The sequence below is a fragment of the Chiloscyllium plagiosum genome, chromosome 19 (genome assembly GCF_004010195.1).
Source record: "Chiloscyllium plagiosum isolate BGI_BamShark_2017 chromosome 19, ASM401019v2, whole genome shotgun sequence".
In the NCBI taxonomy this organism is placed as follows: domain Eukaryota; kingdom Metazoa; phylum Chordata; class Chondrichthyes; order Orectolobiformes; family Hemiscylliidae; genus Chiloscyllium; species Chiloscyllium plagiosum.
In genome coordinates, this window is record NC_057728.1 from 54,792,490 (window position 1) to 54,864,578 (window position 72,089).

The 72,089-nt window shown below is 41.5% G+C and overlaps 2 protein-coding genes across 2 annotated transcripts in view; one reads left to right on the forward strand and one right to left on the reverse strand.

The window, feature by feature from the left end:
• Positions 1–16,497, forward strand: part of stab2 (stabilin 2) — a 181,790-nt gene extending 165,293 nt beyond the window's left edge. Inside the window, exons 61-68 of the mRNA XM_043709921.1 lie at positions 1–30; positions 2,356–2,521; positions 2,598–2,704; positions 3,863–3,982; positions 8,310–8,576; positions 12,063–12,200; positions 13,994–14,107; positions 16,046–16,497. The exon at positions 1–30 is cut by the window's left edge and continues 104 nt beyond it. Of these exons, the coding sequence (XP_043565856.1) occupies positions 1–30; positions 2,356–2,521; positions 2,598–2,704; positions 3,863–3,982; positions 8,310–8,576; positions 12,063–12,200; positions 13,994–14,107; positions 16,046–16,087 (984 nt within the window). The 3' untranslated portion in view covers positions 16,088–16,497. The remainder of the gene's footprint in view (positions 31–2,355; positions 2,522–2,597; positions 2,705–3,862; positions 3,983–8,309; positions 8,577–12,062; positions 12,201–13,993; positions 14,108–16,045) is intronic.
• Positions 16,498–20,641: 4,144 nt separating this feature from the next.
• On the reverse strand, positions 20,642–55,311 carry nt5dc3 (5'-nucleotidase domain containing 3). The gene is made up of 14 exons (XM_043709930.1): positions 54,940–55,311; positions 52,401–52,585; positions 47,261–47,335; positions 43,519–43,574; positions 40,559–40,649; positions 38,503–38,640; positions 38,100–38,160; positions 34,287–34,389; positions 33,894–33,995; positions 33,694–33,775; positions 30,878–30,964; positions 29,359–29,499; positions 23,703–23,767; positions 20,642–22,222 (listed from the first exon to the last, which is right to left on the reverse strand). The coding sequence occupies exons 1-14, from the start codon at positions 55,232–55,234 to the stop codon at positions 21,961–21,963; spliced, it is 1,743 nt and encodes a 580-aa protein (XP_043565865.1). The 5' UTR covers positions 55,235–55,311; the 3' UTR covers positions 20,642–21,960.
• Between the last annotated feature and the right edge of the window lie 16,778 nt (positions 55,312–72,089).

A 72,089-nucleotide genomic window follows, 5' to 3' on the forward strand; every position in this document is an offset into this window, starting at 1 on the left:
ACCTATAATCAGCTTGCCTACGCTCAGCAGGTCTGTGTTTTTTAAAAATACTTTAATGAAAAAGTTTTCTTCACAAAATTAGAAAGTTACAAAAATATGAAAACATAGCATCATAACAACAATAAACATTAAGCCAACTACTATACCACTCTACAAAAGAAATCAAAACTACATTTATTACAAATCAGTAAATAAACAAGTAGCACCGCTCAGCGCAACAAGGCCATAGCTCTCAGCCTTCGAGAGCATCAATTATTGTCCGAAATTCTTCCTCTCATGGCATTAGGTTTATCAGACCAAACCATCATGGCTAGACAAAAGCCCGATTCAAAATGGCGAATGAATCTGCTTCCAAATAATTCAAAAAGGGTTGCCACGTCTTGTAAAGGCTCTCCTTTCTCTGGTGCACCATATTTGTAAGAAAGTCGAAAGAAATGTGTTCCATAATGAACTTAGGCCACCCCGACAAACCTGGGACACCCAGCACATCAGAATGTTCTACCCCGCACAAAAAGTGAGAATGTTAAAAACCTTTTTCCCCTGTACATCTAAGGGAGGTAAATCCAGGAGCAAAGAGACTGGGACCACTTTGACTCCAGTACCTGAGGCTCTCTCTATTACTCCTGCCACAGCACTCCAATACGCATGGAGCCTGTGGCAGAACCACAGAAAATGAGTGAGGGTACCGGTATCTATTTTACATTTGGGGCACATTGAAGATGCACCCTGCTTAAATTTTGCAAAATGATCTGGGGCCAGATGAGCCCTATGAAGAATCTTTAACTGTATAGCATGGGTCCTATTGTTGGTGTGTATTTTGTTCCACAAATCCAGACGACACGTTTCTGTACAATAGTAGATGCTTTATTATTAGACAGCCGGCAAGAGATTCAAAATGTCCCCAAAGTAGCCGTGTGTCTACTTGTGGTGACACTTCACTACGAATCTCTGCCCTACACACACAGACAGTATATTTTATAGGAATTAAATTATCGTCGTCACTTGGTTTAAAGTAGGTAATTATGAATTTACAAAGCCCGATGAATGTCGATGTCCTGTGATCACGTGTAAATGGATTACAAAAACTGATTATTGTATTCTTCATGATTATGTGGTGATGGGAAAAGATTAAGGCAGAAGGGTTTGCTTGCTGTAAATGGGGGATTCACATACCCATGCTAATATGGAGGGGAAGTAAGACAATGGGAGCAGGAGGCAGTTTAACAGGGTTGTGGCCAAGGCTATCAGTCTTGCCTGGAAAGGGCAAATACCTCTGTCTGGGGCTATTGGGGAATCAACATGTATGGCTCCACTCGACTCCTCTTCTGGGATACAGTTAGCCTCCCCCCTACTGAGATGTTCTGTCTGTATTGTAAGAGTACAGACTCTCTGTTGATATTGCGATAAGTCCTTTGGTAGTGAAATGTTTAACCCTTGAGTCCCCAATGTGTCCAGAAAACAGAAGCAAAGCATGGAACTGACCCCTCTGTGGCATTTTAAAAACCTCACTATTACATATTGAAATTCTTCTCACATTCTCACAAATGTCTTCCCATGTTTCTGAAGTGACCTCAACTCCTAACTCTCTCTCCCAGACCTCACATGGACACTCAATGTCACCCGAGGGATCACCTCGCGCCCTCCCCCGCGCCCTCCCCCCTCACCACCACCCACCACCACCAAGTGATACTCACTGAAAGAGTGCTTTTAGCCTGAAGCACCCTCTTTTCCATATCAGATCTTTAACACTCAGTCAAGAGCATGCTCTCTTTTCGGATAAAATCTTGAATCTGAAAGAAATGAAAGAGGCCCCCTACTCGACAACCCGTATTTCCAAGTTAAGCAGGACTGTTTAATCTTGGCACATGTTGTCAGATAGGTCATTCACCATTGCTCACAAAGAGCAGGGACAATTGGTTATGTGGTTTGAGGAACATCACTCTGCAGGGGACAGGGCTATCGTGAGCTACCACAGTGAGTACACAGATTGACCCCACAATGTTGGTGTGTCCCCACTAGAATAGCATCATTACATTGAATAGCTTATATTTACATAGATTACGTTCGATTTTTTGAACACAAACAGGCCATTTGGATAAGTTGTCTGTGCTTCACACAAGCCAATATCCACCCCTCTTTATCTAACGCTTATATATCCTTCTATTCCTTTCACATGTACTTATCTAGCATCTCCAGAAATTTATCAATGCTGTTTCTCTCATTCACTACTTCTGCTATTACTCATTACATATGTTTATTACAACAGTGATATTAATATAAAGTAACTTACCATTAAGAACACTTTGCATAAAACTGGACCTTTTGAGAAATTGTACCATTGATTTCTGGTTTTAGGCGGGTTACCATTTGTGTTCGGCTGGTTGGCTGGATGGCCAGAGAGTGTCCTATCCAACCAGTTTCTCCAATTCAAACTGTGGCTCTGGGCACGTGGGAATAGTGGACTATGGCCCCCGAGTCAATATTAGTGAAACATGGGATGCTTTCTGCTACCGAATGAAAGGTAACAAACACACTTGTTTTGCCACCATTGAAGTCTTTTGTTTCAATGATTAAAACTCCAATGTTTTTGCACACAGATGTACAGTGCACATGTAAGAAAGGTTATGTGGGCAATGGCTATTCATGCAATGGGAACCTGCTGCAAGTTCTGACCAGCATTGACAAGTTTTCTACTTTCCTTACAGTGAGTAGCTATGTTTTACCCTTTGAGGAGAATATACAGGTGTACAGCATAGAAACAAGTTAATTGGTCTAACTGGAACCATAGGCAGAATCCTCATACACTGTTTGTCAAAAGTCTTATAAAAAAAACACAGCTTATCTTTTTATACAAGTTTTCTCTGTGAAACACAGTGAAGCTCTCCCTGTCTATCATGTTCTCCCATCATTGCTTCACGTGAGCATCTTAATTCATTTAGCTCGATTAGTATATTCTCCTGTCAATTTTCCTGATGTACTTGTCTAGCGTCCCAACCCTGTTCAATCGAGCAGAACTCGAATATTACTGAAAATTCACAATTTGTTGAAACCTTTTCATCTTGTGATCATCAGAACAATTCACACGAACACCAATATTTTTATTGAAGGAGCTGTCCCACTTTAAATTGGTATTCTTGCAAATTGGCCTAATGTTTTTAATGTTTCTATCAAATTGTCCTGATGAGCCAATGATTGATATCTCCGTAGGTCATAACCTGAACAAACTTTTCCAAAACACTTCATTCAATCACTTTGGGATGACCTGCGGTTGTGAAAGACACCATGTAATTGGAAGCTCGTTCTTTCTTTTATTTGAAGCAAAGCACTATTGTTACATTGTCAATGGCTAACACAATAATCCTTCAAAAGGGAATCAGATATGTACTCTCAAAGAAAACATCCTGACTATGGGACAAGAGCAGGGAAGTAGGAATAATTGGATAACTCTTTAAAAGGGCCAGCACAGATGAGATGGAGTGATTAACCTCATTCTATTATTCTTGATGCTATGATGTAAGAGATCTAACCAGAATAGGATGAAAATGTATCAGTATTAAATATACAAATGTAGAATCCCTTCCTTTAATTAATGTGCTTTAAATTTCTGTTCCTTCATTAAAGAGCAAATTATATACCAGCAATGCAGCGTATCCAAGCTTATAATTAATGTTATATACTTTTCACTTTCTTGACAAATATAGTTGAAGGATTTGAGGCAATTGCACTGTTAGATAATCATCAGTAACCAATTAAAGGTAATTATCGGACACAAGCTTTAGTTGTACTTTAGATTTGAAATGGTCTAAAGCTGACAAGGTGAAGACTGGAGATTGAGGCTTAAGTGTCATTTTTCTATTTCCAGAAACTTCTCAATTATTCAAACACCACAGAGAATGGCAGAAGGTTTGTGGAAGTCCTCACAGATCTGTCAGTCAAAGGCACGCTATTCGTCCCGGTGAACTCTGGATTCCATGAAAATGTGGTAAATGTCAGACATGTTTTCATATCCAGCCACAATGAATTGATTTCTCTTGAGAATCGAGCAGAATCTACACTCTTTTAACCATTCAAGTTTTGATTTGATTCGGATTGCAACAGACTTGATTTGAAAACTAAGGTTACAGTCCCAACCAATTAAAACATCCACACTTAACACTGCTGGCCTTATACACTGACCAAGAACAAAATCAATAATCCACATAATCAATAATCAGCGTTGATGCTGATTTTTTGAATGCTGCCAGTAATGACATTCCAGAAGTGCTACATTTAGTTTGGGCTGAAGAAGGTTGTCATATTCCCTTGTTGGTTAAGGCATCCTAGGTAAAAACAATGACTGCAGATGCTGGTTAAGGCATCCTGTATACTCAACGAATGAGAATGTTCAATATGCCTTGAGACACTTGGGAATTGCAAATGGGATAGAATTCCCTCAGGAACTACATGCAAACAGCCATTTACATGACTTTTCTAAGTATTCCAGCAGATGCTGGAGATTAGAGTCCAGAGTGTGATGCTGGAAAAGCGCAGCAGGTCAGGCAGCATCAGAGGAGCAGGAGAATCGGCGTTTCGGACAAAAGCCCTTCATCAAGTCTGACCTACTGTTCTTTTCCAGCACCACACTCTGAACTCTCCACTATCTCCCAAGGAAGAAAGAAAAAGCATCAAAAATTCCAGTTGACTATATATATGTCACACTCCACCTGTTGTATAAGGTAATGGACATTAAAGAGTCCATCTGAAACATTGCCCATTCTGAGAGATTACACAGCTACTGCATGGAGTATTGTAGAGTTAGAGACCGTTCAGGCAGTTATCAGACTGACTAGGTCTATATGTTCTACCTATCATTTGTTCGTGATAGTCAATATGCTTAAGAGTTCATGTAACCCATGTACACAGTTGCTCAGATGTAATAAACAATATTCTATTATCAAAAATAAGAGCATCATCTGCTAACTCTGATTCATGGTCTGTCACCCAACACCGAATACATTATCTTTGGGCTGGGGACTGGGGGAGTTGATAGCGAATCTATCCAGGCTTCACTTCGTATTACATCACGACAGGCTTTCACATTACTGTAATAAAACCAACCTGAGGTCAAATCCAGATAGGATCAAAGATACGCTTCCACTGACTGAAAAGTAGATTTTTTTTTCCCTAGTGAATCACAGCAGATGGATGACTGCAACTCCAAACTGGCTAATACATGGCAGTAATTGCTCAAAGAATGGTTTGTTTCCACAGTACCTCAATGCCATCAGTGTCTGTTCAGGAACTCATTTACCAGTAATTATCAGGTCTTTGGATTTTCACATGGAACATGTATGTTGCTGCCTAAACCAGCATAGGTCAGCCCATCTGCTGTTACCCAGACACAGTTACAAGTCAGCCACATTGCAGGTAGGTCTGGAGTGTCAAGTAGGCCAGATCAGGCAAGATTTCCTTCCCGAAAGAGCAGTGGTGAACCCAGATGGGCTTTTTAACCAACAGTGGGAACATGGTCATCATTGGAGGGACTGAGAGATTGTCTATATGATATCCCCAGAAAACGAGAGATTTATGATAGCTGATTAAGCTTTACTAGCCAATTGCAGAAGTAGCCTATATAATAATAATTTTATTCTGTCTCACTTGCACTCTATTATGGCTTTTACAGTGTTCAATGGGAGTGTTGTCTAGTTAGTGAAAAGAGAATTTTAATCCAAGCTATTAACATTGTGACTCAAATGAACAAATCAGTATGTCAGGAGAAGGAATTCTTTGTTCAGCCATTGATCTTGCCTGACAATTGGATCAATCTTAGTTTGAATTTAAAAATGGAAAATCTCAATTCTCTTTTCAAGAACATTTTTTCAAGATGTTTTAGAGTCCATCCTGTCACTTTCCAAATAATCTCCTTCCTCTTCCTGACTTCTTCCTGGGGAGAATATAAATGAAGTTCTCATGGTACCAATGTCTGCCTTGGCTTTTCGGGTCACTCCCTGGTACAACAGCCAATCCAGTCACATTAGCAACATGTCCCCTGTGGCGACTGGTCCTGACCTTGCCCTGCAGGGGGCAGTGTGTAGGGGCAGTGCACCTCTGTAGCTGCCCCTCTATTTTCACTTGCCTCTTCATTGGGATTTACCCTGATTAGTTCCATCTTTCCAGCCTTCCTGGACTTGGCTGTTTCTGAGTACTGGTCATCCTTTTCCTACGCATGGGCTTTTCTCTGGAGTACCCATGATTCCATGTGTGTATCGTTGGCGAGGTCAAAATTATCACAATACTTACCATTCTGGTCATGTGTAAACCTATGGTCCTAGTGCAATTGGCCTTATTCTGTACCGTAAGCTGGTATCTATCCAGCTGCCTGAACACAGCAGTGAAGAGCTTCTAGATATAAGTGCCTGGTAAATGTGGTTAAGTATTCCATTTTCTTTTGTCAGCAGTTAATTAGCCCGTCCATAGGGTCCTCTCTCGTGTAACCAACCACAGTTTTCATGTCCTCGGGTTCCCCTCTGCCCACATTTTATTGATGGGGCAAAGCGATGAAGACTGCGTGAAGCACATTAATATCAGCTTGATTTTCTTGGGGTTGCTCAATGCGTGCAAAGTTCTGTGTTGGTGGGAGTTGTGGTAGAATTCACAGGGGTCAGTGGTGGGTTGGCAGACAAGGAATTTTTTGGCTATCTCTGCTAGTGAATGGGATGGCATGGATGACATTGGCAGCCCCTTGCCTATCTTGGTGACTGGTGGGTTCATCAGCACCAGAAGGTGAAGTGGGGCTGGGGGAGCTGATGGTGTGGGGGTGAGGGAGCGTGCTACCAGGGATAGAGGCTCCTCCAGGAAGGGAGGTGGGCTCCGGATCCCTCATGGTTCACAGCATACCACTGTGTTTCCTCCTCTATGCTCCCCCCACCACCATGGCTCTTCTCATCTTGTGCCCCTCAGCCCTAAAGCTGCATTTTATCCCTTTCTGGACCACAAGGTGGCACTTTGATCTAGCAATCTTGTGCTGGCCCTTTGATCTGTAGCGCTGGCCTGCGCTCTCTGTTTAACTTCATAGAGAGCCATGACCACTGTCTGCAATTGTCCCCATTTCTCAGCTAGCTTGGTCACAGCTTTCCCAGCCAAGACATGATCCAGGATCACACGTTGTTCCCCTTCATGGGCTTCTCTCTCTGAAACTGCCCCTTGTGCAGTAAATTCTCCTGCTTCCTCTGTTAGTCTTCTTGAATTTTGACCTGGATTCACTTGATTCTGTCCTTTTTATTAACTTTTCTTTGCATTTAAGCTTTTTCAACTTCTCTCCTTTTTGGCTTGTGCCATGTATTACTGTACCCTTACTTTATTTTGGGGCTTACCTATCTCTTTATGGCCCCCTCCCAACTATTTTGCCCTTCAGATCCCAGACCTGAAACTAATGTAGTGCAGTATTTAGGCCACTTCTTATTCAGGTATTTCCTCAGAGCTTACACTCACTCTGAGCAGTCTCCCATTGCTTTCATCTCTCGTTCCTCTCAAGTTTGTCCGAGCAGCTGAGAAGTGACGGGGTATAACGCTAAATTCCCTGTGAGTGCCACTTACAAGAGGCGAGACATACCATATCCCCGCAGCAGCAACCTCCCCCCACTCAAAGCTGACATGCAGACTGTACCATTCCTCCTTGACTAACCTAGCTTTGAAACCATGCTGTCATCTCACTGCACAGACCCTGTGCTGTCAAGTGGGGCAGCTGCCTCTTAAATCAGGCTCAGGCTGGATGTTCAGATTTTCCATTCATTGTCTGTGACACCAGCTGTTCAGCTCTCCAGGCAACTGAATTAGAATTCCTCACAAATAGTTCGCTGCGTATGTACTGCTCACCGGAAACCTCCACCGTTCAAATCTTCAGTACAAGTTGCTATGTTTCCACTATTTAGTTTTTTGGACATGGGCATTGCTGGCAAGACCTGCATTTATTACCCGTTCCAGTGTATCCAGTGTGCGTTTTGATCCAACCGGTTGGCTTGCTAACATCGGTCAGCCATGTTAGTTTGGGGGACTGGAGTCACATAAGCGAGACCATGAAGGGTTTCCCTTCCTCAAGGGTCATGTGAAGTAGTGGCATTTTTTTTTAGAAGTTTGCCGTCACTTTTTACTGAGAACAGTGTTTCATAAATAGAATTTATTCCAAACCGATTGTAAATTCTCAAACTGCTGTTGGTTGGAATTTTAACTCTCCAATAATTAATTCAGATTATCAGCAACAAAGCACTTACTAAACTCTCCGATGTAATATAAAAAAGTTGATTAAACACTAGTATTGTTTTTATTCGCAGACGCTATCTGGACGGGACATTGAATACCACTTTTCTAATCTCAGTACCTACATCTACCACAAAATGGAGAATGGAACCCTCATCCGGAGTACAATTGGTCACACACTGCTCATCACGATGGCGAAAAATACCCACCCTCCAAGCCCTGAGTTCAATCAGCAGGTTGGAAAGTTGGTGAATGACCGGCCAATTGTGGCGTGGGACATTGTTGCATCAAACGGGATAATTCATGCCATTGATAAGCCTTTACAGGCACCCCTTGAACCAGTAAGTGAATGCACAATGTAGTAATATTACAATGAAGGATCTCATTTACAATTAGAATGCGGTTTTTTTTTTATTCATTCATGTGTTGCAGGCAAGGCTGGTGTTTTATTGCCTATCCCATTTTCCTTGAGAAAACAGCAGTAAGGTCCTTCCTTGAATGACTGCTGTCTGTGTGGTGTTGGTGCACCCCAGGTGATGTTTGATTTGGAGTTCTAGGGGATTGGCCCAGCTACTGGAAAGAAACAGCAACACAGATCCACGCCACTCAGAGGGGTGCCTGGAGTTGGTGGTCTTCCCTTGTCCTTCCAGGAAGTGCTGATTGCTGGTTTGGAAAGGGATACCAAAGATGCACCAGCAACTCACTGTATTTATACACACACCATGCTAAAATTGCGCTATTTATCACTCAAGGCTGTCAAAACCGCAGCTAGCAGTCACTTATGCACAGTGAGCCCCAACAATCCAGCTCACGAACCTCAGACCCAGCTGCAGGAATATTTTTTATGCGTTATCTAATAACACCGCAGGTCCCAGCCAAAACCGATGGTTATCCCTGTCTGGGATCAGCAGAAAGGATTCATTGGGGTGGGGGGGGGGGGGGGTCCCATTAGGTTATCTTGCTCAGGCCTTAGTTTGGACATGGGCATTACTGACAAGGCCTGTATTTGTTACCCATCCCAGTGTATCCAGTGCGCATTTTGATCCAACTGGGTGGCTTGCTTTACTACTTGAGTGCAGCTTAGGGAAGGGTGGGTGATCTGGAGCTTCTCTATTACTTGGCTTTTTTTCCAAATTATCCCATCCTATAGTTTGCACCTGCAAGTCCTCCGCTCCCCATCTGCCCCTCAAATCACAATGCAAACTACCCTCAGCCACACTTCCCCGGGATTTCCCTCCCCTTCAGGACATCAGACACTAGATTGCCAGTCTCCAGGGCCTCCAGCACTTTCACTCTGGGAACTGCTTGCAGTCCCAGCAGTCACCACCACTCCCACTGGCGCTAGCTTCCTAAGGCAGAACTTCTGACTAATTGATGCCTATGGGGGTATTACTGACCAGCAGGAGGTGCAGTCCCCATCTATTTCACTGACAGAGGAGTGGAGAAGTAACTGGCACAGAAGGAGACCATTCAGCCTATCTAGTCCATGTTGGTAATCTGTAGAGCAATCCAGCATGTCCTATTCTCCTGGCACCCTGCAAGATCATCTCCATTTCCCCCACTGTACTACACAACAAAGTTTGAGGTCATTATCATTCATTGCAAGAACAGGCTGTCTTCTCAATCCCCCAATGCATCTCTTGCCCAGAACTTCAATTCTGTTTTCTTTGTGGTTTGTACCATCAATTTATAGAAACAGATTTGTTTCGCTACTTGGCATCATCTTGTACCCCATCATCAAATCTCTGTTTAACCTCTTCTGCTCCAAAGACAGCTTTTTCAGCCTAACCACATATCTATAATCCCTCATACTTGGAACTATTCTGCTGCGTCTCCTCTGCACCTTCTTGAGAACCCTTACATCCTTCCTAATATGTGGTGACCAGAATGGTCACTAAGACACAATGCCCTAGTTGTGGTCTAACCAGAACTTTCAGTATACATCCCCCTTCCTTTTATACTCAGGACCTCTCTTTACAAAGGAGAAAGTGAGGACTGCAGATGTTGGAGACCAGAGGCGAGAGTGTGGTGCTGGAAAAGCAAAACAGGCTAGGTAGCATCTGAGGAGCAGGAGAATCGATGTTTCTTGTAGCAATGATAACCTCTGGTGAGCTTTCATATCATTAGCTGATCAGCTTTGATGAGAAACATGTAAAAATACATCTTTACAAGAACCTGTTTGAACAACCTGGGTTTGATGATAAGGGCAGTTCTGGTCTCTGGTTGCTAAGTTCTGAATTGGAGTGCCATGGTAATAGCTGCACATAAACACGAAGATGGGTTTAAACTTTACATCTGCAGTCCCATGATTCAAACCTGGCAGGCCAATGAAGGCAAGAACTTCAAAACTGAGTTATGTTTGAGTATACGGAGGAAAAGTCAAATTTTGTCAAAAACTTTTCATCTTGCTCTCATCAGGACATTTTGAAAGGATACAAACTTGTGGGGAAAGCCAACATTTAAACAGCATGGGTTCCAACCAATCAGCACTCTCATCTCACGTCGTATATATGTTAGGTTTCTCCTTGAATTTGCACTCTTGTGAAATATCCTGATGAGTGGGAGACAAAAAGCTTCAATCATGTGTCCTTTTTCAGCAATGAACTCAATTTATTACTAGATCGATCGATTGATTTGATTTGATCATTGTTACATTCTGCTCCTTCCTTATTAACTTATGAACATGTAAACTGGGGGACCTTGTGGTGGCTCAGGGGTTAGCACTGCTGCCTCACAGCACCAGGGACCCAGGCTCAATTCCACCCTCGGGTGACTGTCTGTGTGAAGTTTGCGTATTGTCCCCATGTCTACATGGGTTTCCTCAGAGTGCTCTGACTTCCTCCCACAATCCAAAGACGTGCAGATTAGGTGGATTGCCTGTGCTAAATTGCCCATTGTGTTCAGGGATGTGTGGGCTAGGTGGATTAGCCATGGGAAAAACAGGGATGGGATGGGGGGGTTAGGTCTGGATGGGATGATCTTCAGAGGGTCAGTGTGGAATTGATGGGCCAAATAGCCCTGTTTCCTCACTATAGGGATTCTATTACTGAGATAGAGTGAAAAATGTTGTTTTGTGTGCTATACCGGAAGATTGTACCATACAAAGTGCATTAGGGCAGCAGAACAGAGTGTAGAATACAGTGTTACAGCTGCAGAGAAGGTGCAGAGAGAGAGATAGAGAGAGAGAGATCAGGTTAACACTTGAGAGATCCATTCAAAAGTCTGATAACAGCAGGGAAGATGCAGTTCTTGAATCTATTTATGTAACTGAATTATATCATTGAATGCTCATTTCTTTTATGCTGCAGTTGGACAGGCAGTTATAGTCTTCTCATCTCTCTCTCAAGATCATGACTGATCTCTGGTTCAGGAAAGAAAATGATAAGAGAACCACAAAAAGTCTATATTTTTCTCATCTGCAGCCACACTCTAGCTGTCACTGCTCTCTCCTTTAAAAGTCTCCATAGTCGGTCAGTACTGGGACTCACACTAGGTTGAGCCTTAGAGTCGCACACAGAATGCACACCAACTTTCATTGTGCCACTAATGGGATAACCTATTATCATGCTCAACTTCCTTCAGTCTAGAGTGTGAAATTCCATCTCTCAACTTCTCTTACCTCCTGTGAGTGACTCCTCCTTACAAACCCACCTTCCTGATCAATGTTTGGGTGATCCAATCAAATATTTCCTTTCGTGGCTAACCTAATCTGATGACACATCCGAGGACATAGTTTTATTATGATTAAGACTACGGTATAAATCCAAGTTGATGTCACTGTTCACTCGATGTGGAAATCTAACTTTTTCTTGTCCATTATCTATTAGGTTAAACCACATGCTGTTCACACAGGAGCAGGAGTGGGAATTTTCTTTGCCTGCGCCCTGGTAATAGCTGCTTTGGCCGTGGCTATGTATTTTTACCACAAGCATCGAAGGGGACCCTTCAGCTTCCAGTATTTCAAGGTAACAATCTACTGTCTGAAGACATTTGAAAATGATGCTTTTCTCATCTTGTTTTTATAGTCTGCATCTATCATATTATCAACTGCTACAGTCTAATTTTTAAAACTCTTTATCAACTGTGACTCGTTTTCACTGGGTGAGTTGCACCCTCACTCCTGAACGTTAACTGATATGAAAGCAAGGGGCATGAACAAGCCATTCAGTCTTTCAAGCCTGCTGGGCCATTGAATGAAATTGTGACTGATCTGATTGTAACCACAAATGCACATTCCTGCCCACCCCTGCTATCTACCTACTCACCTCTGCCTTAAAAATATTCAGAGACTCTATTTCCACCACCTTTTTAGGAAGAGAGTTCCAAGGGCACTCAACACTTTGAGAGGGAAGAAATGCCTAATTTTGTTAAAAATGATGATTCCTTATTAGATTAGATTACCTACAGTGTGGAAACAGACCCTTCGGCCCAACAAGTCCACACTGACACTCCGAAGAGTAACGTACCCAGACCCATTCCCCTACCCTATATTTACTCGACTAATGTACCTAATACTATGGGCAATTTAGCATGGCCAATTCACCTGGCCAGCGCATCTGGAAGCCAGAGCACCTAGAGGAAACCCATGCAGACACTGGGAGAACAAGCAAACTCCACACAGACAGTCGCCCAAGGCTGGAATCAAACTCTAGTCCCTGGCACTGTGAGGCAGCAGTGCTAACCACTGAGCCACAGTGTCACCCCTAGATCACATTTTGCAATCAAGTGACCACTTACTCTTCTGAACTCCAGTGGATACAGACATTGCCTCTCCAACTCTTCCTCATTAGACAACCCTGTCATTCTGGTGAACATCTGAATATGTCCGAAGCATCCCTGTCCTTCCATAAATAAAGTCACCAATACTTTACACAGTACTCCAGATTTGGCTTCACAAATTCCCTGTATTAGAAGCATAAGCTCACTACATGTGTATTCAATTCCCTTCAATAAATTATAACATTCCATTAGCTTTCCTAATTACTTGTTATAGCTGTTGAGTAGTATTTTGCAATTCATGCATTAGGATCCCAGTCCCCTATGCATCTCATTGCTGTGTAATATCGCACCTTTTAGAAAATATGCTTTTTTAAAATTCTTCCTGCCAAAATGAGGCAGGAAGACACCTTTGTGATGACACCCATTTGAGCAAAGTACAATCTGATCTCTCAGCTGGAAATTTTCACCAGAGAGCAAACAAGGCTTGGAGAATTGCAACTATAATGTTCTTGCTATTTTATTCGACCTGTTCAGGAGACCCTCTGGGGCAAGTGGAATCTGAACCTGGACTTTCTGGCTCAGCGATAGGGATACCACCACTACACCACAGACCCTGACTACATTTTTATATCACCATCTTCATCCATGGTTGCAGCAAGTGGCAGAACAACCCCTTTCGATGAAAAAATAAAAATGGTAACGCACCAAACTCAAATATCATTCTGCTGGGAGTTACTGGACAGCAATACTGTGATCCATCTTGTTCATCCTCTGCCAGCCTGGACACTATAATGAAGGGGTTACTGACTGTTCACAGCAATTAATCCTCATCAATTAGCCGACAGGGAAATGATACAATACTCCCATCCTTCTAAACAGCAAAGTTTTTGAAAATACTTTCTCGTTGGATTTGCAAGTTGTGGTTGGGCCCTGCATTGCTTGTCTATTCTTAATAATCCTTAGGTACTGCAGAGTCAAAGGTAACTCCTGACAACTTTGAATCAGGATATTTGACATGTTTTCCTGTTTATATTTACAGTCTGAAGAAGGAGAAGGTGTGTCCTCATTTGACGACTCCATACCCAACAGGTTCAGTAACCCCATGTACAACAAGTTCACAAATTCCACAGACAGTGACAAAGATCCTTTCTGTGTAAGTTTTCTTCTCACTAACTGTGTGTGTGTGTGTGTGTGGGGTATACCCCATTATCTTTAGTTACCATCTAAATGAAGTTAAAGAAAGCATAAACATTTCCAAAAAAGAAAGCAATTGCATTTTACCACTGGGGAAGTGATGGCCTAGTGGTATTATTGCTGAACTGTTAATCCAGAGACCCAGATAATGTTCCGGGGACCTGGGTTCAAATCCTGCCTCAGTAGGTGGTGAAATTCAAATTCAATAAAAGGAAAAAATCTGGAATTAAGAGTCTAACAATGACCAGGAATCTATTGTTGATGGTCAGAATAATCCATCTGGTTCAATAAAGTCCTTTAGGGAAGGATACTGCCATCCTTACCTGGTCTGAGACCAAACATCTGCAGATGCTGAAATTGAAAGTAGACAGGCAGGAAGTGGTGAAGTCGGCGTTTCAGGTGTAACCCTTCTTCCTGGTTTGGCCTGCATGTGACTCAAGACCCACAGCAATGTTGCTGATGCTTAACTGCCCTTTGGGCAATTAGGGATGGGCAATAAATGCTGCCTAGCCAACGACACCTTCATCCCGTAAATGAAGAAAGAAAAAATCTCGAGCACTTCACAACCAGTGAGTTACTTTCAAAATGCAGTCGCTGCTGGAATGCAGAAAATGTGGCTGTCACTTTATACACTGCGTTACTGTATTTTAGCTTTGTTTGTTGAGAGGCAAATATTTGCCAGGGCGAGGAATAACCTGGCATTCAATGTAGTAATGCCCTGAGGGGGCAAGTGGAGCCCTGAGAACAAAAAGAAAGGAGCACCCTGATGAAATTTGCCTCCCACTGGCACATTGCTTCTATCCTTGATTTTGAGTCAGTGCATTTTAGTGAATAGATTGTTTGAGACTTCGTCAATGTTGTATGTGTCATACACTGCCTGTCCCTAGGGATCTCAAAGTCCTTGGGTCTTTCCAACCTATCCCAACTCTTCCAGCCTCTGGTAAGTGAGGTCTGTCCAAATGTCTATCCCACCGCCCTGTGGCCAAACACTTCTACTCACCCTCCCAATCTGCCGTGGACATGCAAGTTCTGGGCCTCCTCCACTGCCAAATTCTAGCCACCCATCACCTGCAGGAAGAACACCTCATCTTCCACCTTGGGACCCTCCAACCACATGGGATCAATGTCGACTTCACCAGTTTCCTGATCTCCCCTCCTCCCACCTTATTCCAGATCCAACCCTCCAACTCAGCACTGCTCTCTTGAACTGTCCTACCTGTCCATCTTCCGTCCCACCTATCTGCTCCTCCCTCCACTCTGGCCTATCACCTTCAACCCCACTTTCATCTACATATTGCATTCCCAGCTATTTTCCCTTCAGCACACACATCCCCCTCAGCCTACAAGCCTCATTCCTGATGAGGGGCTTATGCTCGATACATCAACTCTCCAGCTCCTCGGATGCTGCCTGACTGGCTGTTCTTTTCCAGTGCCACACTTTTTGACCATGGTGATTTAATCTTATGTTATTGGAGCCAAGAGAAGCGTTGTTGCATCTGGTAAAGCAGCCTCTTGGATGCAAAAATCAATCTCCTCCTCAGTGAATATGATTGAGAATTTTGCAGCTTGTGTAGATTGGACAATTACTTTGGCCTTTTTAACGGGAACTTTCCAACCAATCCGATGGGGTCATTAAACTCTGCCTTTCAGACAGAGACCAATGTCTTATCTGAGGGAGATTACATTACTGCTGCCTAGACTATAAGCTCCAGTCTCTAGAGTCAAAAATCAAACCTAAATTGTCTGTCTAACTCAAAATGTGAGAGTGCTTTACCCACTGTGCCATTCCTGACACCTATTACAGCACAGGTATGATCAAAAACTAAAGACCATAAGTGGAACTAGAACTCTAAGTTGATAAGGCACTTCCAGTAATTACCTGTTTAATTTTCCACAGGATGAATATCACCTAGGAACAAATAATGGTGACCAACAATAGCACGACTGTCAACATTCTGTGTGTACACCATTACCAAAGAAATGTTAAACATTAAACATTTGGTGGTCACTGCAAGTTCTCTTAACTGCAGCATTCCAATCTCTTAACCACAAACGGTGAAACCCACAGAGTCAGGTGGCATCTTTGATTGACCATGAGGAAGGACGAATGAAAATTAAAACCATATTGTATATGCATTATAGCCTTCTTTGGAAAAAAAATTAACTGGAATAGAGACTTTAAGACTGTAATATTTAGCTATTTTAACCTAATGAAGTTGAGACGTCCAAACAAGTGTCTTAAAAAACTGATGCGGGTAAAGAAACCTTTGGGAAATATTGTCTAAAAATAGACTTGGCCAATTATTTTGATCTTGAATTAAAAGTCTAAGATGCACCTTTAAATACAAACATATATTTTTCCTCTGTTTAGAAAATGTAAGATTTTGGAGAGTTATGAAAGACATCAAGTGTTCCCAGCCCTCCAGAAATTCTAAATTGTTCTCCCAACACTGACATTGAGCAACACTTCAGAAAAATCACAGGAGTAGTAAAAAACAATGTTTTGCTCTTCATTTTCTTGGAGGCTTGTTTATTGAAGTGATTAAACAATTACAGGCAGCACATGAACAGCCAAATCAAGAACAGGGCAATTTGATGACAAAGAATCTGCTCATTCTCCAATTGGTGCTGGGGAGGGATGCATTGTGGGATTGACATATCAGGTGACCAGTAGGAGCCAGAGTGAAGTCACGACGACAAAACCTCCAGGAATGCATCCAAGCAGAGTTGGTAACAGGCCTCTGCCTTCAACGCCCACAAACCAGGAGCAGATGGAACAATTCTGAGCGTGCTCTCATGAGTGACTCCCTCAGGCAGCCATGTCATAATCAGCTTTCATTTGTTCAGGATAGATTATTGAAAAAAAAGCATGTCCTTTCAAAAGATTTTCAATTTGTTCCGGAGTGTGCAGGAGGCGCCACAGTAGTAAGAGACTGGTGATAGAAAAAGTAGTTGCAATTCTCTGTTCTAAAGCAGATGGCGGTAGTGAGAAGAACATAGGAATTAGGAGCAGGAGCAGGTAATTCAGCCCTTTGAGCCCACTCTGACATGTCACATAATCATGGCTGATCTTATCCTGGTCTCAACTCCACTTTCCTGCCTGCTCCTCATAGGCTTTTAATGAAAAGCAGAATAAAGGGCTATCTATTTCTTTCTTGAGTCAGTTGATTGATTCTGCCTCTACTGCACTCTGAGGCAGTGACTTCCACAGATTCACAACCCTCTGGGAGAAATAGTTTCTCCTCATCTCAGTTTTGATCCTACTTCCTCTCTCTCTATATCAATGCTCTCTTGTTTGAGACTGTCCTACAGGGGGAAAACATGTGTTGAACGTCTACCTCATTGATCCCTCTTAGCATTTTATATACCTCAATCAGATCCCTGTCCTCTTCGTTCTTCTGAACTCCAGCAAGTACAAAGGCCAAGCTATTCAACTGCTCCTTGTATGACGGGCTTTTCATGCCTGGAGCTAACCTGGTGAACCTTCTCTGAACTGCCTCCAGTGCCACCACAGCCATCCTCAAGTACAGAGGCCAAAACTGGACACAATACTCCAGGTCATCTCACCATTGCCTTACACAATTGTAGCATCACTTCCTTACTTTTATAATCCAGGCCTTTTGGAATGTATGCCAGGATTCCATTGGCTTCCTTATTATACACTGCATCTGCACACCCACTTTGTGTGATTCATGCACAAAGATACCCAGATCCCTCTGCACTGAATCAGTTTGAATCTTCTTCCCATTTAAATAATAATTTCCCCTTTTATTTTTCCGGTCAAAACGGACGACCTCATATATATCCCCATTAAACTCCGTCTGCCAGGTTCTGACCCATTCTCCTAGCCTATCAATATCCATCTGTAAACTCTATCTCGTCATCACTGCCTGCTTTCCCACCTATTTTAGCATCATCTGTGAACTTTGTTATGTTACACTCTGTCTCTGCGTGCAGATAATTTATATAGATTGTTGAGGTCCGAGAGCTGAACCCTGTGGCACTCCTCCAGGTACAGTTCACCATCCAGAGAAGGACCCATTTATCCTGACCCTCTGCTGTCAGTTGGCTAATCCCCTATCTAAGCCAATACTCTACCCTTATGCCTTGGGATCCAACCTTCTGGATCAGTCTTTTATCTGGCACTTTGTCAACTGCCTTCTGAAAGTCTAGTTGTACCAAACCCTTAAAGAACACCAGCAAGTTTGTCAAGCACAACTTGCCCTTCATGAAACCAAGCTGAGACTGGTGAATTGAGCTTTGTTTTTCTAAGTGTCAGGTACCTTCACCTTTACGATTGACTCCAGCAACATCCCCACTACAGAGGTCAAACTAACTGGTCTGTAGCTTCCCACATTTTTGCCCATCTCTTTTTTTGGAGAAGGGTGTCACATGGAGAATTTTGAAGTTACAAATCTGTTAGTTTATAAGAAGGCAATGTAAGCCTAGTCTTAATTAAGCATATTTTTTCAAAGTTTTATTTCCAACTGGATCTTCAAACCTGAAGGATGCTGCAATCAGTATTTTACCGACTGCTAATGAATGGTTAAAATCGATTTGCAAAGGAACTGGAGTCCGCTCCATTGTTCTGGTCCTCCTACAGTTGCTTTATTATTGGCACTGCATACATGAAAGAAACCCCACTACAGATTTATTGTAAAATCGTACATTACATGGACATTCTAAACTTCTCAGTTTACAGAACTCCTTTCTACAGCAAACCTCGGAGTACACTGAAACTACACTAGCCACATGTATTTGAAACAGAGCAACCTTTTGCTGCAATGAAACATTTTGGGGGAAAAAGCAGTTTTAAAATTATCTGCATTTATCTCTTATTGTTAGAGAGGAACCCAACTTACTTGCATGACATTTAAACTAAAACATTTAACACAAAGTGTAGATTCTTAAGATTTCACTGCACAACCACTGCTTAAACGCTTTGAGACTAGCGAGTACTACATAACATGGATTACAATGCAATGGCATGCTGTAATCACCTTAGATTGTACCACTTTTCCCATAAAACACACTTACACCATTAGAAAAATAGAGAACCATAATTACAATTGTCAAAGGATTTTAGTGTTGAATAGTCTGATTTTTGTCTTGCATTTAGAAAACAACTCAGAATTCCTTGAAACAATCATTAATTAAGATCATTTTAATCTCTTCAGATGCATTCTGTTAATGTCAAACACATTCAACTATTCAATTCAGTAGATTATTGAACAATCATTCAAGACCACTTACTCACAAATGGCATTTCAATTCAGTTGGGAAGTAAGTTCGAGTTTTGGGGCAAGATTTTAAATCTGTGGATCTTTAAATTTCCCTGAATTTTTACAAACTGCAATAGTGAGACCAGTTAGAAATCACAAGCAAAATTTTCCCAAGTATGGACATTACAAGTCATCATAAAATAGAAGCTCATTGTTTGCAGTTCTCTGTTCAGGGGTATGAATGAGCAAAAGACTACCGACTGTAGAGAAGGTCTCATTGTTGGAACAGGACACTCAGAAACCAATCAAACACAACCCCACCCAGTACAGCCCAATATAAAGACACACTCATATTTTTAGCAGGCAGGACCAAGCCAGTAATAAACAAAGAAAATTATCAAAAAGCTTTAAAAGGGTAACAAACCACAAACACTCAAATCACAAGCAGCATAAAGTTAACTTAAGAAATTAAATACAGTTGTTTCTCCTACAAACTACCTGCAGTGCTCACAGGGAACAGAAGGCAATAACATTCTTCAAACAGTTACTGCAGTGCCAAGAGTTGTGGATAGATCTAGTTAAAACCGTTTATGTGTTTTGTTCAGATCCAGCCTGAACAATTAGAATGAAGGTCTGTTGCTTCTATGGGATGGAACTGCTCTTTCAACAGCCCAGTCCCTGGAGACTGAGACCAGAAGACAAATTTATGAACTAATTCAACACATAAGACAATGCAAATTCTGGCTGAAGAAGGAACCATGATAAGAAGTGAATATGTGTGAACATCCTTTGATATGGATGGAGTCTTCAGTTAAGTAGCAAGACTAGAGATGTTGAAAACATTCTCCTTACTTAAGAGGAGGCTAGCAAGAGATTTAACAGAGGTGTTCAAAATGAATTTGGGTTTTAACAGAGTAAATAGGGAACGTTTCTAGCAGAAGGGCATTGATTAAGGAACAAGAGGAAATGAGGATTTTTAAAAACATATGTCACAAATTATGATGATGTGGATTACAGTTCACATCAGAATGGTCAATTCAAGAAGATTCAAGAGTAACTTCCAAGAAGGAATTGGAATTAAAGGCCAAATTCAGTTAATGTACAGTATAAGAAAGACTTGAAAGTGCAAAGTTTCCCATGGAGTGAGAGACTGGGATTGGACCTAATTCTTTCAAAGAGTTGCACAGATGGAATGCACCCAAATGGTCTCCCCCTGTATTCAATAATTCTATACAACTATAATCAGCCAGAATTTAGTTCTTGAAGTTTAAATTTGCAAAACATTTCTGTAGATGGTAATGATGCAATTATATTTTAATACTCACTCCAGATCAGTAACAGTGTAAATAAAACATTATGTTCAAGTGTATTTCTGAAGGAATACTATGCACAGCATAAAGCTTGATACTAAAGGGATAACACGAGGAGCCACATTCGAAAATCAGTGGCAAATGTTTCAGCAATCGGGCCACAGAATGACCAAATGCAAGGTCTTACACGGCTAATGTCAAGATGTTAATGATTTTCAAGCCAGCACTTCACATCAGCTTGCTCTCTGACTCTAACTCTGTGCGTATCCCATCAACTTCCCAGCAAGCTCTACTCAGCAACACAGTTTCCAGTGTCGGGACCTTCCCTTCCCTAATCTCCTTCACCTATCACTGCCCTCCTCACTTTTAAATGCCACCTATTTGACCATTTCTCTCAGCGGTGGGCAATCCGTTCTCTTAGATGCTAATTATCATTTTATGCATTTGCTTCAGAAACCTATTGAACAACATTTATCACATATAAATACAGCTTGTGACTTACAGAACAGATCAAGCCAATAATATACAAAACACACAGATGTAAGACAGGAATGATTCTATCAATACTGACTAACTCGGAGTTGGCAAAGATGTCCTTATAAGGGATTTGCCAATACTGCACTTGCTAATCTACGACTAGCACGCTTTAGAGAGACAGCAGAGTTAATATTGCAAGTACATTTTGCGCATGTTCTAACCTTAAGTCAGTCTCTATGTATTTACTTTACGTTTACAGAAACATTTCATAATAAAGCACACTTCCTGGCTGTAAATATTAAGTAACCTCAATTCTCCCACAGTACTAACACTTAGCAATCTGCTTTACAAGCACATCTAGTGAACTCAGAGAGGAGTTCTGGGCCAAGTGAATCCAGGGAATCTTCACTTCCAAACCCCAATCTTTCTACTCCTCTCTCTCGTCTGTATCAGCTAGACTTTGCCTGTATCTCAACAAATATTGAGGCTGTGAGCACTTTCACTCCCATCATCACGTCACACAAATGCGTGCCATGGTGTTACCCAGGCAACCAAAAACCACAGACAGTATGTTATCGCTCTGTGGGAAGAGACATTTTGGCGACGATTTGCCCTCTCGTTGTGGAAAACAACACGAAAGCCTAGTTGACCACACTCTAGCGATGTTTAGCCAGTAGCTTAGCGCTACAGCCACTGAAAGCCCAGATACAATGAGAGACTCACAAAAATAACTAAAGCAAAGTTCTGAACTGTTTTGTGTTGGGCTGAAGTTTATGACTCAGTTAGAAGGGTCCATGCGGCCATCACTTAATCTGAGCCAACCCCTCGATATAGGGGGACTTGGATGGGCTGGCACCAATCTGGTCTGACCAGAGTGAGGCTTCATGCTGCAGTGGCGTTCTCCGAGGGTAGAATGTGTTGTGCAGGTTGTAGCTCAAGATGCAGCTCAGGGATGCCATGTATATATCAGCGAAACGAGAGAGCCGTCGGGAGAAATAGGTGGGATTATGGTGGGTTCTAAAAATGCTCCCAAACTGGGGGTTAAAGATGGTCTTGGTCATTTCCCTGAAACATCAAAAAATAAATGAGTGACCAGTGTTAGCAACACAAAGGAACAGACTTCTTAATACAACTAGTGGGGAGATGGTGGTGTAGCGAAAATGTTTCCGGGTTCGTAACCCAGAAGAGCGCAGCAGGTCAGGCAGCATCCAAGGAACAGGAGAATCGACGTTTCGGGCATAAGCCCTTATGCCTGAAACGTCGATTCTCCTGCTCCTTGGATGCTGCCTGACCTCCTGCGCTTTTCCAGCAACACATTTTCAGCTCTGATCTCCAGCATCTGCAGTCCTCACTTTCTCCTCGTAACCCAGAAGCCCAGGTTAATGTAATCGGGAAATAGGTTCAAAGCCCATCATGGATTTTAAATACAATTAACAAAACCTGGAATTGAAAACTAGTCTCAGTGTGACCTCCAAATCAGGACTTGCTCCTAAGAGGAGGAGTGGCATTCTTACCTTAAACACTTAACTCTGCTCCAGGCACTAAATCGTGGCAGGGATCTGGTGGATTTATAGCACCCCGCACAAAACCAAGCCCCTCATCCCAGTTCCCAACAATATCCTGAAGTGGTATTGACAATTAACAAGTAATTCAGAGACAGAGGCTAATGCTGTGGAGACATGGGTTCAACAAACCAACTGGGGCAACTGGAGGAATTGAAAATCAATCAATAAATTTGTCACAGAATGCTGGCCTCAGTGATGGTGACCACGAAACTGCTATCCACAGATTAACCACACAGATGCATCCATATGGTTCAATATCATTCATCAGGGAAAGAAATTTGTCATCTTTACATGGTCTGCCCTACATGTAACTGCAGACCCACAACAATGTGGCTGACTCTAACTGCCCCCACGAATGGCCAGGGTAACTATACAGCTCAAAGACAATTTGGAATGGATAACAAATGGGTAACGTTCCAGAGAAGGATAAAAAGGAACAGGGATCATAGTAGAATACAAAATGCCTTCGAGCTGACAACATTTAGTGTAAAGGGAACATATCCCAACATGGTCCAACCTTCCTCTTTCTTCTTACTACTACCTCACCCATGTTCAAGTTCCATTCCAGAGAGCCGAGTGCAGAATCGAGGCAGACACTTGTGCTGGGAGTGTCGGTATTGAGGGACCGCTGCACTATTGGAAGTGCCACCTTTGGAACCAGCTGTTAAACTGAAGCTGTGCCTGCCCTCTCAGGTGGATGGAGAAGATCATGTGGCACCATTTCAAAGAGGTGCAGAGAATATAGCCTCAGAGGCCCATGGAGTCACATTGTCTGCAAGTGGCATCAGATTCAGAGCAGGGGAGGTGGAACTAATATTGGGAATGATATACAATTTCTTCTCCAAAACTAATTTAATCGATTTTAGCATACAGTGAGTCTACTAGAAAAGTAAGCGTGTGTAACTGTATTAGAGACACTTTATCTCATGCGTGAATGATGACTTTACATAATCATGTCTTTGGTGGTTATTACAACTCACCGTAACTCATTCCTCTCCTTGATCCATTCTTGTAGCACCATCCGTGACTCTGCATCTTCGTAAATCTAAAATAGTTTCATAAAGGAAGGATAAATGAACACCAAGTGAATCTTACACTTTTGACAATAATTAAAATTCCTTGGAAATGTCAGTTTTGATTAACTTGGACCAAAATGCAGCTATCATCTGAGGAACACAGTATTGATTACGTACAAAAACAGAAATTGCTGGAGAAACTCAGCAGGTCTGCCAACATCTGTGGGAAGAATCAGAGTTAACATTGCGAGTTCAGTGACTTTTCATCCAAACTCGATACTGGACTTTAAACGTTAACTCTGCTTTCTTCCCACAGATGCTGTCAGACCTGCTGAGTTTCTCCAGCAATTTCTGTTTTTGTTTCAGATCTCCAGAATCTGCAGTCTTTTTGTACATGATGAGTAAATAAAACAATGTTTTAAAGACATAGAGATGTACAGCACAAAAACAGACCGTTCAGTCCAACTTGACCATGCCGACCAGATATCCTAAATTAATCTACTCCAATTTGCCAGCATTTGGCCCATATCTTTCAACTGCTCCTAATCATGTACCGTGCACTTGCCTTTTAAAATGTTCTAATTGAATTAGAATCGCTCTGCTAGTATTTCAGTTTTCCCAGTTTGAGCAGTATCGCATTGTTTAAACAACAGAACAATCCCTGTGCAGAAATCAATATTTTAATAAGAAATAGGAAACAGTATTTGTTCTAGATTAAAGAACTATCATTAAGACCACTCTTTTTCAAAACTGATTTTCGGTTGAAATGGATTCTAAAGTTGAAGGGCTAAAACTTACATACACTTTAGATTTAATTTCCTGACCTTATTCCCCACAAACTGCACTTGCATCAGTTTGAGGGAATGAAACGGAATCTCAAACCTATAGAGTGGAGCACTCAAGCTCAAACATCCTATGATCTCTCTCTTAATAATTTCACCACACATCATCATAAGACTATAAGACATAGGAGTGGAAATAAGGCCATTCAGCCCATAGAGTCCACTCCACCATTCAATCATGGCCGATGGGCATTTCAACGCCACTTACCCGCACTCTCCCCGTATCCCTTGATTCCTTGCAAGAGTAAGAATTTATCAATCTCTGCCCTGAAGACATTTAACACGCTGGCCTCCACTGCACTCCATGGCAATGGATTCCACAGACCCACCAGACTCTGGGTGAAGAAATGGCTCATCATTTCCATTTTAAATTGACCCCCTCTAATTTCTAAGGCTGTGCCCACATGTCCTGGTATCCACATCTGACAGAAACAAATTCCCAGCCTTCACCTTTTCTAAACCTTGCATTATCTTGTAAGTTTCTATCAGATCTCCCTCAACCTTCTAAACTCTAGTGAATACAACCTCAGGATCTTGAGACGATCATCGTATGTTAGGCCTTCCATTCCAGGGATCATCCGTGTGAATCTCCACTGGGCATGCCGCAGTGCCAGTATGTCCTTCCTGAGGTGTGGGGCCCAAAATTAGACACCGTATTCTAAATGGGGCCTAACCAGAGTTTTATAAAGTCTGAGTAACACATCGTTGCTTATACATTCCAACCCTCTTGAGATAAATGACAACATTACACTTGCTTTCTTAACCACGGACTCAACCAGCAAGTCAACCTTTACAGAATCCTGGACTAGCGCTCCCAGATCCCTTTGTACTCTGGCTTTATGAATTTTCTTACCATTTAGAAAATATTCCATGTCTGTATTCTTTTTTTCCAAAGTGCAAGACCTCGCATTTGCTCATGTTGAATTTCATCAGCCATTTCTTGGACCACTCTCCTAAACTGTCTAAATCTTTCTGCAGCATCCCCACCTCCTCAGAACTACCTGCTTCTCCACCTAACTTTGTATCATCAGTGAACTTCGCCAGAATGGCCCCAGTCCCTTCATCCAGATCATTATTATATAAAGTGAACAGCTGCAGTCCCAACACTGAACCCTGTGGGACACCACCTGTCACTAGCTGTCATTCCGAAAAAGAACCATTTATCCCAACTCTCTGCCTTCTGTCAGACAGCCAATCCTTAATCCATGCCAGTAGCTCACCTCGAACACCTTGGGCCCTCACCTTACTCAGCAGCCTTCCGTGAGGCACCTTATCAAAGGTCTTTTGGAAGTCTAGGTAGATAACATCCACTGGGTTTCCCTGGTCTAACCTACTTGTTATCTCTTCAAAGAATTAAATCAGAACTTCTTAATTGTTTTATTAAGTCACAGGACATGGGTTTTCCTAGCAAGGTCCGTGTTTATTGCCCATCCCTAATTATTATTCAGATGGTGGTGGTGATCTGTCTTCTTGAATCACTGTACTTCATGTGGTGTTAGCAAGACGATTATAGAATATTGGCCCAGCAATTGTAAAAGATCATACAGCTCACAAGAAATAGAAGCAGAATTAGGCATTCAGCCCATCGAGTCTACTCTGCCATTCGATCATGACTGATACGTTTCTCAACCCCATCCTCCTGTCTTCTTTCAGTACCCTTGATCCCCTGGCCAGTGGAGAACCTATCCATCTCAATCTCAAATACACTCAATGACTTGGCCTCCACAATCCTCTGTAGCAATGAATTCTACAGAATAATCACTGCTGAAAATGTGTTGCTGGAAAAGCGCAGCAGGTCAGGCAGCATCCAAGGAGCAGGAGAATCGATGTTTCGGGCATGAGCCCTTCTTCATTCCTGCTGCGCTTTTCCAGCAACACATTTTCAGCTCTGATCTCCAGCATCTGCAGTCTTCACTTTCTCCTCCACAGAATAATCACCCTCTAGCTGAAGAAATTCCTCTTTATCTGCATTATAAAAGGTTGTCCCTTCACTCTGCAGCTGTGCCTTGGGTCCTAGACTCTACTACTCAGGGAAACATCTTCTCCATGTCCACTCTATTCAGGTCTCTCAGTAACCTGTAAGTTTCAATCAGATCTCCTCTCATCCTTCTAAACTCGGAGTACAAACCCAGACTCCTCAGCCACTCCTCATTTGACAAGCCTTTCGTCCCAGGGATCTGTCTTCAAAACCTCGTCTGAATCCCATCCAATGCCAGCACATCCTTCCTCAGACATGGGGCCCAAAACTGCTTTTCCAGCCTCAGCTGTACACCTCTGCTTACATCTCCTTGCCCTCTTAAAATGAATGCTAACATTACATTTGTCTTCCTAACGGCCAACTAAACCTGCACATTAAACCTTAAGAAAATCCTGAACTAGGACTCCCAAGTCGTTTTATGCTCCAGAATTTCGAAGCCTTTCCCTGTTCAGAAAATAGTGTACGTCTCTATTCTTCCTACCACAGTGCTTAATCTCACACTTTCCCACATTCATACAATCCCAGAATCCCTACAGTATGGAAATAGGCCATTCGGCACAACATCTCCACACCGACTCTCCGCTGACCATAGATCATAGGTTAGGAACCCCTACAGTGTGAAAGCAGGACATTCAGCCCAACGAGTCCACACCCACCCGCCGAAGAGTAACCCATCCAGACCCACCCCCTCTACCCTATTCGTGTAACCCAGCATTATCCATGGCTAATCCACCTAACTTGCACATCCCTGGGCAATTTAGCATGTCCAAACCACCAAACCTGAACATCTTTGGATTGTGGGAGGAAATTGGAGCACACAGGGAGAATGTTCAAATTCCACACTGACAGTTGCCAGAGGCTGGAATTGAACCTGCGTCCTTGGCACTGTGAGGCAGCAGTGTTAGGCAACTGAGCCATCATGCTGCCCCATTGTATTCCATCTGCCACTTCTTTGCTCACTTTCCAAATCCCTCTGTAACCTTCCCACCTCCTCAACACTGCCTGTCCATCTACCTATCTTTGTGTCATCTGTAAATTTAGCATCAATGCCCTCAGTTCCTTCATCCAGATTGTTAATGTGCAACATGTAAGTGTGATTCCAATACAGAACCTTGCAGAACTCCACTAGTCATTGGCTTCCATCCTGAGAAAAACCCCTTTATCCCTACTCTCTGGTTCAACCAAATCTCTATCCAAGCCAGCACCTTGCCCCTGACATCACAGGCTCTTATCTTATTTGGTAGGCGCCTGGGTGGCACCTTGTTAAAGGCCTTCTGGAAATCCAAATAGATCATGTCTACTGGCTTTCCTTTGTCTAACCTGTTTGTTACCTCCTCAAAGAATTCTAACAGATTTATCAGGCATGACTTCCTGTTGACAAAGCTGTGCTGACTCAGCCGAACTTTATCATGCGCTTCCAAGTAATCTGCAATCTCATCCTTAATAATGGACTCCAAAAGCTTACCAACAATTAAGGTCAGGCCTACCAGCCTACACTTTCCTATCTTCTGCCTCACTCCCTTCTTAAACAGAGGTATTACATTAGCCATTTTCCAGTCCTCTAGGACCCCTCCCTGACTCCAGTGATTCCTGAAAGATCACCACCAATGCCTACACACTTTCCTCAGCTATCTCCTTCAGAGTTCTGGAATGTAGCCCATCCGATCTGGGTGATTTATCCACCATCAGCCCTTTCAGCTTCCCCAGCATTTTCTCCTTAGTGATGGTCATTACACTCACCTCTGCCCCTGCCAGTCTTGAAATTCTGGTATGCTGTTGGTGTCTTCCACTGTGATGCAGTTTCAAGTAAGGATGGGGAGTGGCTTGGAGGGGTACGTGCAAGTGCGATGCTCCCATGAACCTTTGTTCTACGTATTAAGGGTAATGGGTCTTGAAGGAGATATCAAAGCAGCCCAGTGAACGTTGAAGGTTTTAAATGGCGTGCCAATGAAGTGGCTGCTTTGTCAAATTTCTTAAATTTTGTTGGAGCAATTATCCAGACGACTGCGGAGTATTCCATCACACTCCTGACCTGTGCCTTGTAGAGATGGATAGGCTTTGGGGAGACAGGAGTTGAGCTACTGACTAAAAAAACTCATGGCCTTTGATCCAGGCTTGCTACCACTATATTTATAGGACAGGCCCAGTTCAGTGTTTTTGTCCCCTAGGTTGTGACAGCAGGGGTGTTCAATGATGCAAAAGAAAGTTAGCTCTGATTGAAGAGCAGACATTGACTAATGGGCTGAAGAACCACTTTCTAGAATTGCTATCATTTAGAAGAGACCAGAGGTATGATTTTTAAACTTATAAAGGGTGTTCAAGTTTTCACATTCTGACAAAAGGATTGAAAGACATTCCTCTGAAGCAGAGATAGCTTTAGAAATATCAGGTTTCTCTTGACAGATGCTGGTATTTTGCTAGAGATGTACATGACAATAAGATTTGAAATTGACCAAGGAGAGCTGTTTCCATTAGCTGATGGTGCAGGCTTTAGGGATTTAAGGTTTTGGACAAGTTATGACTCTAAATGCTGGAGGAGTGAGAGGAAGAAAAGTTTTCACAGTGAATGATAATGGCTTAGAGCTCTTGGCCTGCGAGAGTAGTGGAAGCAGAGAATGTGGAATGATTTGAAAAAAGTAAATCTGGATAAGGACTTGAGAGAAATAAACTTTTCAACCTAAAGAGACAAAGTGGAAGAATGGGACTGATTGGATTGCTCCACAGAGGGCTAGCATGGCATCAATGGGATAAGTGGCCTCCTTCTCTGTTGTAACAGCTCTATCAAAAGGGACACACTTACCTGCATGCGTTCAAGCAGCCCAGTGAGACCCTGCAACCACACAACTACCCGATTGTACTGGTCTGTATTCATGGTTTTAATCTCTGATCGCAGCTCTGGAATAATTGCACCTGTTCTCCAGCCATGCTTCAAGGTCAGATCCTGAATTGACACAAAGCACATCGGTTTGTTACGCTTAACTAATTTACATTTACAGAAGTATAAACTAGATGCCTTTCTTCGGCTTTATTGCATTTTAGTCTTTTCCTAAAATTATTTCTGCAACAGTAAAAACCTGACAGAGAAAAACACTTTAAGAAGAAGCAAAAGCAATTTACAAAAATGGTTCTAGGAATGAGAAACTTCAGATCTGAGCATAGGTTGAAGAAGTTGGGATTGTTCTCCCTGGAGGGAAGAAGGCTGAGAGGAGATCTGATAGAGGTTTCCAAAATTATGAACGAGATGCACTGAAGAGGTAGGGAGAAGCTCGACAAAAGATAAAAAGATTTAAAAGTGATGTGCAAACAACGTTAGAGTGATATGTGAAAATAATGTGAGAAAAAGCATGTGGTTAAGGTATGGAATGCTCAGAAATGTGGTGGAGGCAGGTTCAATTCAAGAGGGTATCAGATGGTTGTTTGATTAGAAGCAATGCCCAGAGATATGGGGAAAAGGCAGGAGATTGGCTCTAGGTCGTAGAACTGATGCAGGCACAATGGACTGAATGGCCTCCTTCTGTGCCATAACTATTCGAAGGGTGCAGCACAGTGGCTCAGTGGTTAGCACTGCTGCCTCTCAGTGCCAGGGACCTGGGTTCAATTCCACTCTCAGGCGACTGCCTGCGTGGAGTTTCACATTCTCCTCATGTCTGTGTGGGTTTCCTCCGGGTGCTCCGGTTTCCTTCCACAGTCCAAAGATGTGCAGGTTAGGTGGATGGCCATGGGAAGTGCAGGGTTACAGGGATAGGGTAAATGGGTGCGTCTGGATGGGATGCTGTTCAGAGGGTCGGTGTGGACTCAATGGGTCGAATGGCCTGCTACCACACTGTAAGGATTCTACGATTCTGTGAAACGAGCTTGGAATATTCGATTTTGGGGGATCCACACATTTGTGGGTTCAGATAAAGCACAAGAGAGCAATGCAGAATCTCCACATACTTAACATTGATCATTTTATAAATTAAACATTCCAGCCTCTTTCTGTCCTTCCCGTTCTCCTACTAATGCCCAGCAGATTTTCTTCCCTAGAGGAAAATAGTGGACCAGAAGATTTTTATGGCAATCAACAATGGCTTCATGGACACCAGTAATTGAGCTTTTAATTCCAGATTTATTGATTGCATTTAGAATTTCACCATCTGTCACGGTGGGATTCGAACCTATGTCTCCAAAGAAATGGCCTGGGTCACTGGCTTACTAGTCTAGTGACAATACCATTACACCAGTGCTTCGTCACAGCACAAATTAAATGTTCCATTATATTTAATATAGTACAGGCTACTTGAATTTAGTTAATTTAATAGTGGCACCATTATACTTACAGCCAGATCACTGTAAATGTGATCCCCAAAATAAAGTACCTTCGAGCCAGTCCATCCAGTGAGCTTTAAAAATTCGTACAGGTTGCCCTGGGTGTAAACAAAGTTTGAGATTAAAATGCCATTCAGACTGAAGTCTAAAGCCTGCAGCTTACCTTTCCCAAAATAAATTTCTGGATGGTAAATAAACATTGATACAAGTGCAAACCCTAACTAAACAAGAACCAAGGAATAGGGAGATGTCCATTAACAGCAGGACTGATAATTGCATCAGTCCAAACTGTTAAGACAGAATCTCATAGGATGCCAGATTATAGTACAACAAGTTTATGTGAAATCAGAAGCTTTTCAGAGTGTGGCTCCTTCATCAAGGTCAAATGCCAGATTGTCCAATTTTCATGGGGCTCAGGAACTTAAAAGCTCGCAAAGTAATCAATAAGCTGTCAATGATTTTCGGTAAAAGGATCATTTAAAAGGATTTTTTAATTTCTTTACGTTTCTATATTTTCTTCCTAAGAACTTGTACTTAAGAATTGGTACCTAGGTATCTTTGTACTCAAGTTGGCACTGTCAGTGATGGCTAATAAACTTTTCACTCATTTGAGTATGTGACAATAAAGATAATTCAATTCAATTCATTTATTACTTCAGTGAAGAAGGGCTCATTCCATCCTAAGAAAAGTCTAAATTAATGTAGGAGGAATTTTTCTGTTTATTTTATATCTATCTACTTTGAACATAGTAATATGCAAAACAAGTGACAAATCAGAAAAAGATACACCATTCCATTAACTGCAAAGAATTATTATTTGTAAATCTCTATGAAATGAATTATGCGCTACATCACCGAAGTCACTTCATTCAAACAATAAGATCATTTAAATATTTTTACACATTACACTACCACCTTGCTGCATTGTTAATTTTGCTTAATTCAAATGATTGGATCATTACATTTAGTACAAAAACACTTCAAACAATCATGAAAAAAAAATTAAACATTTGTCCCTTGTGTCATTAAAATAATTTGACACGCCTTCTATTAAACAAATGTCCTGTTACGGCACAGGGTAAACCCTCCTGCTTAATTTAAAACCAGCAACACAGAAAAGAAAAGTAATCTGCAAAATTTCGAGTGGCCAAAAACTCTCTGAAGTAAAAATTAACAACTTTATTTCTTAAAGTATAACAGAGAATAATTAACTAACAACTACTTACAATTCCTATCGTTTACCTTCCCTTCTATAATACTTGTCCAATAAAACTCCCAATTAGGATTTACCAATACTCAAATTTTTAAAACCAGCCAGCGATCAAATCTTCTCTCTAACTTTGTCAGTAGAGTGCCTCTCCAGGTCAGTGTTGAGGCTTTTCTCTGTGCAAACATCTTCTCTAGACAGGTATCTCTGCTAGACAGAGTTCTGACTAGCAGTCTACAGTGTTGGTCTGGTGACAGTTCACCTCCCAAATGTTCAATTTTCCCCAGTCTTATACTCCAAAGCATCGAATTGTATCATTGACTTTTAAGATTGTCAATATACTCAATTCAAACTTGATTGGAATTTGGTATTTTCCGGGGTATAATTTAAACTGGTTGGCCTATTTTGAATATGTTTTGTCATTTCCTGGCAACTAGTTAACCTAGTAGCTGCAGCACACTTGGTGCTGTCACTGCTAATTTTAACTATCTTCAAGGTATAGGACACCCACATCTTCCTAACAGTACACGAAGGCTGCATGGAAACCACTAGTTATACTGTGGATTATGATATAGTTTATACAGTCATATACTTGACAGAATCCCCAGTGTACTGAGCTTTGAAATTAAGCTTAGTGGCCTTGTTGTCAATTTTAGTAGATGATCCAGAAATTTCAATTATTTGAGGGGCAAAAACAAAAGAATCATTCAGGTAATTTTTTTGTTGATAATAATTCTGATTTATCAACATTTAAATCGATCAGAGGAATTAGAATCATGTAAAAATGATCCTTATTATTCAGAGTCAGAGATATACAGCACAGAAGCAGACCCTTCAGTCCAACTCGTCCATGTCAACCAGATATCCTAAATAAATCTACAGGCCGTTCCGCTATAACACGCGTTTTGTTAACGCAAATTTGCTGTGTAGTGATTGACAAATTGGGGACACTTTTTAAAGTGCGAACTTTTAAAACATGTGTTGGTTGTAACACGATTACATTAGAAACAGTGCTTAAAGTGTTGCCAAAGCACAATTTTTCTATAATGTGGGGTTGCACAAGAACGCAACCATTGCGTTACAGAAGACCTAGCCGTAGTCCCATTTGGCAACATTTGGCCCATATCCCTCTAAACCCTTCCGATTCATCAACCCATCCAGATGCCTTTTAAATGTTATAATTGTACCAGCCTCCACCACTTCCTCTGGCAGCTCATTCCATACATGCATCACCTTCTGCATGAAAAAGTTGCCCCTTCGGTCTCTTTTACATCTTTCCCCTCTCATCTTAAACCCATGCCCTTTAGTTTTTGACTCCCCCACATCAGGGAAAAGACCTTGTCTATTTACTCTATCCACATCTTTCATGATTTTATAAACCTCTCTTAGGTCACCCCTCAGCCTCCGCGCTCCAGGGAAAACAGCCCCACTCTATTCAGCCTCTCCATATGGCTCAAACCCTACAACTGTGGCAACATCTTTGTAAATCTTTTCTGAACCCTTTCAAGTTTCACAACATCCTCCCTATAGCAGGGAGACCGGAATTGCACACAATATTCCAAAATAACATGAAATTAAGATTCTGCACAGTTAACAGTCAGACATAATGAAGGCATTTACCTGTTTGTAGATCTTGCCTTTCTCTAATTTGCTGATTTTGTCCCAATGCAATTTATCTCTCTGATTTGCTCTCCTGAATGGTCTACGGAAAAATCGGAGAACTTTAGAGGTAAGTTTTCAAACAGCACTAAAGATCAATTTTCACTCCCACTGAAAAACACGGCAATGAACCTGTTCCACTGAAATCCTACTGCACTGACCTTCGGTTATCGTTGAAGAAAGCTGGCTTCTCAGCCTGAACAATGATGATGTCAAATAGGTCTCGCCAATCTTTGCCGACCATGTACTGCATTCCTTTATCACTATCACAAGGGGAACACAACCATCAATAATATAACCACTGGGCTCATTTTAAATCACTGCCAGTGCATATTTCTCAAAAAACACATTTTGCTCTACCAAGGCATTTCAAAAAATTATTTTTTCATTCATCAGATGTGGGCATCACTGACCAAGACAGTATTTAATGCCCATTCCTAATTGCCCATGACCAGGTAACAGCAAGCTACCTTCTTGAACCAATGAAATTCATGCATTTCTATTCAGTCAGATTACCATCTTCACATGACATTAGAATCAGGAAAGTCACTTACACAAAACTGAAAGGGCTGTTTGTTATTAGGAAAAGTTTCTTGCCACTGTCAATCAATCTTCCCAAAACAGCACTGGTTTTCTCCTCATGAGATATGTATTTATCTGATTTGAAGGAAAGGTATTGGTAAGTTTTTTTTACACAGCAGTATACCAGACACTACATTTTAATTTCAGCAACACCTTAGAACACAACATGGTACACAAATCAAATCCAGGTAGATAAGCTAGAAGTGAGCTCTATTTTAACTGCAATAGGGTGACAAGCCAAAATGTGTTGGGCTTGTCTAAAATGACTTCCTTTCAGGCAGGAAGTGAGCTGTCTCTGAACACAAGTTCTATTTCACTCCATTGTAGGCAAACTGCACACCACATGGGAAGTCAAGCAGTTTTAACTTTCTGGGCTGATGTTGGGACCCCCTTTTATGCCCTCACAGCCCATAACAGGCATTCATCTCCCCACCTCCCAGCCCTATTCCTATCCTCCAGATCAACCATAAGACTTAGGAACAGAAATAAACCATTTGGCCCATCGAGTCTGCTCCATCATCCAGAGATCATGGCTGATCTGATAATCCTCAACTTCACTTTGCTGCCCTATCTACATAATCCTAGAATCCAAATGTGATTAAAAATCCATCTATCTCAGCCTTGAATGTACTTAATGGCCCAGGCTCGAAAGCGCACTGCAGTAAAGAATTCCACAGATTCACCACCCTCTGGGAGAACAAATTCCTCCTCATTTCTGCCTTAAAATGTATCCTTATTCTGAGATTATGTCTTCTGGTACTTGACACTTCATCCCTCAGGTGCTTTGAAAAGCTGCCTTCAATTGCAAACCCCATCTCTCCAACTCTCATTCCTTAACACACCCCACCCCCACTTCACTGTGACCTTGCACTCAGGAGTCACTCTGGGATCCTCAGCGTTGGGCACAGCCATTGACTCAGCAGCATCTCCCAGTGGTAGGGCTTTTCACCATCTGATTGGTTGGCAGCTCTCCAAGGCAAGATTTCTCCCAAGAAAGGAGTGGCAGGCTCTCAGTAAAGAAATTAATGTCCATTTCCCAGCATTAAATTGCTGGGAGGACACTGTTGGGTGTGCGTGTGTCTGTGTGCGTGTTTGCGTGTGTCCCTGTGTGTGAGTGTGTGTCTCTGTGCCTGTGTGTGTGTGTGTGCTGGGAACCACAGCCCATTATCATGGTGTAAGAAACAAACTCAATGAAATTATACGAGACGACCAAAGCTGGAAACAAGACAATTTATTTTACGATCTTGCAAGAAAGGACCCCAATTGCAGAAAGCAATTGAAGTGATGATTATTCAAACTACTACACAGTTATACTTCTGAGCTGCGTGAGGTCACCTCTCCCGACTCCTGCATTACCCAATCTCTCTTAGTATTTTGCCTCTGCCCATCTATGCTCCACGCCCATTGCCCCCTTCCCCAGGTTAGCAACCTTCCTCTCTAAGTGCTGACACACACATTATTTTGTCGACAGTACATCAAGATCTGGTTAACATTTTGTATCAATTCTGCTGGTACATTCCATCCTCGGACATTTCATTAACTTGTATCATTTTGTATAGCCCAAGCATTTCGGTTATCTCAGCTTTTTGCTGAAAACATAATTTTTAAAAAGAACTTATTTGCTATAATAATTACACTCTACAGTTAATATTTAATTAACCACAATTATACACTGAAAAGTAGAGATACTCTTCCCTAAATACCTGCAGGGTTAATAGTTCTCTTGCTGTACCCCTTTTCTGTATGTTTTCCCTATATCTGCAAAAACAACGCTTTTCCCCATTTCTAACAATAGTTTCCCAAGAAATTGAGAGTACCCCAGGACTAAATTTAGTTTCAGTGTTATTCATTCCACTGATTCCTGACACACTGAGAAAACATGAAAGATATGCTCAATGGAGGGAGATAGTGGTGTAATGATTTTGTCGCTGATCTAATAATCAAGAGATCCAGTCTGATGTCCCAGGAACAAAAGGTTCAAACCCCAATATGGCAAATTCAATGAATAAAAATCGGGAATTAAAAGCCAGTTTCAGTAATGATGACCATGAAACTATCATCAATTCTCATCAAAACCCAGCCATGTGGGCTTTGGCCTATTAAAGTACATTAGTGAACCTAAGGAAGGAAATCTGCCATCCTTACCCAGTCTGGCTTACATGTGACTCCAGATCCACAGGAATGTGACTGACTCATAACTGCCCTCTGAAATGGCATCACAAGCCACTTATTTCCAAAACAAATTGGGAAATCAATGTTTGACTGACCACATCCCATGACAGATAAAAGAAAAAGAAGAGAATTTAGAGGAAACGCTGTAAGTAAGCTCTTGATCAATTGTTTCTACTTTTAACTTGTACTCCAGAATATTGCTGCCAATCTTTGATGCAACATTAAAAACGTTAGAAGAGGGAAGTAAGAAATATTGCTTTAAAGAAAGAAAGAAAGAAAGAAACAAGTATTGAATTGGTCAATATCAAAGAGGAAACTGCAATTTCAGATAGGCACAGAATAATGAGAGCGCACGGGGAAAGAGAGAGAAAGGCTGGCAGCCTGTAGGTGAATCAGAAGCTATTTTGGCCATTTAAAAATAGCTCTCTTTTCAGTTAACCTAGATTCCATTTTCTTCATTTACTCCTGCACTTTATATAAAACAGAGTCAAAATTGTCTAATAGACAAAGCTATCCACTAGCCTACTAAAACAACCACCAACTTGCATTTCCATTGTCCATTGAACATTATAAAATGTTCCCTGAGACACCTCATTGAGATATTATTAAACAAAACTTGACACATAAGGGGATGTTAGGGCAAATGGCTAAAAGCACAGAAACATGTCTTCAGTGATTAACAAAAAGCATGGAAAGGCTTGGACAGAGTATTTTAGTGCCAAGATCTTAGCGACTGAAAGCACAGCTGCCAATGATGATGTGATGGAAATCAGGGATCACGTAACACTGAGTCCATCTCAATTCCTCTTTGTGCGATAAACAACTTAAATGGAAAATAAAATAATGGGGAGAGTTTGAACTTTTTAGGTGGTTTCTGATGCAATCACAAAGTATTATAATTTAAAGTTGTTCTGGGTACATGAACATCATTAGCCTTGGTCCATTCGCAAATGCCTTTGAGAAGGTGAGTGGTGAGCTACCTCCTTGAACCACTACATTCTATTGGACTTATCTCAAGTGGTTTGATAAAATGGAGTGGCCTACTCATCCATTCAAAAAGGTTGTGGGTCAGGAGTCATGTGGAGGACAGACCAAATAAGATAAACAAGCTGGGTTTTAATAATCCAGCAATCAAAGTAGCTGTAATCCATAGTTACATACCCTATATAGTATAAAATTAGAATAGATTTATATTAAATTTATTAGAGTCATAGAGGTGTACAGCACGGAAACAGACCCTTCGGTCCAACCTGTCCATGCCGACCAGATATCCCAACCCAATCTAGTTTTATCCTATCCATGCCCCTCATAATTTTGTAAACCTCAAAAAGGTCACCCCTCAGCCTCCGACGATCCAGGGAAAACAGCCCCAGCCTGTTTAGCCTCTCCCTGTAGCTCAGATCCATCAACCCTGGCAACATCCTTGTAAATCTTTTTTGAACCCTTAGCTGAATTTAAACTCCCCTCCAGTTTCCGTGGTGGAATTTGAACTTCCATCATTTGAGTATCAGTCTAGACCTCTGTTACCAGTCCAACATCATTACTGCTATGCCACCATACCCATCGTGAAAAATCTACCATGAGTTGTGCAACGCAATTGCTGATATACATACCAATATCTTGTTCAACTGCTCCATACAATATTCCTTTAACGTGGACATCTCGGATTACCTCCTGTCAATGATGAATTGAGAAGAATGTGAACTTTCACCCCGGTTGCTGCTAAATGTTGAATTTCAAGATCAGATTTATCAGTCATTCCTTTTGCTTCACAATTAGTTATGGGCCAACATTTCATTCTGGAACCCCAACCGAGCCAATTTTGATGAACAGCCATCAGAAACCTGATCTCTCAATCTCTGCACCTCAACGCACCCATTGAAATATCAGCCAAACCTCTCACCTGGCAAACCACTTCAACAGTCTGGAGGTCAACTGGCTCAAGGTGTTCATAGTCTCCTAGGAAGGCGAGCAAGGATATCACACTGGGAATAAAAAAAAACTCTCGTATCTTACCTTAACATCCTTGTAAAGATAAACTGGCTCAAAGTCGATGTTCTGCTTGATAAAATAGTCATTGACACAGGAAAGCAGAGTCAGCTCTGGCAGTGAAAATATGTCCATGAATTGTTTCATTGTGAAGCCATGAGAACTCTAATTAAAGAAATGCAATGAAAATCATTGGATGGCATGAAAAGCACAAAACAGCTTTTAAAATATTCACCACTTTAAAAAAAATGCCCAAATTTGCAATTTAACAGCAAAGCCATGTATAAAGTTAAATCAAACAAAACCAGAGAAGTACTGGGATTCAGTGCAAACACTCAACTCTGCACCTGAACAGGTGGGGCTTTATTTCAAAGTTTTCACATGACATAAAACCCAAAAATGTATATAAACAGCAAGGAGTTTAGCAACAATCTTCAGAAGGATAGGAACAGGCTGCTGGAGTAGGGAGAGACAGAGGATAAAATATAATGTCAAGAAGTGCTTGTTTTGGAAGGAAGGTAATAAGGAAAGCAAAATGATTGAATTTTAAATAAGGAGTGAGAGTAGAAAGACCTGTGGCAGTGGGGAATTCAACTACATCTGATATACTTATAAAGACCAGGATGCTATAAGTGGCAGTATCACAAGATTATTAATCCAAAGACAGCTGTAATGTTCTGGAAATCTGGGCACAAGTCTTGGAGAGGGTGGATGCTAGGAAATTGTTTCCGTTAGGCGAGAAGACTAGGAGCCGTGGACACAGCCTTAGAATTAGAGGGGCTAAATTCAGAACAGAAATGCGGAGACATTTCTTCAGCCAGAGAGTGGCGGTCCTGTGGAATTCATTGCCGCAGAGTGCAGTGGAAGGTGGGATGCTAAATGTTCAAGGCAGAGATTTATAAATTCTTTATTACACAGGAATTAAGGGCTACGGGGAGAATGCGGGTAAGTGGAGTTGAAATGCCCATCAGCCATGATCGAATGGCTGAGTGGACTCGATGGGCCGAATGGCCTTACTTCCGCTCCTATGTCTTATAGTCTTAAGTCCTGCCTTGGCAACTGATGAAATTTGATTTAAATGAAAATATGGAATTAAGAGTCTAGTGATGACCATGAAAGCATTGCTGAGTGTTAGGAAAAACACATCTGATTCACTAATGTCCTTTAGGGAAATGAATTGCAGTCTTTACTTGGTCCAACTTAATTGTGACTCCAGACCTACAGCAACATTGACACTTAATTGCCCTCTGGGCAATTAGCAATGGGCAATAATGCCTCTCTGTTGACATTTAACAATCAACACATTGGCTGGCCTAATCAGTGATGCCACATCCTGTGAATGAATTTTTTAAAAATGAGAAGTGCACAAAAACATGGATGTTATGCCAAATATTTGTGTCTCCAGTAGGGCTTCAGCTTGAGATCTCATCCGAACTGAGCAGATTCAGGCGAGGTTTACTTGAGATGTTCAAAATTACAAAGGGTTTAAATAGGAGAAGTTGCTTTCACTGGCAGACAAGTCAGCAGTGAACGAAACTTTAACACTAATGCCAAAATAAATTGAGGGAAGAGGAATTTTTTTTTTTAAATATACAAGCACTGTAAAAGTAGATTGAATCTCAATTTTCAAAAAGCAACTGGGCATTAGTAATAAAGTAGAGCCACAGGGAAACAGCAGGGATTGGAAAATTAACTGGATAACTATTACAAAGTGTCTGCACAGGCACAGTGGGCAGACTGGACTCCTGTCCTGTTTGATTCTAAAGGAATAGATCACACTAGATCTCAACTGTTCCAAAATGTGTTGACAGGAAATCAAGGGTGCAAATTTAAGTTAACAAAGTTCAGCCTAAAATGATGTTTTGCAAGTTAATTAAAAAAAACAGTAGCTCCTGCGATGCCCATCTGTCACAGAAAACCTCAGGCACAGTAACAGACACCAGATGTTTCTGCTCCAAGGCACAAACACAACCACAGAGGAGGTGCAGGCAGATATCTTTCATTGTACAAGTTCAGGTAATGCAGCCTGCCCCAGCAGTCACATAGGGAACAGGCTGACATCAAAATATTTCAATACATTCACCTTGCCATAGAAATCACTCATGTGCTCCAGAGGAACATGGGTCCCTTCATACATTTCGATGATTTGTTCGTCTGGAACTGGACTGAGTCCCCTGTGGTTAAAAACAAAAGATCTCAGCTTTAATTCGAGGATGCTTGTTTGGTGGAGACGACAGGAAGGGGGAAGTGGGTTCCATTAGGATCATAGGGACAGAAGGAGGCCATGTAACCCATTACATCTGATCAGCTATTCAACAAAATTATAGCTGATCTGTGACCGAGTGCCACATGCTCCATATCCCTCGATAGGTGTTGACAACAAACACATATCACTTTCAGATCTGAAATTACAACAGAAACTGACAGGGGTTTTTCCCAAAGGTTTGGCTCAAATATTTGGACAATGCCCCCTAGTCCTCAGGCTGGATTGTTACCATTCACAAAATGGCATATGATTAAGAAACCCTAACATCATCTACACTCCCCAGCAATGGAGATGGGTGCAGCTACTGATCACCAGCCACTTGCTGTTTAAAGGTACTAGCAGTCATTTGAAAGACGGGCTATTCATATAGATTTCCTTCCAAGCCACACACCATCCTGACATCCTGAGCTACAATCACCGTTCCAGGATTTAAACCCCTTTGGGTTCAATTCTCTCGATGCAGAGGTCAGAATCCCATTTGCCTTTCAGCACCTGTTCACAATGTAATCTACCCCAGGATTAAAGGTCTCCTTGGGCTCTCAATCCTGCTCACACCAACCAGACTAATACTGGGCAGGTTCCACAATCAGCCTGCGATTGGCTCAAAATCAGGTGACTGGTAATGGAAAGATCCCCTTTCCGTACAGAACAAGCTTGAGAGCAAAGTAACTACTGGTAGTTTTTCTTTCCCTGTGAGGGAATGCAGGGTTTAAAATCCTGCAAACTCTTTTATAACAGATCAGGAGCAGCACAGACTATCCCAGATCAGCAGAGATTCAGTGCTCAGTTCAATATCAGAGCATTACATTAAAATAAAGTATTACCTGTAGCCTCATGATGGCAAATATTGCATTGGCACATTGTATTCAGATAATTCTAACAGCGTGTGGTGAAAGAAGGGAAAGGAGGTGGAAAAAGTAGTAAGGTGGCAGAGTGAAACGAACACATTTGCCTCGTTATAGCGTTTCCAAGTGTTCTACAGCCAAACCTCGATCACCTCTCAGTCAGTCCTTCTGGATCAAGATAACTGGCTTCCATTCCAGACACAACTAACAAGTGCAATGCACAGTCTGCAGACTCCGCCACATGTGGGGCAGTTGTCATTGAAGACTCGGGTGGTCAAGATTTGTGTTCCCTCTCAGACTCCAACTCTGCGTGTTACTAATGAAATCCCTTGATAAGCTTGGTGCCTTCTGAATCAACCTTCGCCATTTTGGGTACTCATAAGTCAAAGTCCAGTGAATCCCAGATGTTTGATCTCTTCAGTGATGTTTCAAGAACACCCTTATTGTGCATTGCACTGGGAATCTCCTGCAGCTACCAACAGCCATTGCTTCGGGAGTGTGGTGTCAGGCACACAAACTCACGCCCCACAAGCAGTCGAGCTGGTTTTCAGCGATTAGGACCTTAATAATGGGCAAATTGGATTGGATGGGGATGCTGCTGTTGGACCATCTTTCTTACCATCGAACTTGGAGGAACTTGCAAGTGGCTGGCACTTCTCAAGACTCTAAGGCCATGCAATATGGGAGCAAAATTAGGCGATTTGGCCCATCAATCATGTCGGATATAATCAGGGTTTTGAGGTGCTTCTTGTAGGTTGTCCCAATTTCCAAAACGTGCAAGAGTGCAGGAATCACTATGGTCAGTAAGTCAGAACGTCAGTCTTAGGCTTGAGATCCCGATCCTCAAATACTTTTTTCCTCAGTTGGCGGAAGACTGAGCTGGCACATTGGAGGTGACGATGAGTTTTGTCCAAAATGCACTTTCAAAATGAAGTCACTGTTGTATTTTAGTAAAATGTGGGAGATAATTTAACATAGCTAGATGTATACCTGCTGTCCACTGGCTCTTGTTTCAATATGACTGAAGGAACTTTAACACCCATCTCAAAGAAGTCACCTCTGTCTATCAGTGCTCCCTGTGTGCTGATCTGAAATGTCAGTTTGGATATGATCAAGTTTCTGACATATAACAGGAACACATGGCCTTCTGACAGAGATGTGAGAATGATGTTAATGGTATGCTAATTATATCGTTAAGACTCAGCGGTGAAGGATATTGTTCAATTGAGTAATTGGAGCACTTGGAAAGAGAGACTGCTGGGACATTGACAGCTCAGAAGTGAACATATATAATTCTTCATTCTGCAGATAAACTCTTTATCAAATAAAATGTCTGGTTTCATTCTTTACCACCAAGTTTGGGATTGAGATTACAAATGCTACCATTTAGCTAAGGCTGATAGAGTTAAACAGATTGAGACACCTCACTTCAGAGTGGGATTTCCTGGTATTATTTTAAGAAAAGTTTAAATGGCAAACATGGATCTAATTGTTTACCTCAGCATCTAGAACATCCAAGTTTGGGCTGACAAGTGACAGCCAACATTGATGCTGCTGGTACCTGGTTCCAAACTTCTTCAGAAAGGCCCCTGGAATTTTACCACGGAAAAGAGATTTCTACCCTCGACTTTTGGGGTTTACCAAGGCTTAATCAGCCCAGAAAAATTAACACATCTAACATTAAATAAATCCATTAGTTGCTGTAATCTATGAAATGTAACTTGAAATTTAATGTTAAGAATTCCAAAGTGTGCTGGGTCACTGCAAGATTACATTTAACCCAGAAATTAGACTGGGGAAACGATTAACACTTACACCATGAAATTCTTCAAGGAAAAAAGGTATTACTTACAAACCATGTGAATAAGGTTGACTTACCTTAGCCAGTTTGAGACAGAGGGAGACAGAAAACAATTTGAGAAGTGATAATACCTGTATGTGGTTCCCAGTTGAATGTAGTGAAAGGCATCAATCTTCATCACTATTCCCTTAACACAAAATGGGAAAGAAAAATTGTCATTCAAAAATATACGGTGATTCCCTGAAAAAAATTTAATGCCAAATACTTTTAAAACATGTTTAGATATTCGTAGCCTAAGCTTTCAGAGAGGTCAGTTTGCAATTGCTAACAACATCAAGAATTAAGATGTGGGGTAATGGAAACAATTTTTAAAAAAATCATCTTTGGGATATAAGTATCACTGGCAAGATTAGCGATTATAATTATATCCTGAGTTGCCCTTGTAAAGATGGTGAACAGTCTCCGGAGCACATCTCCAGACAGTGTGGTGAAGGGATTCCTGCAGTGTGGTTAGTTAGGGAGCTTCAGGAGCTATCTAACAAACATGTAAGAATGGGTGATCATATGGGAGAGTTGGTTGGCTTAGAGTTGTAAGAGGTAGACAATCAGAAGGCTGGAAGAACACATCAAGCCAGGCAGCATCAGGAAGTTGAGAAGTCAACGTTTAAGGTGTAACCCTTCTTCAAACATTGACTTCGGCACCTTCTGATGTTGCCTGGCTTCCTGTGTTCTTCCAGCCTCCATCCTGCTTGTCTACCTTGGATTCCAGCATCTGCAGTTTTTTTTTGTCTCAAGTTGTAAGAGAGCTGGAAAGTTGCTAGATGTTCCCATGCATCTCTCATCCTTGGTCCTTCTCTGTAGGAAGAAATACGGTTTTGTTGTTAAGATTGTGGCCTGAAGGAAATACACGTATTTCAAATCCAGTTTCTGATCAAACATCGCTGTGATGTCGAAGTTTTGGGCTCACCCACAAGGGGAACCATTCTTTCCACGTTTCACCTTGTCAAGACCATTCAGAATCTTTGATCAAGTCACCCTTGACTCTGCGAAACTCCAGTGGAAACAAGCCCAATCTGACCAACCTTTCCTCATAAGACAACCTACTCATTCCAGATGTTAATATAATAAACCAAAAATAAGAAACTTAAATAAGAAAACCAAAATTACATGCTGTGAGCTGTAGTATCACCAATGCCCTGTATAATTGAAGCCTTACTCTTACTTGCTTTTATGCTTAATTTCTCTTGTAGAAAAACATTGCATCCCATTAGCCTTCTCAATTAATATGCAGGTGCAGCATGTAACTTTTTGAAACTTGCACACTAGAACACTAAATTCCCTCTGCATCTTCGAATTCTGTAGTTATTCTCTACTTAAGGGATATTCTGCTTTTTTAATCTTCCGGCCAAAGAGAACAACTTCACACTTTCTGACATTATATTCTAAGTGCCAGATTCTTGTCCACTCACTCAACCAATTCATACCCATCTGCAACGTTCTTAAGTCCTCGTCAGAACATACTTTCATGCCAATGTCAGTGTCATTTGACCCAACTGTTGCAGCATTCAAGAATATCTTAGCAGTTCTTCTACCTAAGTTCACATCCCATCCTATAATTGTATCTTGTTACACTTAGAGACCAAAAAATCCATCAACTTCAGTCAACGATGGAGTATCCACAGCTCTCTGGGGAGAAGAATTCCCATAATTTACAACATTCATAGCAAAGAATACCCTTTATCTCAGTACAAAATACCTGACCCCTTGGGAAGGCTCCCAGCGTAAGCCCTCTCAACATCCACCTTGTCAAGATCACAAATATTTTTATTTGTTATTTCAGTTACCGGTCATCTGGCTGGTCAATTACTTTCTGGAACGATTGGGTAAGGAATGAGAAGTGCCTCATGATTGGTTTAACTGCACCAACATGTTCACTGGCAAGGTCACTAATTTGGCAGCATCTTCCAAGCCCGTGACCTCTGCCACCCAGAAGGACAAGAACAGTGAATTCATGAGATTACCACCTCCTACAAGTTCCCCTCCAAGCCACACACCATCCTGACTTGGAACAATATTCCGGTTCTTTCACTGGGTCAAAATCCTGGAATTAACTACACAGGGACTGCAGCAGTTCAAAAAGGAGGCTCATTGCACCTTCTCAAGAGAATAGACAATTAAAGCCAGCCCAACCCGCCACACCAATGACTTTTTTTCCGCAAAATGAGCATCTGGCAGTGGGCTGGGAGGACTAAGAACCGGAAATCATAGAATCATGGTATCCCTACAGTGTGGAAACAGGCCATTCAGCCCAACAACACTAACCCTCTGAAGAGTAACCCACCCATACCCATTCCCCTACTCTATTATGCTACAGTTCCCCTGACTAACGCACCTAACTACACATCCCTGAACACTATGGGCAATTTAGCATGGCCAATTCGCCTAACCTGCACATCTTGGACTGTGGGAGGAAACCAGAGCACCCAGAGAGAACGTGCCAACTCCACAAAGACAGTTGCCAGAGGCTGGAATTGAACCTGGGTCGCTAGCGCTATGAGGCAGCACTGCTAACTACTGAGCCACTGTGCCACCCATTGATAGACCACAGTGCAACACACAGGCAAAAAAAGAACATCTGAAATCACAGAAGACTAAAGAAAGAAAATCATAAAATTAAACAGATATAGTAAAGAGCTCATTCTTTACATCTCTCTTCTGCTTCTGAAACTACAATCATTGATAGCTGCTTTTCAATTATTTGTTGCCAAGTTATGTTTATGTTAACAGAAGTGAAGATTATTTCCTCTGTTCTCCTGAACAATATGACTGAAAAGAAGTTCTGGGATTTACATATTAATGAACTGAAACCTGCAGCCCAATCTAAAAGATGAAATACTTAACAGCAATCTAGGTTTGTTCAATATATCATTTCAGTTGCATGACCCTGTAATCTTTTGCTATAAATTCGGTGTCTTTTGATCCTCTCCACAGCTACCTGATGAAGGATCGTCGCTCCGAAAGCTAGTGCTTCCAAATAAACCTGCTGGACTATAACCTGGTGTTGTGTGATTTTTAACTTTGTCCACCCCAGTCCAACACCGGCTCCTCCACATCATGGCCCCTGAACAAGGACATTGGTGGGCAGCTCCAACAAGACTCCAATGAGAAGCCACTGCTTTAATTACCGGATTGATTTGCAATGAGAAATACAGTGAGGTAGAGCTTCTCCAACAAGTTGGTGAGCTTCAGCTACAAAACCATGAAGTGTTAAAGCAGACGGTAATGAGGTGAATTGGCCATGCTAAATTGCCCGTAGTGTTAGGTGAAGGGGTAAATGTAGGAGAATGGCTCTGGGTGGGTTACGCTTCGGCGGATCGGTGTGGACTTGTTGGGCCGAAGGGCCTGTTTCCACACTGTAAGTAATCTAATCTAATCTAATCAATGAGGAATACAGTGAGGTAGAGCTTCTCCAACAAGTTGGTGAGCTTCAGCTACAAAACCATGAAGTGTTAAAGCAGACGGTAATGGATTCCACTGCTGGCTTACAATGGAATGCGATTGTATGTTACGGGTGACACAGGGAGAGGGAGGAAAGAAGCAGCAAAATTCCCTGATCCTATGATCACTGGCAGGAAAGTGGCCTCTGGAAGAACTTTGGCAGAAAACAGAAAAGTGGGCCCAGGGGAGATACCTCAGCAGGTGAATATCATTGCCCATGCTACGTTTCTACACTCACATGCCGAGATATCAACGAATTAATGGTATCCATGGAATCAGGCTGGAGACTTTAGGAGGATCAGAGAATGGTCATGTGAATGAGGTGGAGAAAATGAAGTAAAACATAGAACCAGCCTAAACACAAAAAACACTAACCTTTTGTACATCGTAATGAAGTCCACGTATCACAAAGTTGGGATTGTAATCATACTTCCTCAGGTCTTCAGGATACTAAGGCACAAATCAGAAACATTTCATTGCAGCAAGTATTACCTTCCACAGGAGACAAGCTTGGGGCGGTCTCTATAAAAATACATTGCATTGCTGTATATCTCTTGGCTTGGGCTTATTACATTTTAAAGTAAATCGATCCACAAATATTTTGTACAATTAAATATTCAACAATAATGTGTTCAGCACCAATGCAAATAATCTCTTTAAGTAATTCCATTAACCTTTCCTATGCTGACAAGATTAAAGTAAAAGCTCACGAGTAACACATCAACTTGCTCCTGGTTCAACATAGGATCTTAGCAATTGCGAGAGACTTTGGTCTCGTGCCCATAAATAGTTAAATTTCATCTGATAGATCTTTAACCAAGGACTGTTATCTGGGTCTACTAACAACAGCTAGAATTGATGTAGCACTTTTAATGTAGCAATATGTCAAATGTAGAGTGTCAAATAACAACATATGATGTTGAGCCACTTTGCTTTTGGTTAAAAAGGTTTAGATTGAGTGTAATTGGGCATCCTGCTCTAGTGGCACCAAGCCTGTCTTGGCAGTATTGGCCAGTGACAGGAATGGGATCAGGAAACTGACATACCAGCCACCATCTCCCTTCTTGACCTCAGCAGAGCTTATAAATTCAGCCCAATGGTCACTGGTTTTTAAATAACATATCAGGTACCATTCACATCTTCCTTTGGGATGCTGGATACTGCTAAAATGCATTGGCAGACCTTTGGAGAGGCTTCAAATCCACAGAAAACTATTATCTTCTAAAATACATGCATCCACAGCCCAATCTCTCAGCTCCTTTTGGGTTTTCAAAGCTGTGCAAAGTAAGTAGGTTGAATGTTATTTAATAATACTGACAGCCCTAAGCTAACAGCACACCTACTGATAGATCAATACAAAACATTGATTGGTAGACTTTGTAACTAATCCTAAAATAGTAGTTAGTCATATCTCACCAGCAGGGTAATTTATTAAAAATTACACTCCACCTCAACAACAGCCCTTCAAAGCTGCTTGTTTTGATTGAGGTGCACTTTGAACTGGATGTCATTGTACCACCGACTCACCCACTTTACCCAATAGACTTCTGAAATATATTTGTAACACTTTTCATTGAAAGGGCACTTTTCTGAGAATGCAGAGTAGAAAGTTGGACACTGGTCACGAGAAGCCAGAGATGTGACTTGATACCCCCAAAGTTAATTTATTCAGTTTCTGTGTATTGGCTGTCAAGAAAGATATCTTAACATTCTCTGCAGTGCAAACACACAAGGACAATATCCAGGCTGAACTTTCTCTTTTCATCCATTCACAGGATGTTACTGGCTAGGCCAGCATTAATACCCATCCCTAATTGCCCAGAGAGCAGTTAAGAGTGAACTATGTTGCTGTGGGTCTGGAGTCACATGTAGAACAGATCAGATAAGGAAGACAAGTGCCAGGCAATGACCATCTTCATCGAAAGAGAATCTAACCATCATCTTTGAAACTTAATTTGACATACCATTGTTGAACCTGTCGCTGTCAAAGGGTGTTACCATTGACCATAAACAAAATAAATTGGACGAGCCAAATATAGTGGCTACAAAAGCAGGTCAGGATGCAATCCACCTCCTGCCTCCTCAAAGCCTGTCCATCATCTACAAGGCACAAGGCAACAGTGTAATAGAATACTCCCTATTTAGCTGGATGAATTCCAACAACACTCAAGCAGCTTGACACTATCCAGGGCAAAGCAGCCCGCTTGATTGTTTATGGATGTGGTGCCATTCAGGCCCTCCACCACTAATGCTCAGTAGCAGTGTGTACTATCTATAAGATGCACTGCAAAAACTCCAGAAGGCTTCTTAGGACAGCCCCTTCCAAACCTGTAACCTCTACTGCTTAGAAGGACAAGAGCACCAGCTACATGGGAATGCAGCCACCTGCAAGTTTCCCTCCAATCACACATTATCCTATCAATGCAAACATATCGCCATTCCTTCATTGTCACTTGAGCAAAATTCCTGCAACACCCTCCATAACAGAATGTACCTACACTCTAAAGAAGCAGTTCAAGACTCAGAAGCTCACTGTTACTTTCTCCAGGGCAGTTACGAATTGCCAATTGATGTTGGCATGACCAGCAAGGGCACATTCTGGGAATGAGTTAAAAATAAACAGAAAGCATCTTACATTGTTACAATGTTATTTCCACTGGTAACAGGCTTCCATTATAAGTTCAAATCTAACAACTGTTCACAAAGCGTCACTAGGCAATGAGGCCACTAATATAAACCTGCCAGAGTAAGGTACATATCATCGTGGGAGGGAGTCACACTCCAAAGGACAAATATCAAGAGTCTATTCAGAACTGAAATTCAATGTTAAACATTCTGCACGTATCCTGTGGATAAATTCACCAAAGCATTCATCACCAGGGTAATGCTACAGGTTTCTGTTTAAGCAACACATGCTAGCAACAATTATGTCACTGCGATTGGTTTGAAGTTTCAGGAGTTGCGCCAAACCAATCATGATCACAAACAAGTCTCTTTCTCCCCCCACACCATACTATAATGGAGGGACTCGGTCAAAATGAATTCTGCAGCAGATCAAGAAAGCAGCTCACCACCATCACCTCTACAGGGGGTTACAACAACAAATACTGGCCTATCCAGCAACATCCACATCCCCTAAAAGAACATTTTTAAAGTTACTTTTAAGTCAGTCTTCTTTCAAAGATAGTGTATAATGAACATCATTATAGAAGAGAACTGGTAATTGTTTCAAAAGATCTCTGCAAAAGACACAAAGTTAAAGTGTAACACTCCTTTTATGAAAATCTTATAATGTGAGTGACACGGTAGCTCAGTGGTTAGCACTGCTGCCTCACAGCATCACACCTGGGTTCGATTCCAGCCTTGGGCAACAGACTGCATGTGGAGTATGCACATTCTCCCCATGAGTGCGTGGGTTCCCTCCGGATGCTCCGGTTTCCTCCCACAGTCCAAAGATATGCAGGTTAGGTGGATTGGTCATACTAAATTGCCCATAGCATCCAGGGATGTGCAGGCTAGATGGATTAGCCATGGGAAATATGGGGTTACAGGGACAGGTCTGGCTGGGGTGCTCTTTGGTGGGTTGGTGTGGATCCTGCTTCCACACTTCAAGGATTCTATTAGTGATATAACTGTTACAGACAGGGAGATCACATGGTGATTGGGTGGTCTTGGGGTATAAGGAGTGGCTGGAGTAGGTGGAGATTAGTTTTCGTCCAGATGGGTATGCATGGGTCTAGGAAACACTCACAGATGATGAATGAAGACAGCCATCCCACAGTGAAGGAAAGGGGGATGAAATCTGGAAAGACAGCACAAAGCCACACCAAATTAACACTGAGCAGGATATCCTAAAGTCATTAACCTCTCAAATTCCCAAAGCAGGATTGGCTATTTTGGGTTTTTCATGTGTATAAAGCTGTATGAACGTCTACCTGAAACCAGTAATCTTCAGAAAACCAGGTGTTAGAAAAGTTAAAAACTTTGGTTGACCTCATCTTCTTTCTGTGTTTAGGAAGATGAGAGCTGGAGCACATTTCTCAGCAGCCAGCTGCCAGGTAAGACCGTGAGGTTGAGGGGGTTCATTCAGCAAGTACCTACTCATATCATGCCCCAGAGAAATTTTTCCCAAGCAAATTCTGGGCCTTTTGTTGATAGGTCAACTCTGCAGGCTTGCTCACTTGGCTGATCAGTATTCGGACAAATGGACAGAACATTTGATTATACAGTCTGTCTGATAAATGCAATGGGAGTTTTGCAATCAGTGAAAAACACTGATTTGCACAAAGCCTGTTTAAGGGAAATGGTGTTGACATGCTAATATCAATGAAGCATTAATCTAGATGCCCAGGCTAATGCTGGGAGCATGGGTTCAAATCCCCCATAGCATCTAGTAGATGTTAAATTTAAATCATTTTGGATTGAAATGCAGTGGTGACCATGGTCACCAGCAGTGGTGACCATGAAGCAGTCATCGAATGTTGTAAAACATTCTCTAGGGAAGGAAATCTGCCATCTTTAACCTGGTTTGGCCTACATAGCTCCAGATCCAACTGTTTCAAGGGCAATTAGGGTTGAGCAACAAATGCTGGCCTTACTGGCAATGCCTACTTCCAGCAAAAACTAAAGACATGCACACAACTCAATCATTTACAGGCCTGTGAGAAATAAACAGGTTTTGGTGTACAATGGTCAGATAAAATGCCTTCCAATATCTTCCAATCCTCAGCCCCTCCATAGCCACACTTTGACTTTTAACTGCTGGACATCCATCTTCAAGCAAGAATTGAAGTGCTTAATTTGTATCGTGTGAATCTAGTGGCAAGGTGCAATCACAGAATGATGACTTCAAGATATCTTACCCTGTTGTACCTGGTACAAGATCTGAACTGAACTGGATCCAGTTATGGCTTTGCTATTACACTCTAACTGACCTGTCAGTCTGAAGCGATGGTAGCTGTACAAAACCTAAGTGAGGCAACTTAATAAAAAAGTAAGCACTGTATTACAAATATAGTCTAGACTTTTGGCCATACCACTGAGCCCATGCCAAAAAGACTAGCATTTTCACAGTACCTTTCAACATCTAGAGGACATATCAATGTTCTTATACACCAAACACCGTTGCAACACAGCAACAGCCAGTTCCCATAAACAGTCATTAAATATAACCACCCAATCACCCAGTTTAGATGCAGTTTGGGGAGATTAATATTGGCTCGGACACCACAGAGACATCCAGAGACCTTCTTCAAAATAGTACTATTGATCTTGCAGGTAAAAACAATGACTGCAGATGCTGGAAACCAGAGTCTAGATTAGAGTGGTGCTGGAAAAGCACAGCAGGTCAGGATCTTGCAGGTCAGACAGGACCTCAGTTTAATATCACATTGGAAGAGTGGCACATCTGACAGTGCAATGTTCCCTCAGCACTGCAGTCTGATTTTCACACTGCAAGCTACGAAGCAAGACTTTAAAACATTTTAAAAGCATTGCCCACACAATGAGTACTCACTTTATGCTGCTGGATGAGAATTTCCCGTGCTGCATTGAAGATGAGCGTGTGCAAGTTGCTGGAGTAAAAGGCTAGTGTATAGTCATAGTCAAAGCCATAAATCTCAATGTCCGAGAGACAGACCTCGTTGTTAGCAAATATTCCATCCGGATTTAGAAAATTCAATCTTCCTGTAAAGGTCAGGTCTGTGAAAGTGAGGATGCAAACGTGCCGTTAGATACAATTCCTATAAAAGGGATGCACCACATAGGAGTGGTGGTGAAACAGTGCTATTGTCATTGGGCTAATAATCCAGAAGGCTAGCCTAATGCTCAAAGAACACAAGTTTCAACGAGCAAAAATTCAATTCAATGAATAAATTTGAAATCGAAAGTTACTCTCATGGTCACTAACACTGAAACATTCACTGACCACCACTGGTTTACTGCTTTAGGGAAGGAAATTTGCTGTTTTTACCTGGTCTGAGCCACGTGTGACTGCAGACCCACAACAATGGTGGTTTCTAACTGCCCTAACCTCTGAACTGGCTTAGCACGTCACTCCGTTCAAGGGCAATTAAGGATGGACAACAAAAGCTGGCCCTGCCTGCAATACCCACATCCAGACAATACACACACAACGAACAAATGAGGTTAGATCAGCCGTGATCCAACCGTATGCCAGAGAATAACCAACATTTGCTCCCATGATCTTCCTTTCTCTTCACTCACATGATGTGGGTGTCACCAAGTGGGCCAGCATTTATTGCCCTCCCCTAATGTTTGCAGTCCATGTGCTGTAGATTGACCTATAATACCATCAGGAAGGCCATTCCAGGATTTTTGCCCAACGACATTGAAGAAACGGTGATATGTTTCCAAGTCAGGATGGTGAGTGGCTTGGAGGGGAACATGTATGTGGTGGTGTTCCCATGTGTCTGCTGCCCTTGTCCTTGTCCTTCTAGACAGTGGAGATTGTAGGTTTGGAAGGTACGGTTTAAAGAGCCAGATGAGCTGTATTTTTAATATGGTGTAACAGAGCACCCAGAAAATAAGAAAACCAATGAGTGTGTTAATCAAGGGGTAGGGAAAAAAATTAAAGTTATGCTGATAATGTTCAGTGACATAGAATGGAATCATTGGTTTGACTGGATTATTACTCTGCTGCTTTTCCGATGTACTGAACATAATTTACTTTAATTGCACACTTCTTTTCACTTGGTCTTTAGTGTTCAGCTGAATCAGAGGCCTGGACTTGGCAAAATGCTAGTTTGCAACGGAGTACAGATGGCACACTTGTGAAATCAGAACACACATCACAATTAATCATATCTCCCCACCCTCTCACAAAAGACCGTAAAAGGAGGACAGATAAAGAATCTCTTACTGCTTGTTAGGAAGTGTAAGGCTAGGGGTTACAATCTAAAACTTAGAGCCAGACCTTTTAAGTGTGAAATGAGAAAAGATATCTTCGCGCGGGCACACATATACACACACACACACACAGTGTGCTTCTTCACTCTCTTTCTTTCTTACACACACACACACTCTCTCTCTCTCTTACAAACATCATCACTTTGTCTCACCATCACACACAAAGGCTGGTCAATGTCTGGGATGCTTGTAAATGGCAAGTGACGTTAGATCAATTTTCAGTTGTAAAGGAAGTTAACAGAATTTTGTTAACCAAAGATATAGGAGATACGGGGTTGTATTCAGTCATAAGTTACCCAACATCTCGCTGAGCAGCCAAATTGCACAATCCTGTTCCCAGCTTTCAGTTTAATTCCAGACTTTTGCATTGCCTGGTGCAAATCCATTGTTCCCAGATTCAAAATAGAACGTCATAGTGCAAAGCCTGAAAGGAGACAGGTTACCTAATGGGAAACCTGATCTGTGATCAGCAGTTTAGGAGGATCATGTGTCTCAAATTCACTGTCAACATCCCTCTCTAAAAATGGAAAAGGCAAATGTCATATGGTTTCTCAGCCAAAAGGCCAACACTAATCTGTCAGAGTTTAAAAAGATATGACCATCTTTTTGTATGGTTTGTGCCAATGGTACTCAGAATAGTCCAGCACTGAGCATCAGCCAGTCGTGATGTAACCACACTGGCTGGAAAAAGGCTGATTCAATCCTAACATTTGGGGGAATTTGCACAGAAAACATTAACCCAAGGCCCTTTTGCTAAGGGCTTACTCTCATGCCAATACTTTGAAGCGTCCTCACCAATGAACATCCTCAAACCATATCATAAAGATAGATCTGGCCACGACCCCATTGCTGTTTGTGGGAGCTTGCTGTACGTAGATTGATTCTAGTCCATCCTCGCCCCCCCCCAAGAGCAACTACAGCGACAAGGGGTAACGGGGGTCCCGAAAGGCGCTACGGAAATGTAAGTCTTTCAAGCCGTTCCCCTCACGCTAGGGGTAACACTATGATTCAGCTGCAGTGGTTTGATTTGCTACTGCCGTGGTAAGCTTGGGGAGTTGAAGACGGGCGTCACATAAATGCAGTGGAGAGATGAGCTCCTCTTCCCCACCCTCCCCTTGCTCTCTCACCTTCGCTGACTTTCTTGGTCTCCTTGTACATCGCCCATAAGTAGCTCCTCATGTCCACGGCGCTGCTGCTGCTGCTGCTGCTGTAAGGAGCCGCCGCTATTGCGGCGATGCGGCGCCCGGGCGAACGCTGGTGCAGCGCCGGCCCTGGCCCTGGCCCTGGCCCTGGCCCCGAGCGGGAGAGCAGCTTGCCCAGCGGAGCAGGGTCTCTCCGGCTGCAGAGCAGCTCCCTGACAGCGCTCCCCGGTAACCTGGCCGCTAGCACCCGCTGACCCATCCTCACTGTTACCGACAACATCAGACTCAGCTGAAGCCGGTAACACTGCAGACTATCCCTAACAGCCTGTCGTCACTTCCCTGTGACAACTGGGGAGGGAACACTCAAAAACCTGGCACTAATTTATTTAAATGTTTCATTTGAACGAACAGCCCCAAGTCAATAGAGTGTGGAGTCTGCAGAACAGGGTAAGAAAATGGGAAGGGCGTTGTGAGGTGGATTTTTATTTATTCATTCACAAGATGAGGGCATAACTGGTTAGACCAGCATTTATATTCCATTCCTAATTGCCCAGAAGGCAGTTAAGAAGTCAACCACGTAGCTGTGGGTCTGGAGTCTCATATAGGCCAGACCAGGTAAGGATGGCTGTTTCCTTCCCTAAAGGACATCAGTGATCCAGATGGGTTTTTACTATAATTGACAATGGATTCATGGTTATCATTAGATCCTTAATTCCAGATTATTTGTTATTGAATTCAAATTCCACCATCCAGGTTCCCCAGAACATTACCTGGGTCTCCAGATTAACAGTCCAGTGATAAAAAGGTGTAGTAAAAGAAATAATATCTTTTCACGCATTTAAAGTTATGTACGTTTAATGCATGCCAGAGGAAGTGTTGGAGACTGATACAGTTACATTTAAAAGGCATCTGGACAGGTATGCAATAGGAAGGGTTTAGCGAGATATGGGCCAAAGATTAATTTAAGATATCTGGTCGGCATGAACGAATAAAACTGAAGGGTCTGTTTCCATGCTGTACAGTTCTGTGACTCTATGTAAAGTCATGCATATTTAATGCTTACACAGTTGACTGGGATAATACATCCATCCTAGGACAGGCCAAGCAGTAACATGCATGGGAATTCCTGGAGGCCTAGCATTCAAACCAGAACTCCATCAATAAAGTTAAAAATCACACAACACCAGGTTATAGTCCAACAGGTTTAATTGGAAGCACTAGCTTTCGGAGCGTCACTCCTTCATCAGGTGGCTGTAGAGGACACAATTGTAAGACACAGAATTTATAGCAAAAGTTTACAGTGTGATGTAACTGAAATTATACATTGAAAAATACCTTGATTGTTTGTTGAGTCTTTCATCTGTTCGAATACCATGATAGTCTCACTTCTTTCATGTATAAATCACAAAACTTTTTTTTAAAAGTTACATTCTCAGGTTAACCAAAGAATGTAACTTTTAAAAAAAAGTTTTGTGATTTACAAAAATTATTTTTCAATGTATAATTTCAGTTACATCACACTGTAAACTTTTGCTATAAATTCTGTGTCTTATAATTGTGTCTTCTACAACCACTTGATGAAGGAGCAGCACTCCGAAAGCTAGTGCTCCCAATTAAACCTGTTGGACTAAACCTGGTATTGTGTGATTTTTAACTTTGTACACCCCAGTCCAACACCGGCACCTCCAAATCATGACGTCCATCAATAAACACATCGATTTGGGCACCATTTACCAACCTCTGAGAAAAACAACCGGAAATGGTATCACCGACATTAACAGATGAAGACATAAATAGAAAGTGGGACAGAACACCAGCACTTCATCCAGAGGCTCACTGATGTTACCCAACATGGTGATAAAATATCTGAGAACAAACCTACCAGTGAGCAAACTTACAACCTGAACCTCAATCTAAGCTACAAATCTCAAAAGGTGTATACACAGTTGTGTACATTTAATGAATATGCAGTTGTATATATCTAATGTGTTAAATAATTACTTGCATTTGTAATTTTAATTTTAAAAGAAAATTGGGCAAGTGTAGAAGCTAAGTAAATTGCAGGATTAGGGATTTTAAAAGAATGGCGATTGGGGAAAAAAGGCTGCTTTTCTGCGCATACAAAGTATGATGGATGAAATAGTCTCCTTTTGTGCTCTATGTTCCTATGATGCCATGTACAGAGTCCTTCAGGAGCTGAGGACATCCTTGAAATGCTTTGCAGAATTAGTGACATCACTTGACTGAACGTGACATCAAGGAGCCAGACCTGGAACCCAAGTCAATGGGGTTTGGGGGAGGTTGGAAATACTACCCATTCCTCATTCAAAGATGGCTGTGGTTGTTGGAGACTTATCATCTCAGATCCAGGACATTCCTCAGGGTAGACATTTTCCAAATCAAGTTGTTCAGAAATGATGTGGCACATCTCTGGATCAGGTAGGACTTGAACTGAGGATTTTTAGCTCAGAGGTAGGGACACTACCACATCTTAAGGGTAGTTTATGACACAGAACCCACACTTTATGGGACAAAGATATGGACTGGGTCACAAGGCCCTTTTTTTTAACTACACGTAATATTTCCAGGTAGTATCTCATCCAAGTACTACCCAGACCCAAGTCTGTTTAGCTTCTGAGATCAGGTGATTCTAGTCTCATATAGCCACCCACATGGGGGTTAATGTCCTCGGGGTATTTTTTATATCAGCCTGCTCAGAGATGTTATACTGGAGCAAGTGGGATTTGAACTCGGGCCTCCTGGCTCAGAGGTAGGTACATTACCACCATATCACAAGAGCCCCATCAACTTCAGGATATTTTTCTAGGCAGAACCATCTTCGGCTGCTTCCACAACAACCTTCCGTCCATCTTAAGATCTGAATTAGCAGTTTTCACTGATGATTGCACAAGTTCAGTATTGTGCAGGGACTACATGGATACTGAAGGATTCTGTGACCATTTGCATTATTACAAATATATCCCAGATGCAATTCCCAGATTATTACAATTTCAGACATACGCTCCAAATTGTCAAGACCCAGGTGAGGAGTGAATGTTTTCATATTTTTACACCCAAAAGAGTTATCACATACAACTGAGCACTTTCCCACCACCAAAATCACCATGACATTTTTTTTGTTCTTCTTATAACTCGTAAACACAAGCAATAAAAATTCCAATGTATCTAAATGAGTATTAACAATCAATGCCCATTATGGGCAATGTAAACTATCAAAGGTGAGGGAGAATTAGGGAGATTATTCACTTGCCCCCTCACTTGGTCACAAAGTTGAATTTAAAAAGGATCCCTTCCCTTGCTGATGCCGTTCTTAGATAATGCTACAGCAAAACCCAAATTATTGTTTTTCACCTTGGTGCTCCTGTTCCAACCAGGTGTTCAATTGCAACAGGAACATTAAATTGTCTGTTCTGCTTGTTCTAGTTGAATCTATGATCTGTCACCATGACCCACCTATGTCAATGCATGGTTCTGCATGTTTCTACACCTTGCCAAACACATTATGCAATTTTTGAGCTGTTTCTCTGATTACACTAATCCTCCCAATTTCGGACCATTTCCTCATTGGCTTTGAGTTTCTGACTTCAGGCCATTCATGTAAATTAAGAACAGTACTTGTCACAGAACCAAGTTTTGAGGCTTTTTCATTCAGTATTTTGAACTATCTTCTTTATGAGCTTTCTATCTTTCCTACCCTGAGTTTCTTATCCATTCTCAGGGTTTATCTTCATTTTCAATTATGCAAGATTAATTCTAAGCCTTTCATGTGGAACTTAATTGTAAGCTTTTTGGAAGTGGACATAAACCACATTACAGTCCAGTTGAAGGCCTTGTCCTCCCAGAAGTTGAAGAGGTTGGTCAAGGCATTCTCTCTCTTCATGAAAAGATAATGACTCTTGTCAGCAAGGATTCTTTTAGTGCAATTGATCCTCAGGGTCACATCTGCTAATCTTTCCCATAATATTAATGTGTGGAGGTGCCGGTATTGGACTGGGGTGGACAAGGTCAGAAGTCAGACAACACCAGGGTATAATCCAACAGGGTTTATTTGAAACCACAAGCTTTTGGAGCATTGCCCTTTTATGATTTCAAATAAACCTGTAGACTATAACCTGGTGTTGTCTGACTTCTGACCATAATTTTAATACGTATTTTATATGGAAGGCCAGTAAGTCTGTAATTGTCTGGATTTAGTCAGTCACTATTTGCTCTCCTTAGAGCAGAGCAGGTTAAGAACAAATTTGATGGAGGTATTCGAAAAAATCATGGAAGATTTTCCTGGAGTAAGGAAAGAATATTTTCAATGGCAGAAGCCAGTCAATCACCAGACATGGATTTAATATAATTGGTGAGAAATGAAGTAATATTCGGGTTTTTTTAAATGCAGCAAGTTGTTATGATTGGGCATGCTTTGCCTGAAAGGACAGTTGAAGCAGATTAGATATTTACTCTCAAAAATGTAAAAATTGTGTATTTTTACTTTATTCTTGATTGTGAACTGAAATGAGAAAATTACATCCAAAAACTGGTGAAGGATTATTGCATGTTTTGAAAGCAAATTAACTTGGAACTCATTGTAAGCACTGTTAACATAGCTGCTGGTTCAAGCAGTAGTAGGAAAAGGTGCAGATGAGCTGGAGCCAAGGATGTGTACAAGTGAAGATTCAGCCAGCAACAATAGCTGATTGGTCTGTGGATTAGTGAGCAGCTATCAATGACAAAGATCTCGGTCTGCCACTCTGCAATTGGCTGCCAGGTAACTGAAAAGCTTGGGGCTGTGAACAAGATAATGAGAAACTAACAGACAAGCTCAGAACCTCTCTCTGTTCCCTACAATTAAAGATTGAAAAAAAACATTATTTGTCCTTCAGCAGTTGCTGTAAGTGGTGACTCTTAATTAATCATAAAATTAATTGTATACGTGTCAACAAGCCATCCTTTGTCTCCTGCAAAAAAGGGATAGCACCCAAAGAGAGAAGACTGAGAAGCAGCACATAAACCATCTCAGCAGATCCAGTGAACAAAGACCACTGAACTGCTTTCTCAATTTTCTTTCCATCTATAACACTAATGTATCTGCCAATTCATTTGAGTGTAAGAGAGACCGGGTATAAGGGGGAATTTATAAAGGGAGTTAGAGTTTTAAACAGTAGAGTTTTATACTGATAGTTCATAACTGTTTACCCATAGCTACAGTCTCTTTACTCGTAATAAGTTGGAATTCCTGTTAAGTACAGAGACCTAGCCCATGCTTTCTGTCAACCTGGGTCTGAATGTCAGGTGGGTTGGAAATACTGTGTACGTTTTAAAAAAATCCTTAACTTTTTGTGACAACTCAGATAACACGGTGGCATGGTGGTTCAGTGGTTAGCACTGCTACCTCACAGCGCCAGGGACCTGGGTTCAATTCCCGCCTCGGGTAACTGTCTGTGTGGAGTTTGTACATTCTCCCCGTGTCTGCGTGGGTTTCCTCCGGGTGCTCCGGTTTCCTCCCACAGTCCAAAAATGTGTAGGTTAGGTGAATTGGCCATGCTAAATTGCCCGTAGTGTTAGCTGCATTAGTCAGGGGTGAATGTAGGGGAATGGATCTGGGTGGGTTGCTCTTCGGAGGGTCGGTGTAGACTTGTTGGGACAAAGGGCCTGTTTCCATACTGTAGGGAATCTAAACAGTAGAGCTTGATTTTCCTGTGAGCTCCCCTGGTGAAATGTAACTAAAGGGACGTGGATAAATGCATGAAGGGGATGATGTTTAGTAGGGTTAGAGGAGTGAGATTGATTGAGCAGTTCTTTCAAAAGCATCATGCGGTGAATGGTCTCCTTTAGCACTGCATCATTTTCTCATCCAAGATTTTAGAGTAAGGATATCACAGAAAAATAATTCCAATTTATTAAATCCTCTTCCATGTGCCCTGCAGCTCACCATAATTTGCCGGAGATTCTCACACCTCCTTTTCTGAAATAAATGTCATTTAGCTTTGGAGATTTCTTTGTTGTGCATCCTGAAAATCAAGGATGTACATCTCAACAGGCTCATCTAACAATCAGTCACCTTTCTACGTTTAACACTTCTTTACGATTGATTCTAATTTGAATTCAACAATCTTCTTCAGATCATCTTCCATCAGTGCACATGACCCTCACTTCGCCAATATCGCAATGGCTAAACCCTCTACTCCTTTAATCATACAATCCCTACAGTACAGAAGCAGGCCATTCGGGTCTACACTGACCCTCTGAAGAGCATCCCACCCAGACCCCCCCCCATCTTATCCCTATAACCCCTGCATTTCCTGTGGCTAACAGTTATGAAGGTGTAGGTGTGTACTGTACCTTTAAGCGAGAGTGGAAGCTGGCATAGACCAAGAGAGACACAGAGTATGCTGACAAATTAAAAAATGTAACATTTGGTTGAAACAAATAGTTGGAGATGTGTTGCCGTGGTACAAAAACAAATTCAAATTCAGCCAATCAGTTTAAATTATACCCCAGATACCAAAATCCAATCGAATTTGAATTTTACTGTTTCAGATGACATCAAACCAATGAAATGATCCAATGTTTTGGTGTATAAAATCAGACATTTTGAACAGTTAGGGGGAGAACAGCAAAGAGCTGTCAAGCATCAACATAACAGCCAATAGAATAGCTCTCTGAAAGGTACCTGTCCGTAAGAAATTTGTGCAGTGAAGACCGAAGCCGACCTAGAGAAATCTACGGAGAAAGTTTGACATCCAAAGACGACAACTGGGTTGGAAATTGATTTGCCAAAGTTTAAGAGGGAATTTATCAGACCAGAGTGGGAGGTAGAAATAGGCTTAAGAGAAAGAAGTTACAAATAGTTGATGTTTAATGTTCTCTTTTGGACTTAAAGAATAAAATTGTTAAATATTTCTTTAAATAGTGATATTTGGGGTAGTTTTTTGCCACTCGAAATTTAACAGATTATAGCGTGAGGTGAGCTTTTCTGCATGTCTGGTTTAAATTAGTTGAGAGGTTTACCCCGTGTCGTAACACTAACCCACCTAGCCTGCATATCCCTGGACACGTTGGGCAACTGAGCGTGGCACATCAACCTAACTAACCTGCACACCCTTGGGTTGTGGGAGGAAACCGGACCACTGGGAGGAAGCCCACGCAGACACACGGAGAATGTGCAAATTCCACACAGACAATTGCCCGAGAGTGGATTCAAACCTGGGTCCCTAGAGCTGTGAGATAGCAGTGCTAACTGCTGAGCCACCATACTGCACTCTGCTTCTTGATTTCCTTCATGTTCTGCAATTGGTCAATTAGAATGTTGATTGTTTCAATTCTTTTAAGTACAGCTTTATTACGTGTCTTCCAATTTTGGGCGGTATGGTGGCACAGTGGTTAGCACTGCTGCCTCACAGCGCCTGAGACGGGTTCAATTCCCGACTCAGGCGACTGACTGTGTGGAGTTTGCACGTTCTCCCCATGTCTGCGTGGGTTTCCTGCGGGTGCTCCGGTTTCCTCCCACAATCCAAAGATGTGCAGGTCAGGTGAATTGGCCATGCTAAATTGCCCGTAGTTTTAGGTAAGGGGTAAATGTAGGGGTATGGGTGGGTTGCGCTTCGGCGGGTCGGTGTGGACTTGTTGGGCCGAAGGGCCTGTTTCCACACTGTAATCTAATCTAATCTAATATCTATATTTCGATCTTTTATTTTTGAATGTTCCACTTTCATGATTAAAATTGTTGTGGTTGTACAACCTCAAAAGAACCTCCCAAATTCTCTTCCTCGCTGATGCTATTTCAGATCTAAAATGCCCTTTGATTAAAGCAACTTTTAATTCAATGAAAACTGAATCAACTCAAACTTTGCTGTGATAACAATGGCATGGTCCAACATTTCTCTCCAATTCCACAACTTTGTGCAAGAAAAATGTTGAGAATTCTTCTCCCCAACAGTTTTTGTTTCTCTGAAAATCACACTCTTTTCCTATTTTATGTCTAAGTTAATAATCAATCCTCCTCTCATTGACCTTAAAAATTAAAAATGCCACAATCTTGCATATTATTTCCCCATCACTCCACATTCTCATTGTGCCAAATTGAAAAGTCAGGTTTACAATTTTTTTGTTTATCTCATCCTTCGTGAAGCAGATGGATTATTTTGTGCTGCCTGACAATAATTTCAGAATCATCAGATTTGTACTGAATTCAAATTCCACTATCTGCTGTTGCAGGATTTGAACCTGAGTCCCCAGAACATCACTTGAGTAATACTCTAGCAACAATACCATTAGGCCATTGCTTCCCTATATAATGAATCTTGGTTCTTTACCTCTCTACCTTTTGGTAAGATCTATTTGTTTACATATTATATAACTACACTCATATAATTATACAAATATATATTATATAATTTACATATAATTATGTGCACACATTTTCTGAGTACACAAACCTCACAGACCATTCACCTGGTTGAAGTGAAAATAAGAATTGTGCGCATTAATTCGAACATCAGCTTATGATTCTATATAGGGATTCTATGATCAGCCATATTCTCTGTGTTTTTATTTCTTTTCAAGCTGATTTCCTCTCACCCTTTCCAAAAAGTATTAATTCTGTCATGGATTATGGTTATGTGGGTGCGAGAATGATCTTTTATGACAAGTTCCTATTCCTAATTTGTTCGTGAGTTTTAAATTACATTTCAGGCAACTTTACTCAACAGAATACTTCAGCTAGTTTAGAATAAAGGAAAATATTGAAACACATTATATATTAGATGGCCCCAGTGGCCTCCACATTTATCTCTGACAGCACACAATGCTTTTTGACAAGGAACATCAAAACCACTTCTTTAGTTGAGCTCTCTCAGTCTGGAGTCTGAGTTGACTGACTGAAACCAGTGGCTTGGTTCCATTGCCTTTAATTATACAGTTTTGACTTCTTTCCTCAATCTGCTCTTTACACCAAAACAGTCAACAATAAAGCAGCTCCAAGCTTCGCTACAACTGGTCTCTAGTCTCAATCTCTTTCAACATCTGCTTTCCAGAAAGGACCCTGTATTTTGCCTGGAATGCATACCAATTTCCAAGCCTAACCCCATCCAAACTTCTATGAAAAAGAATTCCGCTAGACCAGCCAACTGCAAAACCTCACTGGATGTTGACTCAGTGAACCCTAATTCACATGACTTAATGCCAAAACTATTGATTTTTTAAGTAATTCATAATTGTAACTTCTCACCACTCCTTTTTCTTTCTTTCTTCCTCGTATGCTTGCATGTGAGTGTGTCATTAAAAATATTCTCTGCCCAATCCTCAGTTTTGAATGCATCATAAACTCTACTTAGTCTTAACACTAAAGAATTTGTGGTGGGTTTTTTTTTAAATGGACTGTAAAACAGGTTTTGGGGAAACACACCATCACCTAATTTTAAAAGGAGAAAAATAGGCAATAAATTTAAAATGACTTCTATCACTTTAAAAGAGAGAACCACCAAAAATAATTTACTTCTCTTCTTGCTCTTGTCCATGATAATAATCTGTTGATGCTTGAGTTCAAGGAGTATATCCAAATGCTGTGTTTTTGCTCTAATGATGTGTAAGTGAACACCTTAAGAATTATTATTTCTAATTAGCATATCTGTAAGATTAAGTGATAAAATTATTTTGTTACTGAAGCACAGAGCATCCTATTCTTGCCAAGTACACACTAATTACTGAATTCAAATATGTCAACTAGAAAGTTAATTACCATGAATTAAATCATAACATTTGACTTGCATAACAGAAAAATTGCCAAAGGATATTTAGATGCCCTCATTTGTAGGATCATTACTGAAGCAAAACAGCAAACATCCCTAAAACCATGTACACTATCAACTGCTCTGTTGTCCCTGCCAATTAAAAAAGATAAGCATGATGACAAAGTTTTGAACTTAGTTTCTTTATTTATAATTTGTTAGTTTGATGACTGTATCAGAAGGAATTGGGAAATGGTGTCGTTGGAATGATAGTGTCCTGGGCTTTTCTGTAGGCTGCGGTGATATTATTGCAATTCCAGTGTGTGGCAAGTTCATATTGCTTGCACCATTCAGAAAATACTATGTTTGCCAAGAATGTACACTGTGATCATTGCTCACATAGCATTCTGCCTCTACTTGTTTAGTCAATTTTAATGTGCTTTATTTAAATTCATTTCTTCCAAGAAATATACTTTAATCAAGGCTTAAAAACATCACAAAACATTTTGACTTGAAAATTTACAGGCAGTGCAATAACATTCAACTTTTTTTCCATATATATTTCACTCTTAAATATCTCAATACAATTGTAATTCTCTTAGTATTTAAACATACATTCAAATCCAGACCAGCCTGAAAGCAATTAATTTCAAATTAAATATTGCAAGAAGTGCAATACAATTAAACACTTCTGCAAATTCAATTCTAAGGTCCCTCAAACAATTTTATCAATACTCTTGATATTCACCAAGTACCTTTCTGGTCAAGCATACAGGTCATGAGATTCATTTTGTAGTCTTTAGTGTACTATGGTTAAAAGACCTTTAAAAGCAGCAATTTTACATCTGCAGTGGCTGCTGCAATGTTTCGTGCATCCCTCAGCATGTAGCCCTGAACTTGAATGAATGTACTAGTTTCCAGGACTCAGTGAGGGATACTTCTTTGGCCTGGGAAACCAGCAAATTTTGGACAGACCAAGGATACTCGTTCACAGAATTGATGGTCCTTCGGCATTCTCACCCCTAACCAAGTTTCATCTTGATACATATTCAAAGGTGTAGCAGTTAAGCATTCTGACAAATGACTTTGGCAGTACGTTTGGGGAACCATCCAAAAGTATCTACCATCTCCTGTTTCTGTAGGGGCCTCGAGGATGTTAAGAGCAGACCATTGCCTGAGGGAGTTGTGGTCAAATCTATTTTTCCTTCATAAACCTTTTCACAAGGGGTAGGTCACAACATGACCAATGTTGAGAATGTTAAAAATCACACAATAACAGGTTATCGTAAGAGTACAGGCCTTCAGTTGAGACTGCATTTTGGCAGGGTAACGATAAGATTACTTACAGTGTGGAAACAGGCCCTTCGGCCCAACAAGTCCACACCGACCCTCCGAAGAGCAACCCACCCCCCTACATTTACTCCTTCACCTTACACTACGGGCAATTTAGCACGGCCAATTTACCTACCCTGCACATTTTTGGACTGTGGGAGGAAACCGGAGCACCTGAAGGAAACCCACGCAGACACGGGGAGAATGTGTAAACTCCACACAGACAGTTGCCTGAGGCGGGAATTGAACCCAGGATTCTGGCGCTGTGAGGCAGCAGTGCTAACCACTGTGCTACCATGCCACCACTGTTATAGTCCAACAGGTTTATTTAGAAGCACTAGCTTTCAGAGTGCTGCTCCTTCATCAGGTGGTTGACAATCAGCTGATGAAGGAGGAGTGCTCTGAAAGCTAGTGCTTCCAAATAAACCTGAAAGGACTATAAACTTGTGTTGTATGATTTTTAACTTTGTACACCCCAGTCCAACACCGGCGTCTCCAAATCAATGTTGAGAATGTATATTTAAAAACAATTTTTAAAAAAAGGTAGATATTGAAAGAATTTGGGCATTTTCTGCTTTAATAGGGTTTACAATATGGTTTTATTAAAAACTGAAATCAACAGTACAACATGTGATGTTTAAGGAAAACTACGTGACTTTGGAGAGAAGGCAAGCAAAGCTTTCAATGAGATAAGAAACTGGGTTTTTGGCCCTTAATTATTGGAAAACCTGGTTTTGAAAACTAGCCAAGAGGCCTCTTTGCTAATGGTTGCATAGCAACCCTTTTCAGACTTAGCTTTCCACTTCATAAGCCTAAACTGTAAGTATGGAAGGCTCCCTGAAGGTGAAGTATCTCTCCTTTTCACAGTAGAAGTTCCAGGGAACCTGATAAGTTAAGATTTCCAAATACCACTATTGTAAAACCCAGAAACCTGGACTCACCACTTTGCAAAAGCTAGGATCCGGGTAGGTTATAACCAGAGCTGAAGCTCTTCCATCAGTCTATAACTGTCAAGGGGAGAGGTGAGAAGCCAAATCTAGAAAATTCAGACAAGCACTATATACATCTGAATGTGATAGCGTGACATCTGGATCAACTTAGACTGGGCTATCACCAGAAGGCCCACAGTCAACTGCCTATCTGAGAAGGGGTTGGGAATGATGTTCACAGCCACACAGTGAAACACAGTGTGTTTCAGATTGCCCAGCTGTCAATTTCCATGTATGGGCTAGAAGGATATCTGATCCCCTTGGCTCCACAAGGAAAGTAAAAACAAAGCAAATACAAGAACAAAATACTTTAGATACTAGAAATCCAAAGTAGAAACAAGAAATGCAAGGAATACTTAGCAGGCCTGATAGTGTCAGAGGAGAGAGAATTAGAGTCTATCGTTCTCACTCTCCACAGATGCTCACAACATTATTTGATATACTCACCATTTTCTGCTTTTATTAATTAATTAAAAGCATATTTGAGTCTCTTCTGGATTGAGTCCTCTTCCTAAATTCTTCACCTGCTGTTAAAATTACATCAGTCTCAAAGGACCTATTAAAATTTTGTTCCAGGCTTAATGATGTAATTGGAACCCAATTAACATGATTAAAGAAAATCCAAGCTTGCTAGAAGAGGGTATATTTTCCACTTGCTCACTAAAATAGGTTAAAATTCCAAGCAGTCGGATCAGGGTGCAACATCTGTGGTGTGTATACCAGGGTTGATTGCTGTACCTGTCAGTCAACCCAACCTAAAATGTCTCAAATTACAAGCTATTTTGGCAAACTGTTCCTCCTAATGTCAGCAAGAAAAGTTTTATTTATTTTTAATAAAATAGTGATACTTATTTGCAGCCGAATTGTTGTGCAAAATAAATGATGTATAATGTTCTTAGGTTACATTCTCCACATTTACACCATGGAAAGGTTCAAGGATCAAGTAGAACTAGGGAATGCATAACTTGTCCCAAGATTACCACTGAAATAACTGCACAGAGGCCAACATCCCAGCACCAAGTCACCCTTTACTTGTGGCTGGTCAGCTCAGAGTCAGTCTCTGAACTGAGGATATGCTGAATCCCCTGTTTAAATTTTAAAAAAAACCCACACTACTAATAGCGGTAGTGCTTATTAAATCCCCATGTCACGTATGTGCAAGTGTAGGACACAGTGATGAATGAGTACATAAATCTTTATTCCCAATCCACCATCAGGAAGAAAAGAAACACCAGAGTGGCTAGTGACAAGCAGTGCCCTTTTCAACAAAGGATAATGCTAAGTGATCAAAAAAGTGAAGGGGAGGACAGGGATTAAATCAAAAATAGAGTCAGAGGAGGAAATAAAACACTCTGCATCCCAGAGTGTCCACCTCTCCCTGAAAGTCTCGAGATTGTTGGTGGTCACCGCGTGCTCCTTCTCCAGGGACACCCAGGCCTGCACATAACTGTGGAAGAGGGACCCCTGCTTATTTTTTCTTGACCCTCCACCCCAGATCCCCGAGAGAAAGGGGGGGGACTCCTGCGTAGAGAGCCCTCCACTGGGGATCCCCACCGCCCGGTGGCAAATTGGTCAAATCTCCTGTTTAATTTTTTTTCCCTCTTTTTTTTTTCCTTTTTTTTAACCCCCACACTACCGCCTAAGTGCGGTAGTGCTTATTTTATCTACCCCTGTTTATGTTGGTCAAAAAGGGCTTCCTGATTGGCCTGGGTAAACAATTCCAATCAAGGATCTTGTAGTCAATGAGATACAGCTGGTTCTAAACACTACACATTCAACACGTGAACGAAATGTGCATAGTTAAAACAAAATAAACCATATAGTTTGTGATTATGTAGGAAAGGAATTGTCTTAGAATATATTTGATTATAAACAGTGTGACAAGCTGCTACTTTGACAAGATTATTCTGTCCTTTTGTTTCAAGAGGGATCGTAAATGCATAAGTTCCAATGTGTCTGGTTTGCATTGGTTTTAAGGCCAATTTCATTATAACTAACAGGTACTGCCTCAGAAAAAACGGCTTTCAAGACTTAAAAAAAAACACTTGTACAATAAAAGGGGAGTGGCTAGGTCTCCCAATTCAGGGTTTGCTTTGTTTTGGTTTTAGCAAGCTGTTTTTGTTTGCAGTTGCTGGTCAAGTTTTAGCTGGGAATCCAGAGAAACTGCTGGGGACCCAAAGAAACAGCTCCATGCTGATCCCCCCTCCCCTCTCTCCCTGACATCTGTTCTGTAAGAACCTGTGTTTGATTTTACCTTTTTTGCCAAGGCAATGTGTATGGGATGTTGCAAAAATTTGGAACAGCATCATTAAGTTGTGATGGAGTCGATTGGTTTTCAGATAAGTTATGTTATACAATATTTTGTTCTCTTTTGTTCATATATAAATAAATTCTGTTTTGTTTAAAACCGAAGTATTCTTATGAATACTTCAAACAATGAAAGAAAACATTTTCATACCTGATAAGAGACACACTGAAACAACAGAAATGTGCAGCTCAAACACAGTGATATTGCAACAGTGCTGAATCTGCAGGAATAGTCCCAAGTCAGGAGTTCAGCTGGTGAGCAATTAAATATTGAAAATTGGTCAAATCTTTGGTTCAAAGATGAAACTTTAAACGCCACTGTAACTCAGACAGAAAGAATTTTGAAAATAAGTTGCAGCTCAGATTAGACACCAAATGGATACTAAACAGAAACAGAATGAGTTTGGCCAAGGGTGAATCTTACATAATTCTGGAGTGGAAAGCCAGCAAAATCATGAAACCGATCTCTTAAAGCCAATTGGCCTGGGCAATTTAAAGAAGCAAACAATTCTGATTTGAAAGATTTTCTAGAAGATCCTATTTTATCCACAAAAGATGGGAGATCCTCCATTGCAGTCACAAAAGTGCAGGAATCTTCCATTAAAACTGCAATGAGCGGGAAAACCCTCCGGAACAGCCGCAATGCTTTAGAGAACCAGCATTATACCAAAACAAAAATCTTCAAATAAGGTCAAATATTTAATCACATGAATAAGGATTGGCATCAGAAACAGTATTTACAGGAAGATTTAGTTTTAGAGGTGGGCCAGATAGAGCTTAAAATTGTTCTGGAGATATAGAATAGCTTCTAAACTGAATACTAAGTCAGAAGATTTACAGGTAAATATATTTCCATATACAATTAGGAGTATAGCATATATTGTTTGACAAGGATTAAAAGGCAATAAACACATTTGAAGAGGTACTAAAAACCTTTAACAATAATTTAAGCCTCCAACTAAATCAAAGATCCCTCCCACCCCAGTTATACTCTCTTCCACACTCTTCTGTGGGCAGAAGATATAAAGGTTTGTATACACATATGAATAGATTCAAGAACAGATTTTCCCCCACTGTTATCAAACTTCTGAATGGACCTCTCAAATTTTAAATTTAATGCTCATCTCACTTGCTGTGCACCTTCCCTGCAGCCATAACATTGTATTCCTCACTCTGTTCCATTACTCAATGCACTTTGTGTTGTATGATCTGCCTGTACTGCATGCAAAACAAAATGTTTTACTATACTTAGGTACAAGTGACAACAATAAATCAAATCAAACAAGAATAGGTCCTCCCATAAGTCTTTGTAATAATGTAAAACATATTCTTAAAGCCTATGAATAGTTGCAGATATGCATTAAACTAAATCTTGTTTAATCTACAAAATTCTTGTTAAATCAGAAAGTGGCTGGTCTCTCACACATTTGACCATATAAGCCTCTAAAGGACTCACATACTTACTAAACGGCATGGTGGCTCAATGGTTAGCACTGCTGCCTCACAGCGGCAGGGACCTGGGTTTGATTCCAGCTTTGGAATTGGAGTTTTTCTATTCTCCCCAAGTCTGCGTGGGTTTCCTCCAGGTGCTCTGGTTCCTCCCACAGTCCATAGATGTGCAGGTTAAGTAAATTGGCCATGCTAAATTGCCCACACTGTTCAGGGATGCCGAGATTAGGTGCATTAATAAGAGGAAATGTAAAGTAATAAAGTAGGGGAATGGTCTGAGTGGAATACTCTTCTGAGGGTCAGTGTGGGCTTGTTGGGCCAAATGGCCTGTTTCCAAATCTCCACATAGGGATTCTATGTTTCCATGATATGGATGGAGTGCACACACAGCCATCAAACAAAAATTGACACAAATCCAAAGAAGTCAAAAGATGTGTTGCTGGAAAAGCACAGCCGGGCAGGCAGCATCCAAGGAGCAGGAGAGTCTACGTTTCGAGCATGAGCTCTTCATCAGGAATGAGGGGGCAGCCCAAGGGAGCTGATAGACAAATGGAGGTGGGGTGGGAATGTGGGGCTGGGGTAAGGTAGCTGGGAATGTGATAAGTGATGGTGGTAGGTCAGAGCAAAGGGTGGAGAGGATGAGTGGGAAGGTAGATGGACAGGTAGGACAGTTCAAGACGGTGGTGCCGAGTTGGAAGTTTAGATCTGGGATAAGATGGGGGGAGGGGAAGTTAGAGGACTGGTGAAAACGACGTATATACTGTACAGTTATTGGGTCATAAGACAGAAAATGAGGTGTTCTTCCTCAAGGCATTGGGTAACTAGAGTTTGGTGGTGGAGAAAGCCCAGGACTTGCATGTCCTTGGCGAAGTGGGAGGGGGAGTTGAAGTGTTAGGGCACAGGGCAGTGGGGTTGTTTAGTGCGTGTATCCCAGAGATGTTCTCTGAAACGTTCTGCAAGTTGGTGACCTGTCTCTCCAATGTAGAGGAGACCACATCGAGAGTAATGGACACAGTAAATGACGTGTGGAAGTGCAGGTAAATCTCTGTCAGATGTGGAAGGATCCTTTGGGGCCCTGGACGGAGGTGAGGGAGGATGTGTGGGTGCAGGTTTTGCACTTCTGCAGTGGCAGAGGAAAGTGCTGGTAGTGGAGTGTGGATTGGTGGGGGGATGGACCTAACAAGGAAGTCGTGGAGGGAATGGTCTCTGCGGAATGCAGATAGGGGTGAGGAGGGAATATATATCCCTGGTGCTAGGATCTGTTTGTAGGTGGCAGAAATGGCGGAGGATGATGCGTTGTATCCAGAGGTTGATGGGGTGG

Bases quoted from the DNA above. Each gene is read 5' to 3' on its own strand.
- nt5dc3 (XM_043709930.1), bottom strand. From the start codon at position 55,234: ATGTTGTCGGTAACAGTGAGGATGGGTCAGCGGGTGCTAGCGGCCAGG. The intron at 38,161-38,502 runs GTAAGATACGAG...CATCATTGACAG, and splicing joins ATCTTTACAAGGATGTTAAG to GAGGTAATCCGAGATGTCCA. The intron at 30,965-33,693 runs GTAAATGCCTTC...GTTTACACCCAG, and splicing joins AAGGCAAGATCTACAAACAG to GGCAACCTGTACGAATTTTT.